Raw genomic sequence first — 72,089 nt, 5'->3', positions numbered from 1 at the left:
TGTCATTGGTTAGTCACTTGCTGTAAAACTGTACTGTAAAAGGAGTGTTAAAATATTCCAGCTGTGATTTTATTTGTTTTTCAGATGTGGTTGGTGAGACGGATGGAGTGAAGTCGGTGTCAGTGATTGAGGGAGATTCTGTCACTCTACAGTATGATGTTTCTGAAGTACAGAGAGATGATCTGATTGTGTGGAGGTTTGGAGATAAAGGCCTCCTCCTGGCTAAGATTGATGTGGAATCAAACAACATCTCATTAAATGATGCTGATGAGAGATTCAGAGACCGACTGAAGCTCAGTGAATCTAGATCCCTAACTATCAAGAACACCAGAACCACAGACTCTGGACTTTATGAAGTACAGATCAGAGGCAGCGAGAGCTCGCAGCGATTCCTTCTTTCTGTCAGTGGTGAGTCTTTATAAAGCAAACATTTCAAAGTATTGGCAGACTTTAGTAAGGTCAGCATTTGAATACTTGGACCGATTAGGAATACTTGGTGTTTGATTAACTTAATCAACTGTTATATGGTTACAGATACAAATAATTGACAGAACTGGGTGATATGATGATATGATGTTTTTCGAATGTAAATACCGTATTTTCCAGACTATAAGTCACACTTTTTTTCATAGTTTGGCTGGTCCTGCGACTTATAGCCAGGTGCGACTTATTTATCAAAATTAATTTGACATGAACCAAGAGAAATGAACTAACAGAAAACATTACCTTCTACAGCTGCAAGAGGGCGCTCTATGCTGCTCAGTGCTCCTGTAGTCTACACTAAGCAGCATATAGCGCCCTCTCGCGGCTGTAGACGGTAATGTTTTCTCTTGGTTCTTGGGTCTAAATGAATGCGACTGAGGCCGGTGACACACTGGATGCGTGGCGTCTCTGCTGCGTGCCAGAAGCGTGGTGGCTGCTTCGCGATTTCTGTGTCTTTACACACCACAAGCGTGCCTGCACGCGGCGCTGGTGCGCTGCTGCTGCTGTAGGTGACGTAGAGTGAGGCCGCCGAAAATCCAGGCTATTGTCTTCATGACAACAATATCAACTTTTTTTTTACACGCCTACTGATAGGACACCGTCAACAGTATTGACAGCAAAATAGAGTTTGTTTGACAGGTGCAATATTTGAAAATCTATAATAATATATTTTATTTTTTAAATTACATTTATATCTGAATTTATGCCAACCTATAGACTTTCAAATATCAAAATGTCATGAATTAATATGTATTTGTGTACAAAATTACATATAAACATATTTTCCTAGTATATTTTGCCTTGAAATGCTTCCAACACCCGCGTGTGTCGCGTGAAAAATAGGCCTCGGTTCTATTTCTAGCATGCACGCATTTTCCGCGCGGCTCGAGCTGCACCTGAGACGCGCGTCTCACGCAGGCAGTCTGCAAGCTCTAACCTGTTAACATGGGAGCCGAATTAAAAACAGACACGCCACACAGCTGAGACGCTTGCACCATGCATCCAGTGTGTCGCTGGCCTTATAGTCCAGTGCGACTTATATATGTTTCTTTCCTCGTCATGACGTATTTATGGACTGATGCGACTTATACTCAAGTGCGATTTATAGTCCGAAAAATACGGTAGTTTAAATCTTACAAAAGTTTTCAGTCGATTTCAGTGTTGTTATTGTTAAATAAGCCTCGAATGATTACAACTTTTTTTTTTTGTAGTTGAAATAAAGATGAAATAAAATAAATGATATACATTTAATGAAAAATAAATCAGTACAGTATTCACTCAGAAATTGCTAGTAAATTTTACAAGCACTTAAAAAAAATGGCAAATAGCAAAATTGAAGTAAAATTTGGAAAAACTTAAAATAAACAAACCTTTTTTTTTTTTACAGCTTTTACAACAGTGTAGCTGAAATAAATACATTAAGTTTATATTTAAGTCTTAAAATGACTTCGGAGGTTAAAATATTTAAAAGCTATATTACAAAAGCATAAAGCAAATTGACTAAAAACATAAACTGAAATGTAAATTTTAATTATAAAAATAAAATGTTTCACTGACCCCAGATGACCTAATTTGCCTATTTATTCATGATCTTTTCAGTGTTTTCATATAATCACAATCATTGTATGAAAATCAGAATAAGTAAGAGCTTTATTGCCAAGTATGTTCACCCACACAAATCTGTCTTTAGCTATTCCAGATTCAACTCAGTCTACAGGTTTTACAACAGGGATTGTTTTAGCTATTCTACTTGCGGCTGCAGTTGTAGCTGCTGTTGTGATTCACTATCGGCGCAAGATCTCTGATCTAGAAAAACAAATGGGTGAGTATTACAGCTGATACAGAAAGATGAACAATTAAACAAAGAGTGTATGACTTCTGCATACACATGGTTTCATGTGGCTCTAAACTTGGCTGTCATTTTTATTTTAATAAAAATTCCTGCACAATTTACACACAAATATTAGCTTTATTGAATGATCGATTAATTGTCGATAAGAGATATAATTAATTGGATGAACAGATCATTTGATTTTAAAAGCGACTTAAGACTGGTTTTGTGCTCTAGGTCACATATTTAATACACACGTTTAGGAACAACAGTTAAACAGAAATGCATCTTGTGTCACAAAGTAAAAATGATGTAAAATCTCTCTGCAAGTTTAGCTTGATTTCATGAACACATTTCACTGCAGAACCAATCGAAGTGTCAGATGGAGATTCTGTCACTCTGGAGACTAAAACTGTCCTAAATAAAGATGATAAGGTACAGTGGTATTATCACGATGAAAACGATCTTATTGCTGAAATCAGTCGAGGGACCAAAAGGACATTTGATGGTTTTGATGAAAGATTCAGAAGCAAACTGGTGCTGGATAAGACTGGAAATCTCACCATCAATAACACCATGACCATTCACTCTGGACTTTATATATTAAAAATAAGCAGCAAAGGCAAAATAATCAACAGGAGATTCATTGTTACTGTCAAAAGTAAGTAGATCTATGATACTGGACTGCATGATCAGATTAGATAATTTCAATTTAAGACAAAGTGAAATGAAATTGAATGACTTCAGATAAATAAGGTTATGTACTGTACTGTGTAGCAAATTATATTTTTGCATTCATTTGAAAGTGTCCTGTGACATCCAATGACATGATTTATATACATTTAAATATTGAATATAAATTCACACATATTCCACACATCACATTTCTTACAGCAGTAAACATTTTATACAGTTTTTAAACCAATATTAAGAGAAAGAGATTTTCTTTGACCATCAGTGAATACTCATCAGGATGAGATTGTCAAAGATAAGATTATCAAAACAAAATGAAGTAATCTACGAATATGCCAAACTGAGTTGGAAACTGAACTAATTAGTATTTTTCTCTCCCGTATTTCTGTTTCTGTGTGTTTTGACATTTAGTGAAGATAGTGTCAGTAAAGAAGGGAGGTTCTGTCTCTCTAAAGACTGGAACTAAAATACAGAAATCTGATGAGATACTGTGGACGTTTGGAGCTGAAAACTGTCTTGTTGTTAGAGATAATCCAGGAACGCCTATTGGTAAGAGATTCACAGGCAGACTGGAGCTGGACAAGAAGACTGGATCTCTGACCATCAGAAACATAGAAACCGCAGACTCTGGACATTTTAAACTACAGATCATCAACAGTGAAAAGACCACATTCAGGAGATTCAATGTGTCTGTCACTGGTGAGTAGAACAATATATATTTCAAAAGCTAAATATTTATTTACACGATACACTAAAATCTAAAATCTAAAGACTAAAATCTTCCCTTCTAAAAACATTCCCCTCCATCTACTTCATCCTCTCAAGCCAACACTAAAATGAAAAAGTCTCAATCATTTTTGTAAATAATAGACCCAAGATATTTTCTGGCGCTCACTGAAACTTGGTTTTTGTGTCTTTCTGGGATTTTCAGTATAATTAGGAGCTCTCATGTTCTTTGTGATTGTGTAGATTGATGTACGAGCAAAATTGTTTCTTTCTCTCTTTTCAGTTTCTGTGATTGTCTCTGTATTTTCTTTCAGAATCCATAGGAAAACAAGTAAATGAATCAGCAGCTGTAGAGATGCCACTGTTGTAACCATGAGGATGTGGATGGAGTGGATGGGTGATAAGTTCTGCCCACCAATATTAATTAATGTGACATCATCAGCATTTGCGCTCAATAACATTTTTCTGATTTTAGAAAAAGGAAAAATGAACCAGTGTGTTGTTGAGCCGTTAAACTTTTTTTAGGTGACAGGAAATGTGCACGAAACTCTTTCATAACCAACTAAACAACTGGATACACATCCCACTTAGTTTCTTCGATGGGACATAATGCAAACTATTTCAGCCAATCTCATGTTAATCTTGAGTACCTATATAGTATTGTAGCATCCTTTATATCACTTTCAAAGTCTTTATTTTTTATCAGATTAAAAAAAAAATGTGTGTCATGGGCAGAGCTAAAGAGTCACGAGCGCATTCATGTTTTTAAATACTCATATGCTGATTGCCACAGCTGATTGTCCTTGTACAGAACAACCTCCTGGACAGCAACCAATCTGGCTTCAAAAGTGGCCACTCAACTGAGACTGCCCTGCTCTCGGTTACTGAAGCGATAGCGACTAGCAAGAACAGCTTCAAAATCCTCAGTACTCATCTTACTGGACCTATCTGCTGCTTTTGACACCATTATTCACCAGATTCTCCCGTCCACCCTCAGAAAGATGGGAATCTCTGGAACTGCTCTCCTGTGGGTTAAGTCCTACCTCTCTGACAGATCCTTCAGTGTGTCTTGGAGGGGTAATGTTTCTAAGTCATAACAACTTGGTACTGGGGTTCCTCAAGGCTCAGTACTTGAACCACTTCTCTTCTCCACCTACATGACATCATTAGGATCTGTCATTCAGAAGCATGGCTTTTCTTATAACTGCTACGCTAATGACACCCAACTCTACTTCTCATTCCAACCAGATGACCCGACGGTAGCTGCTTGCATTTCAGCCTGTCTGAGTGACATCTCTAGCTAGAATGACCATCACCTGCAGCTTAACCTTACGAAGACAGAACTCCTGGTGATTCCAGCTAACCCATTGATTCATCACAACTTCTCTATACAGCTGGGTTCATCAACTGTTACTCCATCAAGAACAGCCAGAAACCTAGGAGTTGTGACGGATCATCAGTTAAGCTTCACAGACCACATTGCTACAACGACCCGGTCCTGCAGGTTTGCCTTATACAACATTAGGAAGATTAGACCCTTCCTGTCAGAGCAAGCCACCCAACTTCTTGTCCAAGCTCTTGTTCTCTCCAGGCTGGACTATTGTAATGCTCTCCTGGTGGGCCTTCCTGCATATACTGTCAATCCTCTGCAAATGATCCAGAATGCAGCAGCGAGGGTTGTCTTCAATGAGCCAAAAAAGGGTCACGTTACTCCTCTCCTCATCAGGTTACACTGGCTACCAGTAGCCGCTCGCATTAAATTCAAGGTACTGATGCTTGCCTACAAGACGACCACTGGCACGGCACCAACAATCCTTAATCTCACTGGTTAAATCTTATGTGCCCTCCAGAAGTTTGCGCTCTGCAAGTGAACGACTCCTTGTGGTGCCATCCCAAAGAAGATCAAAATCAATCTCACAGATCTTTTCCTGGACTGTGCCCAGCTGGTGGAATGACCTCCCAATCTCAATTCTCAGTCTTTACTCATTTTCCAGAAACATCTTAAGACTCATCTTTTTCGACAGCACTTAACCAGCTAATATTAAAACTTTTCCTTTTCTTGTCTTTTCATTTATTAAAAAAAAAAAAAAAAAAAAAAAACCTGGCTATGTTTTCTGTATTACACTAACTGAGACTTGTCATGGCACTTGTATACTGTTGTTGTTCTCTTGTTGACCTGACTGCTTCTATTGTTCTCATTTGTAAGTCGTTTTGGATAAAAGTGTCTGCTAAATGATTAAATGCAAATGTTAAATGTAATATCTAAAGAGATATTCTTTATCAAAGTTAAGACTGCTATGCCCCCCTAAAACATATTCATACACGGGTAAAACATGTTCAAACTCATCTCTACATCATGATGTGGAAATATTTGCATAATGCCGCCTAAATGTTCACACAAAGAAAGAAGGCGTGGTTTCTGTAACTGCAGTTAGTGTTGAAGCAGTCATGTCAGGGAGATGCTGTGTGTATCTAGACGAAAGCAAAAGCACGTTATTTGGCCTTCAGAAAGTAGATGCATTTAGCTACGACAATCTGGCACTTCTGAATCAGCTACTGTAAGTATGTTTTGTTATAAGTTGAATGTTCAAATATGGATGTTTTGCACATTGTGTGTGTGTGTGTGTGTGTGTGTGTGTGTGTGAGAGAGAGAGAGAGAGAGAGAGAGAGAGAGAGAGAGAGAGAGGGTCACACAGTGGAGTCAGCTGTCTTAACGGTCCGTGGCTTGTGTACTGCAAACACATATGAGCTTCATCACTGTGTCTGTCACAAGACTCTGTTCCTCTTTCGGCCTGAACTGATGGTAAAACTAAAGACTTTATAAATTGTCTTTACATTTATTTTGAAAGATGAAGTTTTTGATTATGGAAAGGGGTGTTACATGACTGATTGCGGTGTTCAGCCAATCACAACGCACTGGGTCAGTTGGCCAATCAGAGCAGACTGTGCTTGTGGGAAGGAGGTACTTTGTAGAAAACGACAAGTTTGAGAGAGGTGGGTGGGGCATAGAGGACCTACAATAATGGACAGCATTTGAAATATTCTGAATGAAAAATATTTTGAACATTACAGAATGTCAACATATTATATTACACCAAATACACAAAAAAAGCATCAGATGACCCTTTAAATGCTTAGTGAGGGGGCAAATAACACAACAGCCTTTATGGTTACAGAACCATAGATTAGAGAAAAAAACTAATTAACAAAAGAAAAAAAAAATACTTTTGTCAATTCTTAGATGCTAGTTTTATGATGCTTTGACATAACATGGCATGTGTAGAAATTTATGTCAGCCAAGATTTAAAAAGGATTTAAAAAGAGCTTTAAAAGTATTATGTATAAACTTACATTTGGTCACACCAGGGATACGCCATAATTTCAGAAGTGACAGAAATGTCAAATTCAATCATTTTTATGTAGGCCCATTTATGCATAATTATATCTATGTTTTTCTTGTTGTTGTTGCTATGAATCTCTTTGAATTTGCTGTAAGAAATCAAATACACTGCTGGACAATAATCAATTATTTGTAATCTATATATTTTTTTCTAATGGCAATTTTATGATTGTTTTATATACTACAATACTCAATACCACAATTATTAAAATTTTCTGCACCGAATTGTAAAACATATACTTTATACTTTCTGTCCTATAATAAATTATATGTCAATTAACACTGCATCATTCAGAAATGTTTTTTGTGTGTGTTATTGTTTTTAAAGCTACATCAGTTCATTTTGCTTTTCATTCAGCTTAGCTGCAGATATAGATGCCTTTCTCCACATTAGGCATTTCCTGATACACCTTATGTTCTATGAGCGCGAGATCACTTCTCTTTCAGTGCAATACACATTTATCTTTATCACATTTTCATAAAGTAAAAATGCTATAGTATGTAACTTTTCCTCTCCATCAGCAAATAACGATTCTGAAAGAAAACGCGCCTGATGTCTGTTTGCTAGCAATGAATGCTACCTTCATGCATCTGAATCTCAGATAAATCTCAAGCTCTTATTTCAGGGTTGTTGTTAATGCATGTGGTTATTTTAACAGTTTCCTTTCGTCTATTGTTTGTGAACAATGTGAACTGTTCTTTTTGCCTCAAAATGACTTGATCTAAATTCTAAAGACAAGGCCTCAAATATTTTCAGCAATCAAAACTTAGCTTAGAAACATAATGAACATAAAACATAATGAAACATAAAGTCTTCAGGTGTACTCTACCTTGATTCAGTGGATATATGGACATAATTTCGTACATATTTAGAAGTACTCTTAAATGCAGAGTAAAATAGGCATTTGTTATTGCATATAATCATTTAAATCTCATGCCAGATTATGATATAAACTCAAACACATCTTTGGCCACAATTTTGATTATTCCGTTACCAGAAAATGTTCTTTGCTATTAGCACGGATATAAGGCAATGTTAATTTACAGGTTATGACCATTTGATCCCGATAAAGCAGCCGCAGATGTGTAGAAACTGGGGCGGTACAGCTTTAACATGCTGTGCGCGCTCCCGCAGACCGCAATCATTTACAGCATGACACAGAAAATGCTGAAATCAAGTAAAACGGGGATGGGGGTGCATTTCAGACTTTTGTAATCGCTTTTGAGCATGCACTCGCTCTTTGCTTTCACTTTCGAAATTGCTCAAGAGGTTCAGAGGGGAGGGGAGGAGGACCACATGCGCCTGCCTCAGCAGCTCATAGACTTATATATTACATCTTCTGTAAAGATGTAAACAACCGAGACCACAGCAGGATTCACAATGACTCACAAACTTACCTGCAAATGTACACAACTGCTATTTGAACTGTGTAGCATTTTATGACATTATAAACATACACTAGAACAGATAAAACTAAAACAAGCTGCACGCTAATGTAAAACCCAATATTTATTTAAAAAAAAAAAAAATCCCCAAAAATGTACAGCAACTGATTCTGTGATATGCCTCGGTGGATGCTTTGCTTTACATGTGGACATATACGGAACTCTCCCTTCTGCCCAATTCATTCTGCTGGTCTGATTTAACATGAGTCTGATGGTAATGTTTCGTCTCTTCTGTCCTGATCAGTTCACTTCTTGTTGATCTGATGTCATAAACCAGCACAGCAACTGTCGCCACGCCCACCAAAGCAGAGAGAACCAATCGGATCGCAGCTTCAGTGAAACTACAACAGTGGATCTTGTCTGAAAAAAGAAAAACGCTGGATCAGGATTGTGCATTTAAGTGTCTTTTAAACAGTGGTGGACGAAGTACACAAATCAAGTACTTGAGTAAAAGTACAGATACATATAATAAAATATTACTCCAGTAAAAGTAAAAGTACTCCTTTTTCAATTTTACTCAAGTGAAAGTACAAAAGTACTAAATTTTTTATGTACTTAAGTAAAAAAAGTACTGAAAGATAGATGTTTGCAATTTTATATAGGCTAATTTAATTTTATATTAGCACATTTTTGTTAATTTTTTTTATAATTCTACTGCTCAAAATACCTGGGATTTTCCCCAAAATAACCACTATATGGAGTCAAGATATATTTTTGTTGTTGATATGGACTACACTGATGAGAGTAATGTTAACTGTGAAGCTTACACTGTGATGTACCTGAGAGAAAACAGAGATGACCATCTGATTTTCACCAGTAAGAACAAAGTATTTTAAAGTTTGTTGTTTTACAGAACATCACAGTTATATATGACATGAAAATAAGGCCTGAAGATTTTAAGGAAAATATAATTATATTTTCATAATGATTTTTTTCCTTCTCAAACCTTGTCTGGGGTGTAAAAACACCACTGGCCAAACGGGGTGCATCTCTTCCCCTCTTTGATAATTACTGTAGTTACCATGTTCTGAACATCACATCCTTTCATTTCTCCCCAAATGTAATCCATATATATATATATATATATATATATATATATATATATATATATATATATATATATATATATATATATATATATATAGGTGGTTGAATAAAAATATTTGGACATTATTTATAAAAATGACCTCAAGTTAGCACCAGCAAGCTTGTTAGCTAGACAGTATTTTCAGTACGGTTATGAATAACGTCCTTAATAACAATGGATGAAAAGTTTACGGCTCTACTGATGATTAAGTCTAGAGTGTGTCCACCTTTGTGTGTGGGTCCATGTACATACTGAATCGACAAGTAAAAAAAAGCCTCAAGTCCAAATATTAATTTATGAACAATTAACTGTTTGACAAACACTTCCTGCTTCGATGTCCTGATCTGAATTAAAAAAAATCTCAAACATGCTCCGATGTCCCGATCTGAATCAACCGAGTCGCGACCAGGCTCCGAAGTGGCGATCTGAATCTACCGAGTCGCGAACAGGCTCCGAAGTGCCGATCTGAATCAACCGAGTCGCGAACAGGCTCCGAAGTGGCGATCTGAATCTACTGAGTCGCGAACAGGCTCCGAAGTGCCGATCTGAATCAACCGAGTCGCGAACAGGCTCCGAAGTGGCGATCTGAATCAACCGAGTCGCGAACAGGCTCCGAAGTGCCGTTCTGAATCAACCGAGTCGCGAACAGGCTCCGAAGTGCCGATCTGAATCAACCGAGTCGCGAACAGGCTCCGAAGTGCCGATCTGAATCAACCGAGTCGCGAACAGGCTCCGAAGTGCCGATCTGAATCAACGGAGTCGCGAACAGGCTCCGAAGTGCCGATCTGAATCAACGGAGTCGCGAACAGGCTCCGAAGTGCCGTTCTGAATCAACCGAGTCGCGAACAGGCTCCGAAGTCCCGATCTGAATCAACCGAGTCGCGAACAGGCTGCGAAGTGCCGATCTGAATCAACCGAGTCGCGAACAGGCTCCGAAGTGCCGATCTGAATCAACCGAGTCGCGAACAGGCTCCGAAGTGCCGATCTGAAAACTTCGACCAAAGAATGTAAAAAAAAATAAAATAACTCAATTTCTCTAATAACTCTATACTCTAATAACTCTACAAATCTATGAAAGACTCAGATCACGTGTCTAAAAATAAATCGCTATAGTAAAAGAGAAATAATAAGAGGAGTGAAGTTTCCTACTGTTCTGCTGTTTGGTCCTCACGCGCGTCTGACGCTCTGCGGCGCGTCTCCGCCCCTCACACGCGCGTTTACAGCGCTAAATTAATCATCTTTGCCAATTATTATACATTTACTTCATTGTACTTCATTTATTATTGTTCATTGATCTGTTTGAAACAAAAAAAGGTTGTATTTCAGTAATAATTCTAAATTATCAAAATAAAATATATAAAATAATGGTTTCTATTTTAATACCCTTAAAAATATTATCTATTTCTGTGATGTGCAGCTGTATTTTCAGCATCATTCCTTCAGTCTTCAGTGTCACATGATCTTTAGAAATCATGAAAATATGATGATTTATTATTAGAACTATTAATAGTTGTGCAAGCAAATTTTATTTTGGAATCTGTGATCTGTGAAAGTGTTTTAAAGTTTATGGTTTTACAGAACATCACAGTTATATATGACATGATAATAAGGCCTGAAGTTAGGAAGAACATTTTAAGGAAAATATCATTATATTTTCATAATGATTTTTTCCTTCTCAAACCTTGTCTGTGGTGTAAAAACACCCCTGGCCAAACGGGGTGCATCTCTTCCCCTCTTTGATAATTACTGTAGTTACCATGTTCTGCACATCACATCCTTTCTTTTGTCCCTAGATGTAATCTATATACACATATATATATATAGGTGGTTGAATAAAAATATTTGGACATTATTTATAAAAATTACCTCAAGTTAGCACCAGCTTGTTAGCTAGACATTTAGCATCAGCTACAATATTTACTTATTTTCAGTACTGTTATGAATAAACATTCATGTCTGTCTAACGTTACTCGTCTAGTTAATCCAAACAATATACATATGTATAACGTTACTGTTAATACACAATATAAAAACAGATGTCATGGTAGCATTTTAATAAAACTGTTAATATTACGGTAGCGGGGAATTTGGACATGCATGAGTTATTTTATTTAATCTGTGTTAGTTTAAGGTTATTTTATTTTATTTTTTAACCTAAAACACAGAGACGATTGATGTCAGCATTTCAGTGGGCTTAAACAGATCACTCTTTACAGCGGATTTAGTTCCCAAACAACTGACAATTTTGACCTAAATATGATTTTCAGTTACAATAATTAATCCTAAATTTCGATATTAATAACTTACTTTTAGCAACATCAGACGCACGCGCGCTCACAAGATCTCCCGCTTCTTACTTCTGTAGACTCGCACTTAACGGTTCATTTGAATGAAGTGAGTGGTCGACTCCAGAACAGCTGCAATCGGATCATTCTAATTCGTAAACGAATCGTTTGGTGCGATTCGCGATCCGATTACAGTTTATTTTGAAAAGACTCAGTTAGTTCATGATGAATCAGACACCGCTTCTGCGTGTCGGAGCACATGATATATTATAGGGAGTAACGATATGTTTTATGAAATGTAGTGAAGTTAAAAGTACTATCTTCTGCTTTGGAATGTAGTGAAGTAAAAGTAAAAGTAACTCAAAATAAAACTACTTCAGTAAAGTACAGATACTTGAAAAATGTACAGTAACGAAGTAAAGCTACTCCGTTACTGTCCACCACTGCTTTTAAACAGACGTACAGGTGCCAGTTTGTGGGTTATTATTAGGAGTACAAGCATCTACTGGGAAGACAAGGTGTGCATATTTGATTGTCTGCATGCACACTTTCCTTGCTTAGTCAAATAACAACTACTATGGATGTAGAATATACAGCAATTCTAAACTGTTTTTTATTCACTCCTAAAAATGTGTGTGATTATGAGATTTATTGTCCATGATCATTGACTAACGTTTTTAAATCAGCACTGCCCCCCACCCCAACCTCCCCATGGCTCCCAGACACCAGATTCACTTCTGTATCAATCTGTTCTCTATTCCTGTAAACTCTAGGAAACAAATAAATAAAGCAAGCAAATGCGCCGCCAATAACCGTAAAGCATAAATCCCAACGAATGCATGAGCAGTTAAATGGTAAATGGACTGCATTTATATAGCGCATTAAACAGACCCCATGGCCATCCAAAGCGCTTTATAAATTGCCTCACATTCAACCATTCACTCACTCATTCATATATATATATATATATATATATACATCAAATGCAATGTAATTTCACTTTGGATAAAGCATCTGCCAAATACATAAATGCACGTTTTAATTGGTGTATACAGTCCCTTATAGGCCAATCCCTAGCGGAAATATGAATAATATGTACTGCACCAATGCAATAAATACGTGTTGGGTTTTGACTTCAACCAGGCCAATAAACTAACAGTGGATTACAGAGTGAAAAACTAAAATCACACTGATTTACTTTACTTAACACATCTGCTTTGTAAAGAAATGGGAATATCATCAGTCGTGTACCTGAACTCGGCTGATGGGGTCCAGTAGAGTTGTTATTCTCGGTTTGATTGACAGTTGATTTGTTCACCACAGAGCTGGATGTCACAGGATTGGAGCTTGATGAACTTTCTGATGATGTAGAACTTCGTGGAGTCTCTGGCAATGACAGATGATACTGTTACATTAGTCTCACCACACACACTTCTGATCTTTATTTACAAAAAAATATATTTTTCAATGCAATTAAAGCAGCCAATATCATAAAATGAGGATGTGAGGAATATTGAAAGTAATAGAACACATTTTACAGTGCCAAATACATCATTCAAATGAAGGTTAGTGTAAATTAAACCATAATGTTCTATTCACCATAGATTGTAAGATTAAAACTCATGTATATGGTTTCATCGCCGACAATTATGAGTTGATAAAGTCCAGAGTCTGTGGTTCTGGCGTTTGTGATGGTCAGAGATCCAATCTGATCCAGTTTGAGTCTGTCTCTGAATCTTCCATCGGCACTATCATAGATTGAGATGGTTTGTGTAAGTCTGTTCATTTCAGCTATTCTTGTGCTTCCAAACATCCACTGTATCAACAAATATTTCTGTGCTTCAGAAACATCATTGTGTAGGCGTGACAGAATCTCCCCCCATCACTGATATTCTCCTCACCGCATCGGTCACATCTAGAAAGAAAACAGAAACACATTTTGTCACAGACTGAAGGTCTGTTCACACCAAGAACGATAACTACGAAGATAACCATAACAATAACTATATAACATACAATGATACAATGAAGGCTGGTTAGTATAATTAAAACAGAACCTTTAATAATAATAATAATAATAATATATATATATATATATATATATATATATATATATATATATATATATATATATTGGAAAATACAGACAAATTGAGGCTCTGAGACAAACATAGCCCATTAAATCAATCCATGGACAACATCATATAGAACCACCAGAGATTTGGCCCCAATCTAGACTACATCCCTATGTACAATAAATGTCATTTATACAAGCTGTGTGCTGTTGGAGATTTACAAGATTGTAGTTTCAGTCACGTGATAGCACTCTGAGGATCTGCTGAATAAATCGTATTCAGCTGAATAAGTTAGTTTCGAAATAAATTGGCCTCAATATCACAATGTTTTCTGATGCATGTAACTAATTTAAGATGGTTTATTACTATTGTATATTTCTAGACGAATTCCTTCAGGAATAAATTACTCACCACACTCCAAAACTAATAAATAAAATTACCTTCCTTCTGTAAAGAAATGTCTGAGAAAATTCCCTTACGAAAATGAACCATGGATTTACTACCAATAATTATAATAATAAAATCATGTTTACTGTTGTAATGTTGTTATTTTGTCATTACATATAATCAATATGCAAAAAAAGGGGTTTATTATAATACAAACCTGGTTAATTTTTGTATACAGTAAATAACGAGCTTACAAAAAATAGAATAAGACATAAAAATTAATTCATAACTTACCAACCAGACGACAAAGGCACAAACAGAATAAAACAAAAGAGTTAAACATTATTCCCTGGCCGTTTGTCAAGCACTTACGCTGTAGATAACAGAAAATGACCCGAGTTTTGTCTCTTCATGACGTCATGCATGGGGGGTTGGGGGTTGGTCGCTAGTAGGCGTTCCCGCTGCAGGTTGCCTAGTAACGTTTATGAGTGACATAAGAGGATGTCATGTCAGGTTGTTGACACTTCTTATTTCTTTCTCTGTTTTATTTTTTTTTTATTTTTTTATTAATTGTCAGTTACCATGAGTCAAAATAGCAGAATAGATATCTGGAATTGGAAATTTTACTACTCAAATCTACGGGGCTGTTTACACAACACCATGTTCAACTAAAAAAAAATCACGTGTTTTGTCCTTTTCATTTACATGACAAAAACATTCTGGAGCGCTGAAAATGCAAACTTCTGAAAATGATACCAACCCCGGCCATGAACACTTGAAGAAATTATGATGTAATGAAGTTCTGCCTAAAATTAATTCATGTTAGTTGACTGTATATAAACTGTTATTTGTGAAATTAACATTATTGAACACATTCACTTCTGATAACAGAACACTCTTTTGCGATGTAGATACATACATTTTCTGAAAAGCTGCTTTGGAAACAATGTGCACTGTGAAAAGAGATATACAAATGAATTTGCATTTGATTTAATATGTATTGCATGTTCAGACTATCCACCTTATTCACACCATTATGCTTTGTGCGAATTAGATGTAAACAATCAGTGAAAGGCTTGCTCTATGAACTCAATAAATGTTTCTTTATTTATTTGTAACTGGGTACAATGCGATGAAATTATTCTACTCAATTTCATCCACTGAACACTGACATTTAATAGTGTAAGAACATAAACAAGGTACTTTCAACAGACCATGAATAACCCCATACACTGTAAAAACTAAAGGTGCTTCAGATATCTTTTTAAATACTCTATGAACTTAAAAAATTATTTTAAGTGCCTCGAAGCTCTTTTTCTCATAATGATGTGTAACTATTCGTGTTCTATTCAGAAGGGCTCATCCCTATGCCCTTGTGCATTATCTTTAGTGTGGTATGAGCACCATCCATATGTAGATGTAGATGTTTTTAGTAAAAAAAAAAATTTTTCTAAATTATTCCAGAGGTAACAGGGTAAATGAAATGGATCAGCTGCAGTGAAACCATTAAATGGGGATGTGAATGAAGTGAAAGAGCAGCAGGGGACAACTTCAGTTTGATAAGACACACCCACCAGTGTCAATCACTGTGACATCATCAACAGTTGAGCTCTACAGCATACAATGTATTTCTTACTTTTAAGAAACTGACCCATGTGCGGTTGAGCTTTTAAAATGGTTTTGGTTTTAGATCAACAATGTTTATGAAACTCTTTTATAATTCACTCTTTCCACAGCAGTTTTATTTAAGTTGCTATCCACACATATCATGACCCCCAAGAATATTTGAATATATCAAAAGAAAGAACAAAGAGACTGTTTTAAAACAATAACAACAAAACATTTATCCCCTTTTCTTTTTTAATCAACCCCTGAAATGTTGGCAAATTCCAAGCAAACAAAACAACTTTTCAAAGCCAAATGTGAGACATCAAAGTCTTCAAAAGGTTTTTTGAGTCAAAACATCAACACCTCCACAGCTTGCACAGTTATAGCCTACCTCCATGTTTTTTGTTCAGATTTAATTATATTATTATGGGTTTCAATTCACAATCTTCAACCTAATTTTCTCTTTTATAATTGTTGATCTATTTTGTGTTCGTTATCGTTTTCTATAGAAACAAAAAAATATTCTGTATTTCTATTTTTGCCTCATACCAATACAGTTGTCTTTGATCAATGTAAGCATCAGATGGCGCTAATTCACTATTTAGCGATCGTGTGTGTGTGTGTGTGTGTGTGTGTGTGTGCGCGCGCGTGTGTGTGGTTGCTGCCTGCCGCCATAGGAACTTCATACAGTCTTTCAGATGTTGGAAAAATAAACTTGGAGTTTCCCTTTTCGTTGGATTAATTAAGCATTAATAGCTTAAAACCCCTCTTTGCTGGTCTTTAGTGGGTAGCTATTGTCGCTGTCAGTCGGGTGGGTGTGGTTCAGTATTACAATTCATCGAAATCATATTTCTTCGGAATCTACAACAATATGACGAGCACTTTACACGTATTTCTGTTTTTATTTCTAATGTGCGGTAAGTGTGATTTATGTTTATTCTTTAACACTTTCGGTTTCACTCTGAGCACTTAATATTGATGTTCTCTTATTCCTTAAAATCCAGTTACAATTTCGCCTGTCCTTCTTCACTTTTGTAATAGCTCATTTTCTCCTTGTTTAAAAACTCTTGGGTGCTTAAATAAAACGTAAAGCGCTTTCCCAAGAGCTTGTTTAATTTAAACTAGCAGTTTAAAATCTGCATCCTGACGCAAACCAGTTAAAATAAATCTGCGACATCGGACTTCGATTGTTTGATAGGACTATAACAATGCCTTAACACTGAGTTTGGGTGGAAAGTTATTGACTGAAGACTTTTAAACACTTTAAGAATATTTATGCATTTGAACATTTCACGCATTTCCCGGGAATCGAACCCACGCCCTTGGCTTTGTTGGTGCCAGTTTTTTTTTCTAATTTATTGTATTTTTATGAATTAGTTCATAATAGTTCACAATTCTAATATGCATTTTTCTTAAAGACCAAAATTCTTAACATTTTAATGAATACAGTTTTGTCGGAAACTGTTCGAGTATGATAACTGGTTGGTAGGCCCTTGGTTGAAATCCAAAATCAGTGTTAAAATCAAGACAAAACAATCAATGCCAAAAAATCGTACATTTTCACATTTTAATATTTCCCTTTTTTGCATAAATGCGTCTGCTAAATAAACATAAAATGTAGATTGTCCTTAGATTCTAAATCAACTTCTTTTCTCATTATTTTGTCAATGCTGTTCTGAATAAGACCTTCCTTGTTACTATAGGTCTGTTTCTGTTTGTTCCTCAGGTGTGTATGTTGCTGATGAAGTAAAGTCAGTATTGGCGATGGAGGGAGATTCTGTCACTTTAAACCCTGATCTTAATCAAACACAGGGATTTACAATGATACAGTGGTGGTTTGGAGATATCAGCCCATTCATTGCTGAAATCTATGCAAATGCGACCTCATATCCCAACGATGAGATATTCAGAGACAGACTGCAGCTGAACCAGACTGGATCTCTTTTCATCAAGAACACCAGAACCACAGACTCGGGGCTTTATAAACTAGAGGTCCACTGCAACAGTGAAGCCTCATATATGACATTCAGTCTTACTGTCTATGGTGAGGACATTTATTATTTGAGTAATTTAGATATTTCAGGTTGTTGTTCTTAAACTGAGATTTAAAGTGCAACAAGCTAGTATTTTATGATGTTATGTGCAATGTATTTCCACAATCTCAAAGTCATGCTGTTGTTGGGAATGGGCCACAGGGATCACTATAATATAAATATCCAAGTAGATGCAATTGGCAACTTACTCCAGGGTGTAAATAATTATTAGTTGGCATATAGGCCTACAAGTGTGTTACCAGTTTATTCACTCGCAGTCACACTAATAACTGTCTTTCATTATATTCCAGCTGCGGGTCTGTCTCCAGGTGCTAAAGCAGGAATAGCAGTTGTTGTTCTGCTGGTGTTTGCAGCTGCAGCTATTGATATGATGTGCTATCGCTGCTTTTTCTCTGATGAAGAAGTGTAAGTAGCTGATACAGCAGGAGAACATTTTGTTTAAGTGTATAATGATGAAATACTGTGGGCTAAGTCACTTTACAGTATATATCGCCACTCTATCTGTGATTGTTGGCGTTTCTTACATGTTCATCTGCAAACTCATGTATGATACTTATTTCTCTGTTTCTATGTGCCGCTGTGACACATGAAGTAAGTACAGTTTCAGTTATGGAAGGAGAAACTGTCATGCTAAAGCCTGATATCAAAGTCAAGAGAGGTGATGAGATCCTGTGGAAGTTTGGACCTCAGAGGGTTTCTATCGCTGAAATCAGAGAAGGGGCCAGAGAGATATCTGAGTTTGCCGATGGGATGTTCAAAGACCGACTGACGCTGGATCAGACTGGATCTCTGACCATCACAAACACCAGAACCACAGACTCTGGATCTTATGAACTACAGATGAAATGTAGCGGCGGGGTTTCAGAAGAGATATTCGGTGTTAACGTCTGCGGTTATGGTCAGTTCTAGTCTTCATCCATAGTCTTTCTTCTACAGTTAACTCAGGTCAAACTTCTTAACTAGAGACTCTTTGTAATTGCAGTCTTTGGAAATGTAAGATTAAAGATTCAAAATCTCCCTTTGAAATACATTGTAACATAAATGTGTGTTAACATGAGTCAGGGCAAAGGAGAGACACTTGAAGCAGTGTAAAGAATCTTTCTGTCTATCTATGAAGCTTAAAGTTTAACACCTTTCTCGTTCTCTGTGCTACTGTCACAGTTGAAGAGGAGACTAGATTTGTGATGGAGGGAAGGTATACTTGTCACGGTTGGGTTAAGGGAAAAACACAAGGAAAGGGTAAGATCCAATAGCAGGTAAGGTTTATTGCACAAACAGGTTAAATACAAAATAAAACTGTCTTGAGAGACAAACCAAACAAAAAGGGAACCGGATGAAACAGGGAACTCGGAAGAACGAGAAGGTAGAGGAAGTCTGGGGGAACGAGAGCATGAGACACATAGGGTAAGGACTCCATAAAGACGACAGAGAAAGACAGCTCTATATAGGGAGACTAATGACTAAGGATAGTCAACACCTGTGCGATTTAATTGGAGTGCAATTACTGTGACGACATGACCAGACAAGCGGAATTAAAGTGCCTATGGTGAAGTGCCTAAGGAGAAGTGCGCTCACTAGGGGACACCCAGGAAACAGAGACTGATAGCGTGACATTACCCCCTCCCCTACGGAGCAGCTACCAGATGCTCCACCTGAAACCCCGGAAAACCCAACAGAAAAAGAGGTAGGAGGGAGGTGAAGCGGAGGCGGACTAGGGGGAGGGACGGAGGGTCAGAAAACAGAGACAAACAACCAGGTGGAATGGAGAGACAAAGACAGGACAACCAGGTAAAATGGAAGAAAAGAGACGGAACAACCAGACGTGATGGAAAGGCAGAGACAGGAAGGTGTAACACAAAACAAGGAGTCCAGGAGGGTGGTGGACCGGCGGAAGGAAAGAGGGGAGGGATGGAGGGCCAGGTCCAACGGAGGAAAATAGAAAAAACAAAAAACAAATGAAAACAAAAACATTGGTAAATGGAGGACATTAGGTGATGCCCACCCGGGCGGAACAGAGGGCCATCACCCCCATGTGGTCAAAGCAGAAGCCCCCCCAGGGCGGAGCGGAAGGCCACCACCTCCACGTGGTCGCGGCCGAAGTCCCCCAGGGCGGAGCGGATGACCACCACGTCCTCTTGGTCACCGCCGGAGTCCCCCAGGGCGGAGCGGATGACCACCACGTCCTCATGGTCACCGTCGGAGTCCCCCAGGGCGAAGTGGTCTCGGGCACTGCATCGGGAACGGCCTCCGGCACCGCATCGGGAAAGGTTTCGGGCCCCGCCTCGGTCTCCGGAACCGCAACGGACACCGCCTCGGCTTCGGGCCCCGCCTCGGCCTCCGGAAAAGCATCGGACACCGCCTCGGCCTTGGGCACCGCCTCGGCCTCCGGAACAGCATCGGGCACCGCCTCGGGCACCGCCTCGGCATCGGCCTCTGGAACGGCCTCGGGCACCGCCTCGGCCTCGGGAACAGCATCGGCCTCGGGAACAGCATCGGGCTCCGCCTCGGCATCGGGCACCGCATCGGCCTCTGGAACAGCATCGGGCACCGCGTCGGCCTCTGGAACGGCATCGGGCCCCGCCTCGGCATCGGGCCCCGCCTCGGCATCGGCCTCTGGAACAGCCTCGGGCACCGCCTCGGGAACAGCATCGGCCTCTGGAACAGCATCGGGCTCCGCCTCGGCATCGGGCACCGCATCGGCCTCTGGAACAGCATCGGGCACCGCCTCGGCATCGGGCACCGCATCGGCCTCTGGAACAGCATCGGGCACCGCCTCGGCCTCTGGAACAGCATCGGGCACCGCCTCGGCATCGGGCACCGCCTCGGGAACTGCATCGGCAACAGCCTCGGGCACCGCCTCGGGAACTGCATCGGGAACAGCATCGGCATCGGCCTCTGGAACAGCATCGGGCTCCGCCTCGGCATCGGGCACCGCATCAGCATCGGGCACCGCCTTGGCAACAGCATCGGCCTCGGGAACAGCATCGGGCTCCGCCTCGGCATCGGGCACCGCGTCGGCCTCTGGAACAGCATCGGGCACCGCCTCGGCATCGGGCACCGCCTCGGCATCGGGCACCGCCTCGGCATCGGCCTCGGGAACAGCCTCGGGCACCGCCTCGGGAACAGCCTCGGCCTCGGGAACAGCATCGGCCTCGGGAACAGCATCGGCCTCGACCTCTGGAACAGCATCGGGCTCCGCCTCGGCATCGGGCACCGCATCGGCCTCTGGAACAGCATCGGGCACCGCATCGGCCTCTGGAACAGCATCGGGCACCGCCTCGGCATCGGGCACCGCATCGGCCTCTGGAACAGCATCGGGCACCGCCTCGGCATCGGGCACCGCCTCGGGAACTGCATCGGCATCGGGAACAGCATCGGGCTCCGCCTCGGCATCGGGCACCGCCTCGGGAACTGCATCGGCATCGGGAACAGCCTCGGGAACAGCATCGGCCTCTGGAACAGCATCGGCCTCGGGAACAGCATCGGCCTCGGCATCGGGCACCGCCTCGGCATCGGGCACCGCCTCGGCATCGGGCACCGCCTCGGCATCGGGCACCGCCTCGGCATCGGGCACCGCATCAGCATCGGGCACCGCCTCGGCAACAGCATCGGCCTCGGGAACAGCATCGAGCTCCGCCTCGGCATCGGGCACCGCCTCGGCAACAGCATCGGCCTCGGGAACAGCATCGGGCTCCGCCTCGGCATCGGGCACCGCATCGGCATCGGGCACCGCATCAGCATCGGGCACCGCATCGGCATCGGGCACCGCCTCGGGAACTGCATCGGCATCGGGAACAGCATCGGGCTCCGCCTCGGCATCGGGCACCGCCTCGGCATCGGGCACCGCCTCGGCATCGGGAACAGCCTCGGGCTCCGCCTCGGGAACTGCATCAGGAACAGCATCGGCCTCGGGAACAGCATCGGGCTCCGCCTCGGCATCGGGCACCGCATCGGCATCGGGCACCGCCTCGGGAACTGCATCGGCATCGGGAACAGCATCGGGCTCCGCCTCGGCATCGGGCACCGCCTCGGCATCGGGCACCGCCTCGGGAACTGCATCGGCATCGGGAACAGCCTCGGGCACAGCATCGGCCTCGGGAACAGCATCGGGCTCCGCCTCGGCATCGGGCACCGCATCGGCCTCTGGAACAGCATCGGGCACCGCCTCGGCATCGGGCACCTCCTCGGGAACTGCATCGGGCACCGCCTCGGCATTGGGCACCACCTCGGGCACCGCCTCGGGAACAGCATCGGTATCGGCCTCTGGAACAGCATCGGGCACCGCCTCGGCATTGGGCACCGCCTCGGGCTCCGCCTCGGGAACTGCATCGGGCTCCGCCTCGGGAACTGCATCGGGCTCCGCCTCGGGAACTGCATCGGGCTCCGCCTCGGGAACTGCATCGGGCTCCGCCTCGGGAACAGCCTCGGCCTCTGGGACTTTCTCCAGGCCTTGAGGGACGGTCGACGCCTGTCTCCTCCTCCTCCGTCCTCCACGATGGCGAGTCGGCGGCACCTTGTCTGGAGACTCAGGCGTTGAGTCGTCCATCTTAAGCTGTGGCTCTGGGCTGGCGACAATCCTGTGCTGTGGTGCTAGGCTGGCGGCCATCTTGTGCTGTGGCGCTGGGCTGGCGGCCATCTTGTGCTGTGGCGCTGGGCTGGCGGCCATCTTGTGCTGTGGCGCTGGGCTGGCGGCCATCTTGTGCTGTGGCGCTGGGCTGGCGGCCATCTTGTGCTGTGGCGCTGGGCTGGCGGCCATCTTGTGCGGTGGCGCTGGGCAGGTGGCAGTCTTGTCTGGAACTTCTGGTGTGGTTGTTGCATCCCACTGAGCACGATGGTGCAGGTATTTGGTAAACCCCCAAAAGTCCAGGATCTCTAACCCCTTCATCTCCCATTGAGGTAAAGGATCATCCAGGCAATTATTAAACAAATCTTTAAGTGCTGCATCATTGTAACCTAACCCGACTGCCAAAGTCCAAAACAATTGCGCCAGGCCACCCACCTCGCTTCCCTTTTGATGAAGGGTGGTTAAGTTCCGGAATCTCCTCCTCCGTTCCTCCATGGTGGCTGGGGAACAGATTCGAAATCTCACACCGCTGGATCTAGGCATGATGGAGTCCTTCTGTCACGGTTGGGTTAAGGGAAAAACACAAGGAAAGGGTAAGATCCAATAGCAGGTAAGGTTTATTGCACAAACAGGTTAAATACAAAATAAAACTGTCTTGAGAGACAAACCAAACAAAAAGGGAACCGGATGAAACAGGGAACTCAGAAGAACGAGAAGGTAGAGGAAGTCTGGGGGAACGAGAGCATGAGACACATAGGGTAAGGACTCCATAAAGACGACAGAGAAAGACAGCTCTATATAGGGAGACTAATGACTAAGGATAGTCAACACCTGTGCGATTTAATTGGAGTGCAATTACTGTGACGACATGACCAGACAAGCGGAATTAAAGTGCCTATGGTGAAGTGCCTAAGGAGAAGTGCGCTCACTAGGGGACACCCAGGAAACAGAGACTGATAGCGTGACAATACTACTCTCAGCCGTTTTACTAAAGGAATACAGAAAAATGAGCTTATCGTGTGGCTGTTTGGAGATCAAGAGACTCTCATTGCTCAGATGACGGGAGGATCCAGAAAGACCTTTGATGGTCCTGATGGGAGATTCAGAGGCAGGCTGAAGCTGGACAGAAGCACTGGAGATCTGACATCATCAGACGCATGAAATATGAACATAGTGGACATTATGAACTACAGATCAGCTGCAGCAGCCAAGGAACCTATTACAAGACATTCAAAGTTGTTACAAATGGTGAGTAATTGTCTCTCAGTTTATCATTTGAAGGTCTTTGTGAAGAAGAGTGATCATGTGATGCTTTTAGAATCAGTTCGTATCTGTGAATTTAAAGAATGTTTATGCAATTAATTTTAATTAATCTTTTTAAAGGGACAGTTCACCTAAAAATGTATATCGTCATAATTTAATCACCCTCGTTTCAAAGCCAGCATTCCAAAAATGTGTTTTGTTTTCCAATACAAAAAACTCTAAATCAAGATGCGTTTCCTTGAGATAAAAAAATTACCATATAAGTGTGTCAAGTTTTATATCTGAGTAACTGAGTATTTTGTTCTCCAGGTATGTTTGGTCCCAAGACTGTGTCAGTGATGGAGGGTGAATATTTACGTCTTTACTCTGAAATTCTCATAGAAAGAGGTGAGCAGGTGCAGTGGAGCTGTGAAGGTAAACCTCTTGCAACTGGGATGAATGGAGACTTTAAAAAGACTTCATACGGTGATGATGAGAGATTCAGAGACCGACTGGAGCTGGTCCATCTAACAGGAGATCTCATCTTCAGAAACGTTAGAACTAGTGACACTGGAGTCTATCAACTACAGATCAGCAGCATCAAGAAAAGAAACATAAATAGGGAATACACTCAAGTATTTCAATATAATAATACGTACTTGACCTTTAGAAATCTTCTTTCTGTTTAATATGCCGTTGTCTGTGTTTCTGGCTGATTCCACAGGAAACAGAGTGAATGAATCAGAGACTGCAGAGATGCCTTTGCTGAGTAAAGAGGATGTGGATGGAGTGAATGAGCAGCTCATGATGAGTGCAGTTTGATGAGATAAGACACGCCCACCAGGGTGAATCACTCTGACATCATCAACATGTGAAGTCATCTCAGAACACAGTTCCGCTGTTCTGTCATCATTTATTCACAATCACGTCGCTCCAAACCTGCATGACTCTTTGTTCGTTGTATAACTTGTCTTCTTTTGAGTTATGTATGTTTGTAATATTGTGAGAGAACAGAACTTTTAATTATTCATTCTGTATAAAAGAGACAGGAATGAAAAAAGAATTTCAGAAACTTATTTGACCGTCAGTGCCAGATTTCAGTGTTACTCAACTTCAGTCTATGTGACTCTCATTGTAGTAATTAACCGTCTACTTTATATTCGTTCAGTATTTTGACTTTTCATTTCATTTAAATGGTAAACTTTCTTCTTTTTTTCTGCTATATTAAATAATTATACTTAAAAATAAGAAGTTTCCCGGTCACAGTCCCAGCTAGTGACAGGGCCTTTCTGTGTCCCCATTTTTCAAAACACTTATAAATCATACAGAATGAGTTTTTTTGAGAAAGTAAAAATGCACAAAGTTTCCTGTGAGGGTTAGGGTTAGGGGTAGGGCCATACATACATTTTGTACAGTGTAAAAAACATTACGACTATGGGATGAATCCACTTTTCACAAAACCAAAGTGTGTGCGTGTGTGTGTGTGTGAGTGTGTGTGTTAGCCATGTGATGTGCTGGCTATCCATCCAGGAAGTTTCTCTCACATGTGGACCGAGGCGCTGGGATTGAGGACAAGCCGTTTGGAAAATGAATGGATTGATGTTTTAAAGTGATTTTGTTTATATCCATACTGAAGTACTTGACTGATGAACATGCCTTATTGCACTTACACCAACATTTTTTTAGGACACTACATTTTGTTGAGCCACGGATTATTCATTTCTGTTTGCATTATTCTCATTTGTTAGTCATTTAAATAAATGTTCACATAAAGATAACTGATCTGTAAGTGTCTACATGATTTGTCTACGTATTAAATACTGTCTTCTAGGGGACAAACACTGATTCTTCTATTGACTGATGACATTGTAAAATATGTTGATGTTTTTCCATGTTCACTCACTAGTTGGCGCTCCAGCAGAGTCTTTGGGAGGGACAAGTTTAACAAAGATTCTGACACATAGATTGAAAGAGAACATGTAGATGGGTCACTGAAATGACAGACAGTATGGTGTATACAACTCAAGCCTCTTACAGCTCATTACAATTGTATTAAGGCTATGTAGGCTACAGTATGCTTCAGATAACTTTATCAAACAAGTGAAAACCATTAACATATATGTTTTAGAAGTACAGTTCTTTGAGAAATCTTTCTTTGGAAATTATTTTTGCTTGTAGCTTAAATAATAAACCCACTTTTCTTTACAAACCTCGGCTGTGTTCAAAATGGCCTAAATGTTTTCGGAGTGCACTACAAAGGGAGCACAGTTTTGATAATCACGCTATAATCATGCTCGTTAAAATTGAACTATTCAATTTTATTTCAAAAATAACTATGTAAATTACGTAAGAAGAACTTTAAGCTTTCCAAATCTGTCAAAGTGGATGGTGAAGTCTTCAAAAGGCATAGGGCATAACTCTGAATAAAACACAGCCCAGCGGTGACGAGCTCTGCTTCTAACCACAGGTGGAGATGCGCAGTTCAACCACACATGTTTGCAACGCAGCTTGCTAATGTTCGTTTGGATCTGTGGTTTCAGGAAACACAGACTATGAACTTGTGGACATATGCACCACAGAAGAGAAGAGAGAAAACAATGCACATTGTATTTTAAAAGCACATTGTTGTTGCGAGGAATCCATGAATGAGTCTCTGGAAACAAAGGATTTCAATCACCATCATGATAGACATTTAAAAGCATTTAATCAGAGTTCAGTGAGCTGCTAGTCTAGATATAGGTCTGTCAGTATTTCCTGATCAGATACACAGACTGCTGAATAATATACTGAGATTTTCACAGGAGCTTCTAGTGATGATGACCTCTGCAAATCTAAATTGAAATCAAAAGGCAGTGATCAGTGATCACATTAATCATAAAATAATGTAGGATTCCTTTATTTATATACAGATTATGGATATACTGAATAGTTAATATACACCTCCACAATTTGTTTGCACATATCAGGCCTTGTGACATTCAAGTTCACATAAACACAGCTGTTCGATAATTTATGTTATTAACGTAATGTTATTCTATAAAGCAGGTCTGAAAAACAAACTTTCCAAAGCGCTGGTCCGTTTCTGCTCTGGGTTTCACACTTCTTCTCTCTCTCATGTTCACATGCAAGCTTAGCCACCTGTGGCAGCTGAGAGCTTCAGTTTAGTCTGACAATGTTAACATGTTAACCAATGTTTGTTCTTGCAGAAGCACAGTAAACCACAGCGTGTTTAAGGCGAAGGTGTCTCAGTGCTTGGAGTTCTTCTCTCAGCTATACTATATTTGCACAAAAATGCATGTTTTGTTTTGCATATTTTGATTTTGTAATTCAGATCAGATTGGTGTATTAAACTCATCTGTTGTTGTTTCACAAGTCATTTAACTGATGTAGTACAGCTGAGTGTGGTTTGTGTGACCTGAATCAACAACACTCAATCTGATTTTAACAGCTGATACTTGATCAGGCCTAACATCTGTTAATGGGCTTCAACTGCAATGAATGCAACTATGGGTAAAAATAGTCATGATTAGGGATACAGACCAAATTAAGAGCAGAATGAAATGTAAACTGATGGGACTAAAGTTCACACATTTAGTTTAGTGATCATGTGGCTGTGATCAGTTATTTTTCTTCTCAGGTTTTCATTTCACACTCTACATTTCTTTTTCACTACAGTGGTCAACAGAAGCGTTGCTGACTAGAACCGTTTAACAGGGTGTTTTCAGCAGTAACACCTGCGGCCAAGATGAGGTTAATGTTTGTCATCTATTATGAATAAGTTATTTTGCACTACAATCATTATATCTGCTTGATTTGTTTGTCACTTGTTTGCATCTGTCCTGCTTTATTCATCTTTGTTTAGTTTATTTTTTCCCCTTTTTTTTCTGCATGCACCAAGGGTCTGAGAGTAACAGAATTTCAGTTCTCTGTATGTACTTTATATGTACTGTACATGTGTAAGAATTGACAATAAAGCAGACTTTTGACACATTTTAAGGCATTTTAAAGATATAAATATGATATGATATGATATGATAGTGTCTCTATAATATATTTTCTAGATTAAAATCTTTGATAATTGAAGACATCAAAGATAATACAAAATCCATGAGCAATTTTGATTTCTATTATGAATTTGTTTTGATTTGTTGTATTAGTCTTGTTTAATTGACATGTGACAAATAGTCTAAAATATTTTTTATTTAATTTAATTATTCACACAGTAAACTTGACGTGTGTCCAGTGCAAAACTAAACATGGATTCATTTGTTCCAAATGCTTTAGTATAATCTTTAAATTATTTGGCCACATGCTTGACCTTTGCATACATCACAATATATACAGCTCCACTACTGTCAGGATAGTACACTAGAGACATAGTGGGATTAGTACTCTGGGGAGATTGAGCGTTGTGGATTGGCTGGGACTGGATCTGCCCGGTCCCTGAAACTACCCCCCTTCCAGGGTCCGCGACAGCGGACCTTACTCCCTGGCGTCGTGGGGGTCTGCCTTGGGGTCATGCTGGGCGTGAAGCGTGAAACTCTGTGAACAGACTTGAGTCGAGAATATCTTGGCGAAGCACCCAACACCTCTCTTCTGGTCCATAATTCTCCTAGTCTACCAAGAACTCTAATCGCCCTCCACCACACTGGGATTCCAGGATCTCCTTCACTGTGTAGATGGGTTCAGCGTCGATGGGTCGTCGTCAGGGACCGGGTCTGCAGAGGGAACAGAAACAGGTAAGAGATGGGGTTTCAACAAGGAGACGTGAAAGGCAGGGTGTTTCAGGTACTGAGCAGGAAGTTGGAGTCGGTAGGTGACGGGGTTAATCTGTCGTTCTATCGGGAATGGTCCTATGAACTTCGGGCTTAACTTCCTACAAGGTTGTTGTAACCACATGTCCTGTGTGGATAGCCATACCAGTTGGCCAGACTGGTAGGTAGGGATTTGCTTACGGTGAGCATCCGCAAAGCATTTACAGCCTGTTGAAGGTGGTGGTGTGCCTGGTTCCAGACTCTCTCGTTGTTACAGAACCAGGTGTTCACTGCGAGAACATCAGACAGCTCTCCAGACCATGGAAAAAGGGGAGGTTGATAACCAAGAATACATTGGAACGAAGTTAAGTTGCTAGATGTTTGTTGGAGGGAATTTTGGGCATATTCGGTTAAGGTGGCAAAAGGTCCTGAGGAAGTGGCTGATGTCCTGGATCTTGCGTTCCATTTGCCCATTTGCCTGTGGGTGGTAGCCAGAAGTGAGACTAACTGTGACGTTGAGCAGAGCAAGGAAGAACTTCCAAACCCTCGAAATGAACTGAGGCCCCCTGTCTGAAACAATGTCTTCTGGAATGCCAAAATTACGAAATACATGATTAAACAGAAGTTCTGCTGTTTCAAAGGCTGTGGGTAGGGCTTTCAGGGGAATCAATCTACATGCCTTGGAGAATCTATCTATGGCCACAAGGATGCAAGTATTACCATCTGAAGCTGGGAGGTCACTGACGAAGTCACTTTGTGTGTGGTAATGGCACAAAGGGCACATCCTTGGATGAATTCCTTGATATCCTCCAGCATTCTCGCCCACCAGTACTTCTTTTGAAGAGTGGAAAGTGTCTTACTGATTCATGTATGACCGGTTCCCACAGAGGAGATGAGGAGCACACTGTGGTCTTCTGACATGTAGATCTTTCCCTGCCGGATGCATGGGTGGAATGGGTTGATTTCTGGATTTTTCATGGAGTAATTCATCTAGATCCCACTGAATCGGGTTGATAAATAATCTTGTGGGCAAGATGGTCTCTGACTCTTCTGGGGTTTCTTCTAGTCTGTGAAGGTGGGATAAGGTGTCGGCTCTCGTGTTCTTGGAACCACGGCGGTAGGATATTTGAAAGTGGAACCGTGTAAAGAATAGGGCCCACCTAGCCTGGCAAGGGTTGAATCTTTTCTCTTCTTTTAGGTACTGGAGTTTCTTGAGATCTGTGAGTACAAGAAAAGGCTGCCGAGCTCCCTCCAACCAGTGGCTCCATTCTTCGAGGGCAAGTTTCACCGCAAGTAGTTCTCAATTGCCAATGTCATAGTTTCTCTTGGCTGGTGATAGTTTCTTCAAGAAAAAGGCATGTTCTGAGTACTGGGATAAGATGGCTCCCACTCCTGTTGTAGAGGCGTCCACTTCCACAATAAATTTATTCTCAGGATCTGGGTGCTGTAGCAAAGAGGCCTTTGTGAAGGCGGTGTTCTGTGCCTGGAAGGCCTGTTCTGCTTCTGGAGTCCATGGGAGTGTCTTTGGTTTACCCTTGAGTAGAGATGTCAATGGGGTGGTAATCATACTGTACTGATCAATAAACCGACGATAAAAGTTTGTGAAGCCCAGGAACCTCTGGAGTTATTTTACTGACTTGGGAGAGGGCGTTTACTAGACCTTATGGCATTACCAGATATTTGTAGTGCCCAGCTGGGGTGATGAAAGCCGTTTTTCATTTGTCTCCCTCTTGAATTCTGATCAGGTTGTAAGCACTCCTGAGATCTAGCTTGGTAAAGATACGGGCATCACAGAGTTTTTCTAGGGAGGATGGAATCAAAGGAAGTGGGTAACTAAATTTCACAGTTATTTTGTTTAGGGCTCTGTAATCTATGCAAGGTCGTAACCCACCATCTTTTTTAGGGACAAAGAAGAAGCTGGTGGCAGCTGGTGAGTGCAATGTAACCTTGTTTTAAGGTCTCTTCGACATACTCAAGCATGGCTTCCTGTTCAGGGATGGACAAGGAGTAAATTCTGCCCCTAGGAATGGGCTCTCCAGGAATGAAGTCTATTGCGCAATCCCAAGGTTGTTGGCCGATCCGGAGTCAACAATGGCCGTGGCTGAAATGGCGAGATCTTGAAATCTCAGGGTCAAACATGTAATTAATGGAGTTGATACGGAGGGTTTCGGAAGAACTGAACTCACCATTACCCGCGGGGGATGAGAAGGACAGGTTCGTATGAAGTGGTTTTCATTTCCACAGTAAAGGCTTAATTTGAGTTCTCGTCGGCGGTTTCGTTCAGCAGGTGTCAGTCTCTTGGTTTCCACCTGCATCCGTTCTGGTTGTGACTCAGGAATTCTTTCGGGTATGTGCTGATGGTTAACAGGACCTGGGGGGCGTGTGACTGGGATCTCAGGTGTACTTGGTGGGCTTGCTGCATGAATTTTTCTTATCCCAGATTATCGTCATAGAAGGCAAGTTGTAATCGTAGTGCGGGATTTAACCCTTCCCAGTACACCATCAGCAAGGTTTTCTCATTTCATCCACTCACTGCGCCAGAGTTCAAAATTCTAGAGAATATTCAGACACTGATTTCTTCCCTTGACGTAGATGCAACAATTGCTCGCTGACCGAAGAATCACCCACCGGATAGCCAAACACTTCCTTGAAATGGCTGATGATTCTCTGAAACGATGAAGTGACTGCTGTCTCCTGGAACCACAGTGCTTCTGCCCATCTCAGCGCAGCCCCGGATAACTGCTGAATAATGAATGATATCTTTGATCTTTCAGTGGGGTACTGATGTGCGTGTCGCTCCAGTGCGAAAGAACATTGTAACAGAAATCCATTGCAGTCCTCTTCCCGGCCGGAGAATGGCGCGGGTCGAGAGATTGTGTTCGCGAGGTACACCAGTGTTGGAGCGATGTTTGCAGAAGTGCCATCCTCGGGTTGTGCTGAATTCATGTCTGTGTTGGTCAAGCCTTCTGTCACGATATTAAACTAGAGACAGAGGTGATAGAATTCAACACAAAGTCTTTATTGAAACAAGAGTTTGTGAGAGGTGATTTGTGGTTAATTTCAGGTGCTGGTTCTGTGGAGTTCACTTCAGTGAAATACAGGTGAGTTCATCAATTGTCGAGACGTCAAAGCCACACAGTTCCAGGATATTAATACTTGTCTCTTTTTCCTTGCAGAGGAAGGTCAATGCCCAGAGAGTCGCACGAGAACTCAGGAGATATCGGGGCTCGTAGGGAATTTCAGATCACAGATGTCACAGAATGTCAAAGAACTTCACATGAACATAATTTTATAAACATATTTTTTATAAATAAACAGTTTTTCACAATATCTGTGAAATACACGTGTGAAAACTGGCTGAGAATCATGTCTTTGTGGCAGTTTTTCTGGTGATATAGGGATAATACAAAACATATTCATTTTACAAATGGTTGCCAAAAGCAGAGATGCTACGAAATGCATCATGTTTTATGAGCGGTTTTGATGTACTAGAGTAAAACAGGCACTATTTTTGTATGATTTGTAAATTTGTATATTTGTACTTTTGTCTTTTTTGTCGCCCCAAATTAGTAAGAAACAAATAAAGGTCTTCATTCAGCATCTTTATCACACTGTAGCTGTTTTCCATCAGCTGCAGTGTGACAAAGTGTGAATGCAGTGCAAACTTTACAGAGGATGGGTCTTGTAATTGCTCCCGCATCACATTGTGTAAACTGCATTTATGGGAAAAAAAATATATCATAATTTATAGGTAAATGCACACACCTTGTTTTCTGCTTCTGACGCCTGTGCTGAAGCCCCCCTAAAAAAGACCTAGTGACACCCCTGCATTATATCCCTCAATGAAATCCTGAACTTGTTAGGAAATTATGAGAAATGCACCACTTTTATGGAATTGTTAATGTGCATACATTTATTTTGACATAAAATATCTTTCCCATATTTGGAGTGTAAAACTAATTTAGTAACCCAAACCAGAATCACAGTCTGATCGAGAGTTAGTCACCTTTTCGAGACTCTTGCATACACCACATCATCCTGCTCTTTATCCGTCTGAAAGAAAACCAAAATGCACATTCATCAGCGTATTTATCGTGATCATTATTTACACATCCGTCATCTTCCTCCTTCTGTCACTTAAAACATTAAATGAAATGTATGTCTATACATGTATCCCAATGCAATTTCTGAGGGGACTCCCCTAGGGCCCACTTGCTTGGGGCCACCAAAACTCTAGACTTAACCCTGCCTGTTCAATACACACAATTCAGTAATTTATAAGAGAGAAAAAAGCTTAACACTACTGAATTAACTCCCGAAAAATTCAAGTAGTGACAACCACATTTACAAAAATTCCTCACAATGTGTACAGATCCGAACTGAACAACTAGTTAATGACTTATTCATTGGTATTGCCAGATCTTGCCAGAAAAAATCCCATTATTAACTCCATAAACTAGGTTGTTTTATGAGCCGAGTGCAAAAAACAGCCCAAAGATGCTTGTTTAAATGTTGCTTATAATTCGTGGACATGGCAAAATTTCAAGAGCGTGCTTTGTGAAGTAGCCTTCAAAACATGAACAAAACCCGACGGCTGTGTTGATGGTGGTTTAGTTAAAATCACCGAACATAATGTGTCTCTGGGCTCTGTCATATTAGGCCTACTTTTAGTTAAATGCCAAAACATTTCATCGTAATATTGAGAGTGAGTTCTGTTCCTTTCATACACAAACATTTTAATGCAGTGTGTAAATGGCCTATATTTACTTGTCTGGCTATCCATGATGGTCTTCAGTGACCCTACATTATAAACCCATCAGAGCAGAAGACAAAGAGACACTGAAATACATCAAAATATCTGTTGTAGTGCAGCCCTGTGTGTAAATCATTAAACACACACCTAAACCTGACTCACTGCTGAATTAATACAGAGACACACCACAGAAATAACAGATCTTACCAAGTCTTGTGTGTCTTTTTTGCAGAATGTCGGATCCGTGAAAGCACGAGTCTCAACTGTTTTAACAACAAAAACAGAAAAAAAACCACTTACACATAATGTATATATTTTACAAATATATACGAGGTAGGTAATGCTTGCCTTTTTGGTCAGCTTTCCCGTGTTTCCTGCAAATGCAGAAGAAGACCACGACTGCAGATACGATCAACAGAGATCCAGCTGCAGAGATCAACACTATCAGAAACACAGTAACATCTGGAGGATGTGAAGGAGACAGTCATTAGTGTGAGTGAATGTGTACATTAGCACAAATTATTATCAAAGACATACCTGAGCATGTGTGACAGAGCTGAGTGATGTCCAGATGTTGAGTCTGGTTGCTGATGGGATTGTTGAGCACACAGCTGTAGCTGTTTTTATCCTGATATTCCACCTCCAGAGGTAGAGAGAGACTGATGCTGAGATCAGACACACTGATGCTGGACAATAAACTGTTTCCTTTGTACCAGGAGAGAGTCACATGACCCACATTCACCACTGAACACACCAATGAACAATTCTGCTCTGAGGATGAGGATGATGATGATGATGATGATGATGATGATGATGATGAAGAACAGTCTCTGATAATGTTAGGAACAGGAAGATGAGCTGCAAAATATTGCAAAATAAATTAAATATGAATTAAGAAACCTGTGATATTTGTCAGATCATTGGTATTTAAAACTGATGTAAAGTATGAAAAAAGCAATGGTGAAGGGTTCACTATAACACTACTTGAAATGCACAAATGAATTTTTACAATTACAGATTTTTCTATAATTTTTCAACAGGTTATAATTCTCCACTCATCATAGACAGTAAGATTGAATGTTTTGAGCGGCGTCTGTGTGCTGGTGCTGGTTACTTTATAAAGTCCAGAGTCTGTGTTTGTGATGTTAGTGATGGTCAGAGATCCAGTCTGATGATCCAGCTTCAGTCTGTCTCTGAATCTACCAGCAGGACCATCATTATAAAACTTGCTCTCGTTGTTCTTTCTGTTGATCTGAGCGATGAGAATGTCGTTTCCAAATCTCCAGAATATCTTATCATCTTTCTGTATATCAGTATCATCAGTGTTTAGAGTGACAGAATCTCCCTCCATCACCGACACTGACTTCACTTCTTCACCAAACACACCTGATGGACAAACATACATTTACTCAGATTTACTTGTTGTTAACCACTCTTTTAAGTTATGTGAAATGTTGCAATTAAATAACAGAATAATGTGCAGATGAACAAATGATAAATTAAGTCCTAAAAATACGTACCGGTCAGACTCCAGGAGCCCAAAAGGATGAAAATAAAAGCCTGAAACATTTTATCTTTCAGTTTTGCAACAGAACTGTTACAATGATCAGGTCCTGACACCTTTTCAAACGCTGAATGTGTTCCAGTCACAGTGGTTCAATGAGTGTGAATAGACCCCTCCACTAGCTCCTCCCACTCAGACAGTAATATAATATAATATAATATAATATAATATAATATAATATAATATAATATAATATAATATAATATAATATAATATGTTATTATAGAGGACCCACTGCATGGATGAGTTGGACCATTGGTTGAGCAAAGGCCTTCACATTTGGAGGTTTATATTTGTTTTACTAAAAGAAAGTTTATTTTTTTTATTTTTGTTTATAAAGAGTAAAGATTCTTTCTTCTCTGTGTAGGTCTAAAGTCATTCGAGGAACTCATGTAGAGTCTGTGAAGGAGGAGTTTATTCACTCTCTCTGCAGAGCTTCACTAAATCACTTCACCACTGACAGACAGCACTTCTGCTTCTTCTGCTTTGTTAGAAAACAGTCTGCATTTTTATCACAGCCCTGTCATGATGAAACGGTTTTGCAAACTCCTGAAGAAAATGATTCCTCTTGTCTGTTTGTGCTCATGGAGTCTGGCTGGTGAGGATTTTTATGGCTATTATTTCCATCACTTACTTTGTCAATATTTTTATATCAGAACTAAATATACTTACATTTTTTGTGTGCATGGTGCTAAAATGAGTAGTCATCTAATTTTCTTTTTTTTTTTTTTCTTTTTTTTTTTGCATTACAATGTATAACTGTCATGATCTCAGTGGGGGCTGAGGCCTTTTCTGTCCTGGAGCACATGATTTGGGTTTTGCTGGCTCTCCAGGTGTTTCACTTTTCTCGCTATGTTTTCTCCGCCCCTCTTGTTATCCCTGTTAACGTTTTCTCCCTCACCTGCACCCTGTATTACTCTGATTATCTTCCCTTTATCTTACCCTTGTGTTTGCTATCTTGTGTCAGTCCGTAAGCGTTGCTAGAGTAAGTTTCTAGTTGCTTGTCTTAGTTTGCCTGACTTCGGTTTTTGTATCTTTCTCTATCTAGTCGGCCTGCTTTTTTTGTTTTTTTTTCCCTGCTTGCCTTTCGTACTCAGTAGTCCTCATCAACCAGGCGGCTGTCTCGACTCACCTGTGCATCGCCTTCGGACGCTTCGGCTCGCCAGCGCTGATCTGCCACCTGTTCCTCCCTGCTGTGCGGCGGTCGCCGTAGGGATCTTCGAGCTGGCTGTACATGCAGAGCGCTGACTCTCTCATGCTCCAATGGATTAAGTCCTCTGAGTAACTCAATAAAACGCCTCATTCATTCTACCGCAGTTGGGTCCTGTTCCTTTCCCTGACAGTACGGACTGACCAGAAATGGACCCAGCGGGTGAAGAGTTCGTTCGATCGGCTATCGCTCATCAAGGCGCTCTCCTCGGCCACCAAGCCAGCCAGCTTTCGTCCACCGCTCAGGAGGTAGAGACACTCACTACCCAAATGGCCGAATTAAGTGATCGCTTCCGTGAACTACAAAGTGTTCTGTCATCCGCCGCCCCGATGGGTTCCCAGCCTCTCGCTCAGCTCGAGCCCGAGCCGCACGCTAATAATCCGCCCTTGTATGACGGAGATCCGAATTCATGTCGGGCTTTCTTGTCTCAATGCGCGTTGGTGTTCGCGCTGCAACCGCGCCGTTACGCTACAGAGCGTTTGAAGATCGCTTATGTCATCACACTGCTGACGGGAAAAGCTCGCGACTGGGGAACGGCTGTTTGGGACGCGAGGGCCCATTTTTGTTCAAACTTTGAAGATTTTCGCTGTGAAATGATGAAGCTGTTTGATCGCTCCGTGAAGGGGGATGAGGCTGCTTCCCGACTCGCACGGCTCCGTCAAGGTGGGCGTTCTGTTACGGAGTACGCCATCCAGTTTAAGACTCTAGCGGCCTCTTGTGGTTGGAATGAGGAGGCGCTGCGGGCTATGTTTCGGGAGGGCCTGAGCTTTGACATTCAGGACGAGATAGCTACACACGAGCTGCCCAAGACCCTGGAGGGTTTTATTGACTTGGCCATTCGAGTCGAGAGCCGTCTTCATCTACGTCAACGACGTTTGACTTCCCGTCCATCTTGGGGGCTAGAAGATACTCAGCCATTCAAGCCCCAACAACCGCCTCTATCACCCCAGATGGATTCTGAACCCATGCAGCTGGGGCGACTGCGTTTGTCGGCCCAGGAGAGACAACATCGGCTGGTGAAGGGCCTCTGCCTATATTGTGGAGGGTCAGGTCATTTTGTTCAGTCATGTCCATTAAAAGCCAGAGCCCACTAGTCAACCGGGGAGTCCTAGTGGGCGTTTCTCCCCTCATCTCCCCTCAGTCACGTACCCAACTGTCTGCCACCATCAAGTACCAGGGCTCAGATCACTCCTGCAAGGCTCTTATTGATTCTGGCGCTGAAGCCAGTTTCCTGGACTATTGCACTGCAAAGAATTGGGGCATTCCAGCCGTCTCTCTTCCTTCTCCTATCACAGTCTGGGGTCTTTCTGGTCAGCCGGTCGCCACCATCACTCACACCACTCCTCGTGTAAGTCTTGTTGTTTCGGGCAATCACCATGAGTCCGTTGTGCTGTACCTTCTGAAGTCCCCTCATGCCAGACTTGTTTTGGGACATCCTTGGTTGGCTCAGCACAGCCCTCATGTGGATTGGTCCCGCAGTCAAATTGTTTCATGGAGTCAGTCGTGTCATGCATGTTGCCTTGGTTCTGCCTCTCCTCCTGTGTCTGTGCCTCCTGTTTTTCAGGTGGAGCCTGCTGACCTCACTGGGGTACCGGCGGAGTACTTCGATCTGCGGCTGGTTTTCAGCAAGTCTCGAGCCACCTCGCTCCCTCCTCATCGACCGTTTGATTGTGCCATCGATCTCCTTCCAGGCACTTCTCCGCCCCGGGGGCGCCTTTTTTCCCTGTCAGGTCCTGAACGAGAGGCCATGGACTCATACATTCAGGAATCCTTAAGGGCCGGACTCATCCGCCACTCATCCTCCCCTGCTGGTGCTGGGTTCTTCTTCGTTAAGAAGAAGGATGGCTCTCTGCGTCCTTGCATTGATTATCGAGGGTTAAATGACATAACTATAAAGAACCGGTACCCCTTGCCGTTAATGTCATCTGCCTTTGAACTTTTGCAGGGAGCCAAGGTCTTCACTAAATTAGACCTCCGCAACGCCTATCACCTCATCCGTATTCGTGAGGGCGATGAGTGGAAGACAGCCTTCAATACCCCCACGGGACACTATGAATACCTGGTCCTTCCGTTTGGGCTTACTAATGCTCCGGCTGTCTTCCAGGGCATGGTCAATAACGTGTTGGGAGACATGATTAATAGGTTTGTCTTTGTGTACCTTGATGATATTCTCATCTTTTCTCCCTCCCCTCAGGTACACACTCAGCATGTGCGCCAGGTCCTCCAACGGCTTCTTGAGAACCAGCTATATGTCAAAGCGGAGAAGTGCGAGTTCCACGCCAAGTCCGTTTCGTTCCTGGGGTTTGTAGTCTCAGAAGGGGAGATCAAGCCTGATCAGGCCAAGGTCAAGGCTGTCGCCAAGTGGCCAGTCCCCAACTCCAGGAGGGCTCTGCAGCGGTTCTTGGGCTTTGCCAACTTTTATCGGCGATTCATCAGGAATTTTTGCCAGGTAGCTGCACCCCTAACGGCGCTCACCTCCATTAAGGTACCGTTTACCTGGAGTACTCAGGCTCAGGAGGCCTTTGATAATTTAAAGTCCCGGTTTATCTCTGCTCCTGTTCTCTCTGTTCCAGATCCTGAACGGCAATTCATTGTTGAGGTGGACGCGTCGGAGGTTGGGGTAGGCGCGGTCTTGTCCCAGCGCTCCAGTAAGGATGGGAAGATGCACCCCTGTGCATATTTTTCCCATCGCCTTAACCCGGCTGAACGAAACTACGACATAGGTAATCGTGAGCTGCTGGCGGTGAGGTTGGCCTTGGGTGAGTGGCGCCACTGGTTGGAGGGGTCGGCGCTGCCCTTCTTGGTCTGGACGGATCATAAGAACCTAGAATACATCCGTTCGGCCAAGAGGTTGAGTCCGCGCCAGGCTCGCTGGGCACTCTTCTTTGACCGTTTTAACTTCACCCTTTCGTACCGGCCTGGGGCTAAGAACGTCAAACCTGATACTCTATCCCGTCAGTTCGAGCGCCCAGGAGAGGAGGTGCCTACCGAGACCATACTCCCGGATGGAGTGGTGGTGGGGGTGCTCTCCTGGGACGTCGAGCGGCGGGTGGAGGAGGCCGGACGAGGGGTGGAAGTACCAGTTGAGTGTCCAGCGGGTCGGTTGTTCGTGCCGGCAGTGTTACGCCCCGAGGTCCTTCGGTGGGGGCATGAATCTAAGGTCACCTGCCATCCAGGAATCAGGAGGTCTCTGGCTGCCATCCGTCAGCGATTTTGGTGGCCCTCAATGGGCCAGGATGTCAGGCAGTTTGTATTGGCTTGTTCAGTTTGTGCCCAAAACAAGGTCTCTAACCGTCCCTACATTGGCCAACTTCAACCCTTGCCCATTCCTTCTCGCCCCTGGTCACACATTGCCTTAGATTTTGTCTCTGGCTTGCCTGTCTCAAATGGTAACACTGTTATTCTCACAGTGGTGGATCGCTTTTCTAAGGCGGTTCATTTTGTGCCCCTCCCCAAACTCCCCTCTGCCAAGGAGACCGCCCAACTGGTAATTGACCACGTCTTCCGTATCCATGGGCTTCCGGTGGACGTAGTCTCTGACAGGGGTCCCCAGTTTGTCTCCCGGTTTTGGCAAGAATTTTGTCGACAGATTGGGGCCTCTACAAGTCTGTCATCAGGATTTCACCCCCAGACCAACGGTCAGTGTGAACGAGCCAATCAGGATCTCGAGCGAGTTCTCCGCTGCCTGGCATTCCGTAACCCTGCCTCCTGGAGCCAACAGCTCACGTGGATTGAGTATTCCCATAATACTCTTCCAGTAGCATCCACAGGTATGTCACCCTTTGAATGTTCTGTTGGTTACTCCCCTCCCTTATTTCCCTCTCAGGAACCCGATGCTGCAGTTCCGTCTGCCCTAGCCTTTGTTCGAAGATGTCGCCGCATCTGGAGGAAGGCTAAGAAGGCCCTGGCCCAGGCCTCTAGGCGGACCAAGGCAGCGGCTGATCGCCACCGGACCCCAGCACCCCGTTATGTCTGTGGTCAGAAGGTATGGCTGTCTTCCAAGGACCTGCCTCTCAGGGCTGTCTCTCGCAAACTGGCACCCAGGTTCATTGGCCCATACCAGATCACCAAGGTCATTAATCCGGCTGCGATACGGCTCAAGTTGCCCTCCTCTCTTGGTCGGGTTCACCCTGTTTTCCATGTATCCAGGGTTAAACCAGTTTTAAGATCCCCTCTTAATACCAACAGTTTCTCCCCTGCCCCCCCTCCCCCTCGTCTAGTGGATGGTTCTCCTGTCTATGCTGTTAGGAGATTACTAGATGTTCGTCGTCGTGGCAGGGGCTTTCAATACCTGGTGGACTGGGAGGGTTACGGCCCGGAGGAGAGGAGTTGGGTCCCAGCTCGGGACATTCTGGATCGGTCGCTGATCGACGACTTCCGCCGCAAACATGGTAAGCCCCTTCCTTAGGTCGCCTGGTGGCGTTCCTGGGGGAGGGGGTACTGTCATGATCTCAGTGGGGGCTGAGGCCTTTTCTGTCCTGGAGCACATGATTTGGGTTTTGCTGGCTCTCCAGGTGTTTCACTTTTCTCGCTATGTTTTCTCCGCCCCTCTTGTTATCCCTGTTAACGTTTTCTCCCTCACCTGCACCCTGTATTACTCTGATTATCTTCCCTTTATCTTACCCTTGTGTTTGCTATCTTGTGTCAGTCCGTAAGCGTTGCTAGAGTAAGTTTCTAGTTGCTTGTCTTAGTTTGCCTGACTTCGGTTTTTGTATCTTTCTCTATCTAGTCGGCCTGCTTTTTTTGTTTTTTTTTCCCTGCTTGCCTTTCGTACTCAGTAGTCCTCATCAACCAGGCGGCTGTCTCGACTCACCTGTGCATCGCCTTCGGACGCTTCGGCTCGCCAGCGCTGATCTGCCACCTGTTCCTCCCTGCTGTGCGGCGGTCGCCGTAGGGATCTTCGAGCTGGCTGTACATGCAGAGCGCTGACTCTCTCATGCTCCAATGGATTAAGTCCTCTGAGTAACTCAATAAAACGCCTCATTCATTCTACCGCAGTTGGGTCCTGTTCCTTTCCCTGACAATAACTAGACATAAAATTCCTAAAACTGTCAGAAAGTCTGTTAATCGAGTAAATATGTATATTTGTCAGGTGTGTTTAGTGAAGAAGTGAAGTCAGTGTTGGTGATGGAGGGAGATTCTGTCACTCTAAACACTGATGATACCGATATACAGAAAGATGATAAGATATTCTGGAGATTTGGAAACGACATTCTCATCGCTCAGATCAACAGAAAGAACAATGAGAGGAAGTTTTATAATGATAATGCTGACGGTAGATTCAGAGACAGACTGAAGCTGGACAATCAGACTGAATCTCTGACCATCACAAACACCACAAACACAGACTCTGGACTTTATAAAGTAACCAGCACCAGCACACAGACGCCGCTCAAAACATTCAATCTTACTGTCTATGGTGAGTTAAAACACTTTTCACAGTCTCACTTATTTTCAATAAAAATGTAAAAAGTATTGCCTTCTCACAAATAGCTGCATTTTTTTTCAACATGTACAACTGTAATGTATTTCAGTCATTTTTCTTTCTTCTTTATTATTGTGTGATAATCCTGTGATGAAAATATTTTTCTAGCAATCAATTTGGCCTGATACTGAAAGTTTAATTTCATTTCAAAAAAATGTAAACACAAGCCTTTTATAACTGTTGAGGAAGTCAGAGACTGTCAGTGTCGGCAAGCACCTCTGTGTGATGGACCTTCACTCAAGATATCAAATAAAACACACACACAAACAAATAAAACGTCACTTACTATTACATTGATTCTCTTTTTTCCAGATCGTCTGTCTGTTCCTGTCATCAGCAGAGACTCTTCACAATGTTCTTCATCATCCTCATCCTCAGAGCAGAATTGCTCATTGGTGTGTTCAGTGGTGAATGTGGGTCATGTGACTCTCTCCTGGTACAAAGGAAACAGTTTATTGTCCAGCATCAGTGTGTCTGATCTCAGCATCAGTCTCTCTCTACCTCTGGAGGTGGAATATCAGGATAAAAACAGCTACAGCTGTGTGCTCAACAATCCCATCAGCAACCAGACTCAACATCTGGACATCACTCATCTCTGTCACACATGTGCAGGTACAGCAGTGTAAGGTCAACCCAATTGTCCCAATAAAGGTATCTAGTGATGGCTGAAGGTTTCCTGCCCGTTCGGGATCTTCACAGCACAAAGTCATTTAATTTCCTCTCAGGAATAATGCCTCTCATCAGTGTCTCACATCAGCCATTTAAGAGGACTTCACAGTCACAAACTTGCCAGTTTGATCATTATCCAGAGGTTATGACTAATGCTATTTAAAAGGGCGTCTTGTGGTTGCCATTATTTAAATATTGGTTCCAGTTAGCCTCCTACAGTCAGCTACATTAACAACTTACTGAGAGCTCAAACAATAATCAGAGGTTAAGGCTAGTAGGTACTATAAAGTATCAAAGTATCTCGCTAATACTTCAGTAGTATTTTGTCTAGCCCCCCCCCCCCCACACACACAGTTAATACAGCTATATAACAACTTAACTAAACTCATGCAGTTAGTAAGGAATCTAGAATCTCAGCTGATGTGTCCTACTGTATGCTCCATCTGACCTGAGATCCAGTACATACTTAGATTAATATCTGAATTCAGAAAGATAGTGTGGAGTATCTGGACACACGTACTCCACACTACGGGCTCATCTGACTACAGAAGCACACCTGATCAACCAAGTCATCACAACAAGTCAAAGCTCCTCCAAATGGAGACAGAACTAACATGTAGAATATACATTGATCATTATAGTTTATACTATACAGTGAGCAAACTATCTCTTAACTCTTAGAATCTGTATTACTTTTTAGTCTACTTCTTGTAAGATTGAGACAGTTGTACCAGTTGTACTGAGATGTTTCGAATGATACCAGACGTGACTGTGAATATCACTTGCATTCATGATCATTATGCTGTTGACCATTCTGAGTGAGCTGAGTGAAGGGAAGGATGGTAAACAGAAGGAAGTGGGTGAAAAATAAAAAAATGTGAGGTGTGAAAACGTAAATGCGCTGTGTTTGTATTGCCAGTATCTCAAAAGATCAGTGTCTGAGGTTCTTCCAGCCTTACAGCAGTTTTATTATGATTTTCCACAAAACTAAATTAATCATAATGATGTTTCAACATTGTTCATTTCTTTTCTCAGAAGTCTATATCTGCTGCTGTGGTTTTACTGAAGCTGCGATCCGATTGGCTCTCTCAGCTCTGGTGGGCGTGGCTACTGTTGCTGCGCTGGCTTATGAATTCAGATCCAGAAACCTTCAACAGAGGAGAAGAGAGAAGACAAGATCATCAAACTCTGATTAATTCGATGTTTAGGACAGTGGAGATGCTCTTAAACTGCTTTGAGTATATTTATCAATATATTTCTAAATAAATGCCACTTAAATTATTATAAATAAATTTTATCAAATGTAAATGCCCATTAAAAATATATTTTAGCTATTTTTTTCACTTATATTGTGTTTGTCTATAACTTTTTACAATACAAATCTTTCTGCTTTACAAATAATAGACCCTTTAAGACAGGGGTTCTTAACCTTTTTGATGTCGGGCCCAAATTTTACAGTACAAAGTGGCCCAGGGCCCAATCAAATGTTAGCACTGTATTGGTTTATTGATCTCAGCCTTGGTTTGATTTGTATTCAATAACTATATGGAATCCACATGCAGTTTAACAGTTTATTATTCATGTGTATATAAACCTGCACATGCACAAAACAAGATGCCAAACACACAACAATTCAAGGAACAAATCAATCTGCATCAAGAACAAAATTAAAAGGCTCAAGTCAGGCATATTAACACAAAAATTCTGTAAGATTTGACAGATTCTACTTACAAAAAAATTACATTTATATAAAATAAAAACAACAAAACATTTTGCTAAAATAAATTCAAAATAATATTTTTCATATTAAATAAGTTGTAAATGAAAATTGAAATAAAGTGCAAATGAAAAAATATAGGCTTAGTAAAAGACCGCTCCTGGAACGCACTGACGCTTGTTTGACAGACCTCAGCCGCATGCAGTGTGAACGCTGGAATCCATTAACATGGTTGCGTAAACAAAACATGCAACGCATACACACTTCAGACGGAGTATGTGTGTAATTCAGCGTGTGCAGCACAGCAAAAATAACTCGGTACAGGCGAATCAGAAGCAGAGCGGTAGGATTCGCGAGACCATGTTATTTGCCTGTCCGTCACTACAGCCTGTGGTCCAACATTGTTTTTCTTGATTTCTGTGTGCTCTAACATGGTTGGCTAAATGTTAATGCTTTGTCCGGTTTAATTATGTTTATTCCAGTGATGCAACTCCTGCAGTTAAACTCCACACCACTTCCTTTTTTTTTTAATTGTCCTTGTAAAAAGGATCTGTGGTGTCATATAATGTGAGGTTTTTCAACTTTAAGGATGAACCTCTTGTCATCTATTTCTGGCCGCATGAATATAGTAATGTGAAATACGATTGGGAGTCTGCACAGGGTGTTTATTTTGAAATTCACATTATTATTTTTTTTACCTCTATTTTGTATTTGCTGTGCGGTTTGTGCGCGGGGTGCTTCAGAAATAAACTAGGCACCTATCTTTAGCGAAGCGGCGTGGAGAGTTACTTCTGGGACGCTTTTGAAAAGTGCAGCAGAAAGTCTGGTGTAAACACAGGCATAGACTAGAGTAACCGCGATCAGCTCCGGTAACCGCGTCGGAGCCGTAACGCGCCGCAGACGTTTGCAGTGGAAATCAGGGGTGAAACCTATGGGTGAAGCAGGCGTAACTTTTGCTTCAGGCTACGGTTGACTGAGTGTCTTCTTCTGCTTATTAGCGTTAGTTAAACAACTGAGGCATTACTGCCACTGGTGGGATGGTGTATTGTAAGTGTCTCATGGATAACAGTGGTCATTCTGGTGTCTTCAATTGATAACTTGTTTGGTCCCGCGGCCTTCACAGGTGAAAAACGTAAAGTTTTTTGCGGCCCTCCAGGTGGCGCTCACAGCCCAAGCGTGGGCCGCGGCCATATGGTTAAGAATAGGCGCTTTAAGAGATAGCGCACCCAAAAACTGAAAATGTACTCCCCCCTTTAGGCCGTCCAAGATGTAGCAGTCTCTTGTTCCTCAGTAGAGCAGTAAAAAAAAATGTTGGAAGGTGAAACCACTGTCCTTTTATTTAAGAGCAAGAAAAGCATACACAGGAAAGACCAAATTAATAAGAGTTCTTGTGAAGTGAAACAATCAGCCTGTGCAAGAAATTAAATATTATTTACAACATTATTACCTTTAATCCACCACCTAGGCGAAGTGTTCTCAATGTGTTCACGACTGTCCTGAGTGCAAACGTCCTCTGTCTGACACTCACACGTAGCTGATGACGCTGTTTGTTTACAGCGGAGAGTGAGGACTCATGTGCAGACCTTCACCAGCAGTACCAGCGTCTAAAGCTCACAGGGCAAAAGTTACTACAGCGGCTGCTAAACTGGAGTCCTGCAAAAATCACAGATACAACCGCCTCTACACAAGCACTCTAAAATGTTCAAATATGAAGATACGTGCAGTGATTTAAATGCCCCCTTTTCAGTTTTAAAAACAAACTTTCTAATGCACTGCTAAGTTTCTGCTCTGATTATCTCTCACACACGTTCACATACGAACAAGCAGGACTAACTGGACTGTTTTTGGTCACTTGTGGCTCCTGAAAGCTTAAGTTTCTTGCAGAACTTCTTATCACCATTTATTTTAGCAGAAGTGCATTAAACTATATCATGTTAAAGTGTGTCTACAGTTACATTGTTCTTCATCATCTGCTCTCAAATGATCACTTGGTACTATGTTACCATGTTTTGAACTCATTTGTCTTGCTGAAAAGCTTTTCATGTGGTAAATGAATCGAAGGCAGCTGATGTTAGTGGTTTAGTTCAGTGGTTACCAACTACGTTTCTGGAGCCCCCAACAATGCATAATTTGCTCGTCTTTTTACGCAAGGTTGGGGGCTGGTTGGGAACCACTAATTTAATTCTGGAGTTTGATTATAAATACACTGACTAAACCAAACACTGATTTTTACAGCTGAACACAATGAAGATACTTGATCAGATCAAACATCTGTGGATCAATATATTTTAGGGGTTTAACATCCATTAAAGCAACAACGTGTTAAAATAGTCATGATGAGAGATAAAAGTGGAATTAAGAGCAGTGTAGAATATAGACCAAAGTTCACACATTTATTTGGTTGTTGTCAGCTCTTTTCACCATAGCTTCTGATTTCACACTAGGTGTTTTTTCCACTCGTGGTCAAAATCTTCCTAACTGTTTAACTGATTGTTTTCGATGGAAACACCCACAGCGATGATCAGATTAATGATTAAGACTTAATGAAGCCTTCACACTTCAGTGTTTTCCGTCTCATCTGTGGGCGTGTTTACACCAGGCCACTTCGTGTGTTTTTACTGACTGGATAGTTGTCTGATTTGTTAAAATTTCCATTTACACCATGTCATGAAACGTGATATGACACAAGACAGTAGAGCCCATTATAATCTGTGTTGCTGTCTACGCCAAATGCAGTGAGGTCTCCGATTCAGCGTCTTCTAAAGTCAGGTAAAGTTGTAAAGTTGCCTAATTTATGAATGAACCACTTGTTTTCAAATCTTCTCATTAGATTGACATTTGTTTTGACATCGGTTCCCCGCCTTCGAGAATTTCCTCCCTCCAAACAACCCATGATGACAGTCTTTCTTTTAAAAGGTCAAAATGAGGCAGGACATTTTAAGGAATGTATAAAGAGTCTTTATTTAATATTGTACAAAAGGAAATCTAAAGTTATAACAAATTAAATATCTTGCATATAACTTTTAAAGAATTGTATTTATGAAAATGTCATCGTAAGAAAGAGTTGTAAGTGAAATGACATGTTTATGCTCATAAACCTTTACTACAGCACTGACAAAACTATTGACTATCCACCTGATTTTAAAAGGACACTTGGTAAAAGTGCATGGGGCCAGGGACAGTGTGAATGGTGACTGTACCGTGTATAGTTAAACCACCCCTTCAGTAATGGTCTGTGATGGGAGGCTTTGGATTTGGATATAAAAATAAGCATCTTCCAGATCCACTGAAAAAAATAAATTAATTGAAAAAGAAAAGAAAATGGGCAAATATCCTTCTATATTCTACATACACATATCCTAAGAACGAATCTTGTGTGACTGATACGCTTCAAATCGGATGATTTTATGGAAAGGTTTTTTTCTGTCAGTCAAAGATGCATTCTGTCAGTGGGGAATGGCAATATTTCAGTTCATTTCCAGAAACTCACTGATCTTGAAAGATCTGTGTGTGATTCTTGTGACGTGTAAAATGAGCATACATTTATGTTCAAATAAACAAAGTTTCACACTAACACTATTTCACAGTATTTCACCTCCAGAATCATACTCTGATCAGCATCTCCCAGCGATTCCTGCATACACCACCTCAGTCTCCTCTTTATCTCTCTGTAACAAAACAGAAGCACAAGTTCACATCACTAATGCATTTATCATTTTATTTATTTATCATTACCTTCATCCAAATTCTGCCATGAAAATACACTAGAACAACTTTAATACTTTTTATTTCAGTAAATTACTTATTATAGTATCTCCACATTTTGGAGGGTAAAACCATTTTTATGTTATTGATATTATGATATAAAAGTATCATATACTGCATTATGGGATACATTTTCACTCCTTATTTTCAGTTGCACTTTTTGATGTTCAGATAAAGGCAAAATAAAGATGATGAATGGCAAAAGAGAAAAGTATAATGTACTGACCATACATTCAGCAAATAAATGTACATATCTACTCTTAATGTTGAAAAAAATATATAATTGATTATTATTACTATTATTGTGAAGAGTTTCAGGAAGATTTGTAAGCTATTAGTGATGCCTGCAGTGCTGAAGGCAGGTCTACAGTTAGTTCCCAGCATGCACCACGACAGTATTGGTGAAACTACTGTGAAACTAGCTTGTCAAGCAGCCAAGGTACTCTTTAATAAAACTGAACAGACGATTACTTAAACTAAATATTACCAAAATTGGAAGATTCCCTCATTTATACAGCATAGGACTCAAAGACATCAAAAGAGAGTTAGCAAGAGAGGAAAAAACTAAAGGAAATGATCTGAAATAAACAATGACTGCACAACAGGCGATATTCTGACACAGGATGCAATGAACCAAAAGCAGGCTCAGCGGGTGTGAAAAATAAAACGGCAATCTGTCGTTTGCACTAATAACTGACAAACATTGCTTGTTACTGACAAATCTTTAAATGTGGCTGAAGTACTGCTGCACTACTTATTTATGCGCAGTGTCACCATCATTTCTGTTTTTAATGACTTAATGAACGCCTTAACTTTATTGCACTCTGCATAAATACTTGTTACCACAGATCACAAGAAAAAGATTTGCACTGAAATAAATGCTCTTACCGATTTCTGTGCTTTTCTTTTCTTGAATGTTATTTCAGAGTAAGTGATTTCTTCTCCACATGTTGTATCTGTTGGAACGATAATGATAGACGTTAAAGACTATAATAATAATATTTATTTTACAGATTTAAAAGCTTTAGGTCATACTTGCCTTCTTGGTTGACTTTTTTATGTTTCCTGCAGATACAGAAGATCATGAGTGCAGCAACAATCAACAGAGACCCAGCTGCAGCAGCAGAGATCAGCACTATGTACAATTTGATTAGGTTGAGTTCTGTAACAGACAAAATGAGCAGTTGGTGTGAATTAATCTGTCAGTCTGATCTACAACAAACACTACCTGATATATAAGCACTAGGAGATCAGAACTGTCCTACCTGCACATGTGTGACAGAGCTGAGTGATGTCCAGATGTTGAGTCTGGTTGCTGATGGGATTGTTGAGCACACAGCTGTAGCTGTTTTTATCCTGATATTCCACCTCCAGAGGTAGAGAGAGACTGATGCTGAGATCAGACACACTGATGCTGGACAATAAACTGTTTCCTTTGTACCAGGAGAGAGTCACATGACCCACATTCACCACTGAACACACCAATGAACAATTCTGCTGCGAGGATGAGGATGAAGATGAACAGTCTCTGCTGATTATAGGAACAGGCAGATGAGCTGAGAAGAGATATTAGAGAATTCATCTATTTAAGAGTAAGAGTGCCATTTTATTTGTCAGCATTTGATGTGAGTTGAAGTTCATTGTGTCAGGCACAGATGTGTTCATTACACATATATCAGTGATGACCCTAACAACCCCCGTCTCGATATCTAAAATTAAATTAAAATATCAGTATCAATGTAACGATTTAGTTAATTAGTTGAAAAATCATATCATTTATGATAAACATCCCTCTAAAACTAAAACAAAGAAACATATATATGTGTTTATGTGCAACTTGCTGGAGTTAAATTTAGTTGTATGTACTGATTTTTAGTTTTACTCTTGTCCCAGACTGAGACTTTCAATCTTCAAATATGAAAAATATAAAAAATATAAGTCTTACACTAAATGATTTTAAATAATTTTCAAAAACTATTGTGTGAAAATTATTTCTGTACCATATAATTATATTTATTTCATTTAGATTTTAGAGATTATCTTAAAAATTTATACAAAATAATTTAAGCATTAATGTGGACGTTTAAATTGTGAATATAACACAAAGTTTTCATTAGGCTTTATTTTTAATTGAGCTGTAATTATCATGCAATTGTTGCACATAGTGAGAAAAATCAATTCAACTTTTTATGTATTATTTAGTCAGCTATATTATTTCAAGTTTAAAATGATTAAGATGATTTTTTTTTAATAAAGCCATATCGATCGATCACACATCTATAGGGTCTAAAGGGTCAGTAATTCTCTACTCACCATAGACAGTAAGATTGAATGTTTTGAGCGGCGTCTGTGTGCTGGTGGTGGTTACTTTATAAAGTCCAGAGTCTGTGTTTGTGATGTTAGCGATGGTCAGAGATCCAGTCTGATGATCCAGCTTCAGTCTGTCTCTGAATCTACCGTCAGCATTATCATTATAAAACTTGCTCTCATTGTTCTTTCTGTTGATCTGAGCGATGAGAATGTCGTTTCCAAATCTCCAGAATATCTGATCATCTTTCTGTATATCAGTATCATCAGTGTTTAGAGTGACAGAATCTCCCTCCATCACCGACACTGACTTCACTTCTTCACTAAACACACCTAAAAAACAAATATGTACACTTTGAACTCATCTAAAAATGTATACTTGCAAAACATTTACTGACTGTATAATTTTAATGAGTAATTCAATAATGTACAATAACAAACCCTTTGATGTGAGTGGAAGAGAAAAAAACGGTCAAAATGAACATCATGAATCAGAATGTTTTTTTTTTTTGGTATGGATAAATGATAATATACATAGAACTGAAAATGCTTACCAGGCAGACTCCATGAGCACAAACAGACGAAAATAAATGTCTCAAACATTTTCTTCAAACAACATCAGACCTGAATTCTGAAAAGGCGACATTTAAAACAAAACCCGACAGAAATTTTGTAACACGTTTTTGAGAGCTGTAGCCACAGACGAGCTGGAGAGCAGCGTGCTGTTGGTCTGTAGTGAAGTGGTTTTGTGAAGCTCTGCAGAAAGTGTGAATAAACTGCTCCAGTTACACCTCCCACACAGTCTGTATGTCTACTCACATGGTTTTCTTAGACAATAGACTCTAGAAATTCAGTTTAACAACAACTGCTACTGGCTCATGTTCCCATTTCTCCCAGTCCACTGTTTTAAGAGGTTGCTTGTAAAGGTTTCTGAACATCTCACGTTGAATCATTGACTTTACTGACATTGAGTTCAGAGCTGATGTAGCAGTGCTTGCTAACAGTAAGGCAAGGCAAGGCAAGTTTATTTATATAGCACATTTTGTACACAATGGTAATTCAAAGTGCTTTACATAAAAGAAAGTAAAATAATCATAAAGTAAAATAATAACAAAACTAAAGAACTTTTAAAATGATTAAAACATTTACTTAAAATAAATTTAAAAACAGTTAGAAAATTATTTTACATAAAAAACAAAAAACAAATAAAAAAACAGTGAAAGTATAGTGCAATCAGTTCAGACATTGCGCAGTGCTCATTCAATAAATGCACAACTAAACAGAGGTTTTGAGTCTAGATTTAAATGTGACTAGTGTTTTAGCACATCTGATCTCTTCTGGAAGCTGATTCCAACTGCGGGCAGCATAGTAACTAAAGGCGGACTCCCCTTGTTTTCTGTGAACCCTTGGTATTTCTATTTCTAACTGACTTGATCCTAATGATCTGAGTGCTCTGTTAGGTTTATATTCAGTGAACATATCTGCAATATATTTCATTCCTAGGTCATTTAGTGACTTATATACGAGTAAAAGTACTTTAAAATCAATCCTAAATGTAACTGGAAGCCAGTGTAAGGACCTGAGGACTGGTGTGATATGTTTAGATTTTCTGCTTTTAGTCAGAATCCTGGCAGCAGCGTTCTGAGTATGGGTCACCATACTTGGCTGAATGTCACTTCACTTTCTGGAAGAGCTGCAGCTGTCTAATGGTCTTTTTGGGAAGGCCGGTGAGGAGCCCATTACAATAGTCCACCCTGCTGGTGATAAAGGCATGAATAAGTTTCTCCAAGTCTTGACTGGAAACAAAACATCTAATTCTTGCAATGTTTTTTAAATGATAGTATGCTGATATAGTTACTGCTTTGACATGACTACTGAAACTAAGGTCTGTCTCCAGAATCACACCAAGATTCCTGACTTGATTTTTAGTTGTTTGACCCCTGGAGTAAAGGTATGCATTCACCTTGAACACTTCATCTTTGTTTCCAAATGCAATGACTTCAGTTTTTTCCTTATTTAACTGAAGAAGTTCTGGCACATCCAACTATTAATTTCATCAATGCATTGGTAGAGGGAGTCAATGGGGTTGTAGTCATTTGGAGATAAGGCTAGGTAAATCTGGGTATCATCAGCATAGCTGTGATAGGCAATTTGGTTCTTTCTCATTATTTGACTTAGTGGAAGCATATACAGGCTAAACAAGAGCGGTGAAAGAATTGAGCCTTGTGGGACTCCGCATGTCATGGACGTCCACTTAGACTTATGCTCTCCTAGACTCACATAATGTAACTCAGTAACACTGAGCTGCATTGTCACCTCACAACAAGAAGTAATGAAGATGCTGTTTTGGGTGTGTAGAGTTTGCATGTTCTCATAACCTACAGACAAAGGGGAAAAAAACAGTGTGTGTGTGTGTGACTGACAGACAGCCTCTGCAGTGCGCATGAGAGATCTCGCAGATTTCACAAACAAACGTCTTAATAATATTGCAAATTAGAAATGTTTGGTAAGATAAAATTTGCACGACAACATTATTAAGCAAATCTCTTCGCCAGTGGTGGACGAAGTACACAAATCAAGTACTTGAGTAAAAGTACAGATACGTATAATAAAATATTACTCCAGTAAAAGTAAAAGTACTCCTTTTTCAATTTTACTCAAGTGAAAGTACAAAAGTACTACATTTTTTATGTACTTAAGTAAAAAAAGTACTGAAAGGCTAATTTAATTTTATATTAGCACATTTTAAAAAAAAAATTTTATAATCCTACTGCTCAAAATACCTGGGATTTTCCCCAAAATAACCACTATATGGAGTCAAGATATATTTTTGTTGTTGATATGGACTACACTGATGAGAGTAATGTTAACTGTGAAGCTTACACTGTGATGTACCTGAGAGAAAACAGAGATGACCATCTGATTTTCACCAGTAAGAACAAAGTATTTTAAAGTTTGTTGTTTTACAGAACATCACAGTTATATATGACATGATAATAAGGCCTGAAGATTTTAAGGAAAATATAATTATATTTTCATAATGATTTTTTTCCTTCTCAAACCTTGTCTGGGGTGTAAAAACACCACTGGCCAAACGGGGTGCATCTCTTCCCCTCTTTGATCATTACTGTAGTTACCATGTTCTGAACATCACATCCTTTCTTTATAAAATATTTGGACATTATTTATAAAAATTCTTTCCTGCTTCGATGTCCAGATCTGAATTAAAAAAAATCTCAAACATGCTCCGATGTCCCGATCTGAATCAACCGAGTCGCGACCAGGCTCCGAAGTGGCGATCTGAATCTACCGAGTCGCGAACAGGCTCCGAAGTGGCGATCTGAATCAACCGAGTCGCGAACAGGCTCCGAAGTGCCGATCTGAATCAACCGAGTCGCGAACATGATCCGAAGTCCCGATCTGAATCAACCGAGTCGCGAACAGGCTCCGAAGTCCCGATCTGAATCAACCGAGTCGCGAACAGGCTCCGAAGTACCGATCTGAATCAACCGAGTCGCGAACAGGCTCCGAATTGCCGATCTGAAAACTTCGACCAAAGAATGTAAAAAAAAAAATTACTCAATTTCTCTAATAACTCTATACTCTAATAACTCTACAAATCTATGAAAGACTCAGATCACGTGTCTAAAAATAAATCGCTATAGTAAAAGAGAAATAATAAGAGGAGTGAAGTTTATACCGTTCTGTTTGGTCCTCACGCGCGTCTGACGCTCTGCGGCGCGTCTCCGCCCCTCACACGCGCGTTTACAGCGCTAAATTAATCATCTTTGCCAATTATTATACATTTACTTCATTGTCAGCTCCAGGTACTTCATTTATTATTGTTCATTGATCTGTTTGAAACAAAAAAAGGTTGTATTTCAGTAATAATTCTAAATTATCAAAATAAAATATATAAAATAATGGTTTCTATTTTAATATCCTTTAAAATATAATCTATTTCTGTGATGTGCAGCTGTATTTTCAGCATCATTCCTTCAGTCTTCAGTGTCACATGATCTTTAGAAATCATGAAAATATGATGATTTATTATTAGAACTATTAATAGTTGTGCTAGCAAATTTTATTTCGGAATCTGTGATCTGTGAAAGTGTTTTAAAGTTTGTGGTTTTACAGAACATCACAGTTATATATGACATGATAATAAGGCCTGAAGTTAGGAAGAACATTTTAAGGAAAATATAATTATATTTTCATAATGATTTTTTCCTTCTCAAACCTTTTCTGTGGTGTAAAAACACCCCTGGCCAAACGGGGTGCATCTCTTCCCCTCTTTGATAATTACTAGTTACCATGTTCTGAACATCACATCCTTTCTTTTGTCCCTAGATGTAATCTATATACATATATATAGGTGGTTGAATAAAAATATTTGGACATTATTTATAAAAAAAAAGTTAGCACCAGCTTGTTAGCTAGACATTTAGCATCAGCTACAATATTTACTTATTTTTCAGTACTGTTATGAATAAACATTCATGTCTGTCTAACGTTACTCGTCTAGTTAATCCAAACAATATACATATGTATAACGTTACTGTTAATACACAATATAAAAACAGATGTCATGGTAGCATTTTAATAAAACTGTTAATATTACGGTAGCGGGGAATTTGGACATGCATGAGTTATTTTATTTAATCTGTTTTAGTTTAAAGGTTATTTTATTTTATTTTTTAACCTAAAACACAGAGACGCTGATTGATGTGTCTGCATGTCAGCATTTCAGTGGGCTTAAACAGATCACTCTTTACAGCGGATTTAGTTCCCAAACAACTGACAATTTTGACCTAAATATGATTTTCAGTTACAATAATTAATCCTAAATTTCGACATTGATAACTTTTAGCAACATCAGACGCACGCGCGCTCACAAGATCTCCCGGTTCTTACTTCTGGTGACTCGCACTAAACGGTTCATTTGAATCAGTGAGTGGTCGACTCCAGAACAGCTGCAATCGGATCATTCTAATTCGTAAACGAATCGTTTGGTGTGATTTGCGATCCGATTAAAGTTTATTTTGAAAAGACTCAGTTTGTTCATGATGAATCAGACACCGCTTCTGCGTGTCGGAGCACGTGATATATTATAGGGAGTAACGATATGTTTTATGAAATGTAGTGAAGTTAAAAGTACGATCTTATGCTTTGGAATGTAGTGAAGTAAAAGTAAAAGTTACTCAAAATAAAACTACTCCAGTAAAGTACAGATACTTGAAAAATGTACTTAAGTACAGTAACGAAGTAAAGCTACTCCGTTACTGTCCACCACTGCTCTTCGCCATCGTCACTCTTTATTATCAAACGGGAGTTTTCTTACTGTTATGTCTGTGTGTGCGCCGCGCTCGTTGGTGTGTGTGTGTGTGTGTGTGTGACTGACAGTAAGAGCAGAAACCCAGCGAGCCCTTCGGACTATGGAGAACATCTGGTGGGTAAAAAAGGCGCACGAAATCCAAAACCTGGCAGACTGCAATAACACTCAAGGCTTTTACGATGCCATAAAAGCATTGTACGGCCCCAGGAAGCGGGTGATTGCTCCAGTCCGATCAGCTGAGGGGTCCACGCTCTTCAAGGACCGCCACGAGATTCTTGCCCGTTGGGTAAATCATTTTGAGAATCTCTTCAACCACACCAACCCTGTTGACCAACACATCCTGGATAATCTGCCAGACTTGCCACCAACCATGCACCTGGATACTCCACCACTTTTCTCAGAACTCCGGCAAGCTATTTCAGGTCTGAAAAACAACAAAAGCGCTGGACCCGATGGAATCCCTGCAGAGGTTTTCAAACATGGAGGATACACCCTCACGCGTCGCCTGCACCTCCTGATTCAAAACATCTGGGAACATGGGACCCTCCCACAGGACTGGAAGGATGCTAACATTGTTGTCATATACAAGCAGAAAGGAGACCGAGCAGTCTGTGGCAACAGCCGTGGGATATCTCTCCTCTCCATCGCAGGGAAAGTACTGGCCAAGATCATGCTCAGCAGACTGGTTGAGCACATCTCGGAAGCTGTGCTTCCGGAAACGCAGTGTGGCTTCCGGAAGACCAGATCCACAACAGACATGGTTTTTGTCTTGAGGCAGCTGCTGGAGAAGAGTCGAGAGCATCACAAAGACCTTTACGTAGCCTTCATCGATCTCAGCAAAGCCTTTGACACCATCAACCGTGAGTTGCTCTGGAAATACCTATCCAAAATTGGGGTACCACCCAAGTTTCTCAGCATCCTACAGCAGCTGCATGACGGGATGAAAGCCAGAGTCCTCATGGGAGAACTCCAATCAGAGTCTTTTGGGGTAAACGTTGGGGTGAAGCAAGGCTGTGTCCTGGCTCCGATGCTCTTTAACATCCTCCTCTCTGCCATCACCTGCCTTTTCCACCGTGTCCTGGGACATGAAGACGGTGTCCATGTGGAATACCGACTTGACGGAAGCCTCTTCAACATTCGTCGGCTTCAAGCTCACACAAAGACAAAGACCCGCCAGATCTGTGAGCTTCAGTATGCTGATGACTGTGCAGTCTTAGCCCACAGCCCAGACTCTATGCAGTACGCCCTTAACACCATATCCAGTCTGTACCAATCTTTCGGCCTGCAGGTTAACACTCAAAAAACCGAGGTCATGTTCCATCTCACCACCCCCGTTCCCACACCCCCCAGTTTTCACATAAATGGTGTTCCACTTAAATCAGTGGACCACTTCACCTACCTCGGCTCCACTCTGTCCTCAAGCAGCTCCCTTGACACAGAAATACACACTCGGATAAATAAAGCCTCATCATCTTTTGGACGCCTACGCAGCAGGGTTTTTGAAAATCGTAACCTGAAGGTCAGTACCAAGGTTGCTGTTTACAATGCGGTATGTCTCTCCACTCTTCTTTATGGGGCAGAGTCATGGACCTCATACCGCCAGCACATCATCCACCTAGAGGCCTTCCATATTCGCTGCTTACAAAAAATCCTCAGCTTGTCCTGGAAAGATCGAATCCCCCATACAGTCATCCTCAGCAACACCAACTCAATCTGTATGGAAGCTGCTGTGGCCAGAAAACATCTGCGTTGGATAGGGCACACCATACGCATGCCTGAACATCGCCTGCCCCGCCAAGTCCTTTACAGTCAACTAGTGGGTGCGAAACGTTCCGCTGGAGGGCAAAAGCGTCGTTTTAAGGACTATACCAGGGACCTCCTTAAGCGGGCAAACATCCCCCTCACGAAGCTAGAATCTCTGGCACTTGACCGATCAGCCTGGCAGGCCACCTGTGCTGCTGCGGTCTCTCAAATACACCAAACCAACCAAGACCAACGATCCATGAGGCGAATCAAGAGACACCAACGGGCGGCTGGTACCCCCCTGGTATCTGGTTTCCCCTGCTCCATCTGCGGTCGAGTGTGCGGATCAAGGATCGGACTTTACGCCCATGAGAAGTGGCACCAGCGGCAAGGTTGCTGAACCCCCACCCCCCATCCCTATCCCTGGAGCAAGCGTTATCATCGATCACGATGGACAGCTAAGAGACTGACAGACAGCCTCGGCGCGCATGAGAGATCTCGCAGATCTCACAGACAAACATCTTAATATGATCGCACAAATATGTAGTTATATAACGAAGGACATTAACAGAGGCTAGAGATGGGACACAATAAAGATGGAGTTAAAGAAGAGAGAACACGCTAGCTGAGAAAATAGTGTACAGACAGAGCAAGCTCACTGTTTCTGATGCTGGAAATATTAGAAGAAAATCCTAAATATTGAATTGGTGGTTAAGGTTTACATAATCGTATTACTGAAGTAACTTTCTGTCTTCAGAAAAGTTTCATTGGCATTTTCTTTCCATCTTACCTCTATAAATATCAAAGCATTCTTTATAAGCACAGCGCTGCTTTGTTTACAGCGACAACCAAGGAATTGCTGCTGTTCCATAAGCGCCACCTTCTGTCAGAAAGTGAATTACATTTTTAGTATAATTTACCAAAGCTGAAGCCAGACCACTTTGTTTGCTATAAACCTTGTAGTTGTACAATCTAATTAAAATAAAAAATAAGTAAAAAACTGTTCATGCTACATATATGTATCATCTTTATTAGGACTGTGATTAAAATGCAGTTTAATCACTCATTTCAGACGGCTACAGATTTTTTTAAGGCCAGTTCAGCCTGCAGCAAAGCAAATAAATATCTTTCTCATGTACTGTTTTATGCTTTCTTGTCTCTTGCTTAATTTTTTTAAAATAAAAATCAGCAGAAAAAAAACTGTATCAGAATTGGCATCAACTCACTTGCACCCCACCTTCATGTCAAGTTATTACTAAATTTAATTAGAGCACATGGCAACTCTCGTATCACTGTTGTCTACTTATGTGCTCAGAGTATTTTTTTTTCTTTCATAAGCGCTTGACTCAAAAAAGCAATAAGAACTCCACTAACCTATAACTAAATGATCTAACATATATTATCACACAAATCAATTGAAGTGACCTACATCTTTACCAAGGCTTACAACATATGTTTAATGAATAGTATCACATTATTCTGAGTGATAAAATGTGGAAAGCAATATCACTAGAACACAAAAAATAAACTAATAAAACATAAAATAGGTCAAAATAGCTTTTCTTATTTAAATTAACACTCAGTGGACATAATTAAGCTTTTATTCAGATGTAAAAATATATACAGGAGTAGACATACTTTTCTAATTGAGTGGGAGTCTTTGGTCTTGCAACTTATCTTATAAAAATACAACAGAATACAAAAAATACTATCATACAAATATAATTATTGACTGATTGATCAAAGTGTGTTTCTAAGGGACTACTTCTTGTAAAGCTGCGTTAGAAAGATTTGCATTTTGAAAAACACTACAATTACAATTGAAATGAAAAAAAAAAGAATCAATAATTATGTAAATTAGTTTTTAATATGTAATGTCCCCACTCAAAAACATCTCCACTTTCCTGAGTGTCTGAATTATCAGTGTGTAATGTTGACATTTGGTCTCTCTTCTTCTGATGAAGACTTCTGGATGTGATGTCATAAAACAGGGTTATATCATTTACCAGCACAGCAAAAGCAGCCACGCCCACTGGAATAGAAAGAGCCAATAGGATCACAGCTTCAGGAAAACCACAGCAGAGGATACAGACTTCTGAGAGAATAAAATTAATGAATAAATGAATCAAATGAAATTGATAAAATGTACACCAAAATAAATTTTAGAGTTAAATGCACTGGTTTGAGAGCAAACCACGATCTCCAGCTGGAATACCCATGAACTCCCAGTCTCCCACAGACTACATTTCCCATAATCCTTTGCTGGACTCATCACCACTTATTGCATACACTTGTGTCTTGTTACCTCCAGCAGACTCACCTTATTTATAGCCTGGTTATCCATTCACTCATGGTCCAGTATTGTTTAGCCTGTAATGTTTACTAGTTTCTGTGTTCCTGCCCATGTTTCCTTGTTTCCCCTTGCCTTTGTGTTGTTGTTTTTTTTTTGGATCTTTAACTATTTATCTGTTTTTTTACGATGGTTCTGCTGCTTGCCCTGACTAATGCCTGTTTGCGGATTACTCTTTGTCCTTGCCTGGGATCATGTTGTTTGCTGATACTGGACCCTGCCTGTCTGACCATGTTTAAGAGTAAAGCATTTGTATCCTCAACCTCCATTGTAACACCATCCTACATTACAAAACCATTTTCAGAGACTAAACTGAACACAGTAAATGCCTTTGCATTGACTTGTACCTGGACTTTAAATTGTAATTTAAATGTTGTTGTTATTATTATAATCCCTTACACATGCAGTATTACTTTAATACTACTATATATTAAATATAAATAAAAAAGTAATATTTCACAGTAAGTGTATTACAATACTTGCATTTTAATTACTTCACTTGCAAGAGTTTAAGCATCAATGTTTTATGTAATTATGAAAAGTAAAAAAAATATTTATCAGTTAATTATGGTCAGATTACGGCAGTCCGCCACAGTTTATAATTAAAGGGAAATATAGAGCCACACCTGCACATGTGTGACAGAGTTCAGTGCTGTTGAGGTGTTGAGTCAGGTTGCTAATGGGATTGTTCACCACACAGCTGTACAAATCATCAGATTCTGTCATGTACAGATCCATGACAGAATCTCCCTCCATCGCCGACACTGACTTCACTTCATCAGCACCAAACTCACCTGATGGACAAATACACTATCTAAAGAAAATTTACAGATTCACCAGATTTGGAGTTTAAGTCATTGTAAATAAATTAACATAATAAGTAAATTAATTAATTTATTAATTAATTATTCTTATGTGGACAAATTATAATATAGCCAACATATGAATTAAGCCATTAAAATTCTTACAAAAGATGAAAAGTAATTTAGGACAATAATAGGACAATGATTTCGTTACAATAGGACAGTTGATACCGGGGCTCTGATGATCCAACAACACCACGTGATTAATGACGTTTGATCTTGAACGCACGTAGTATCGGAAGGGACCGCTGGTTTGAAAAAAAATCTGGCGCTTCCTTTAATTGTATTTGACTTGGTGTGTGTGTGCAGAGCCGATCCTCCCATTACGCAGAGTATGGTCTCCGGAACACCAGGGGGCCACCTTGCTCTCAAAGATTGTTAAATTTTAGTTTCGTTTTTGAATTCGGCCAGTGGACATGAAAACCGCTTATGTCATTTATTTTAACGCAGTGTGCTGTCGCCCTCTCTATGTAAAAATCTGCCAAATCAAGTAACATGACTGTCATACAGACAGTGTCTCAGTTGAAAGCGTACCGAGCAACGGGAAAGAGTTTCTCACGAGCATTCCGTGCGCGAGATTCGAGACGGAGTGAACACGGACAAACTCGGGCACTGTGTGTGTTGTTTGCGATTCAGTATAATAGTTTTGAGTAAATTGTAATGTCAACGGCAGACAAACTGAATGCACGTCACACCTCTATTGCATTTAATAATTTTCTATGGTCTCAGAGACCTAGAACAGCTCAACCATAATATTTTTCAAACACGTGATTGCATACTTGTAGGATATTATTAATCAATAACCTATGTGACTGACACAAGTTATGGTCTCACTGGAACAAATTAGCCTAATTTATATTATATTGAATCGGATTAGACATTGATCTCAGACTGATTCCCCTTTTTTAATGTCTCGGAAGCTTTGTTTGGTCACGTGTTTGGTGGAGAAACAAGTCTGAACACTAGATGTCGTAATGCCCATAAATGAACCGTTTTTCGGAAAAGTTTCAGATAGCCTCGGGTTCCCATCACTAGTCATAATAAACGATGAACGTCTTGTAATCTCAACAAAAGAGCTGAAGATGAGAGTGCTGCTGGTCTGAAGTTTAAGACATGTTGGGAAATGACTCGCTGATGACACAGCTTAATGCTCATTGGTTTAAACGTGTGTTACTTTCATTTGTAAAACCTCTGCTATCTTATTTTATGTCTATAAAGTATGTGTGAATATTCCTAAATATCCTGCCAGTGGGATCATAGTTAAAAACATATAAAATCAAGTAAGATTGCAAAAGACCTCCTAGTGTCCCATTAAGAAAACTTTGGAAAGATAGAAAGCAACATTAATGCAAAGAAAGGTAAAAGAGAAGCTATGTGTATTATTGAAAAACGAGGTATGGTGGCCGAAACCAAAGAGGATTTATGAGAGGAAGTGATATGGATACAGTGTAAATGAAATAAGGAAACGCGAATAAATAAAGACAGTAGCCTCGTAACAATATATTTTAATGTGGAAAAAGAATACAATATATTAAGGAGAGGATAGTTAAGGATTAAGTTGTATAGTATAGGTATATGGATTTAAGAGGAAAAATAAATAAAGCTTTAATTGGAAGCAATGTACAGTCTCAGGACAGGTATGTCCAATAGCCGTCAGGACCTGTAAAATGCAGTATTGACAACATATGCAAAAGTAAAGGAAATGTAGTGAGATTCGACTGTTTTGGACTCCAGACTTTATATTGAGACGGTGGAAAATTTTACTAAACAAGTGATTACAAAAACAACACTGAAACTGAAAGTGAAAGTGAAAAAGTGAAAGTGAAAGTGAAAAAAGTCAATTAATATTGACTTCAAAGTTCAACTTACATTGAAGTCAATATTAAGATGTCAAAATCTGAATTGAAAATAAAGAAAGAAGACATTAGAGAATGGCAACATCAATGGGACCTTGAAACAAAAGGAAGACATTTGAATGCCATTCAAAATAAGGCAGTGCTGTGAGGAACTTAGGGACAAGGAAGGAAAAAATAACGATGACCAGAAAAAGGTTAAATTAATTGAAGAACTAAGAAAAGTTAGGCTGTCAGGGACAGGTAGTCTATAAAGATGTATTGTGAAGTGGTGTGAGTGGACAAGGCAGAATAAATATTTGTAATGTGTCAATTAGAATGGATGTAATGAGATGAGGAACATATGATGGAGAAAAATAAAGAATGCATTATTGCAATGCTTTTAAACTGCAAAGAAGAAGAACAGTAAAACCATTGTCAGTCTGCTGCTCTATATCAGGTCTATTTTTTTTTATCAGTATATACACATTCTTGTACATTAATCACTCTTGCCCTCTAGTGAGGTTTGATAACAATCGTCACTGTCACTCACGTGGATGTAGATCAGAAACAAATGAGCATTAAGGATAATAACACTATCCACCGAAATCAGATTTTTCTGGTGTGTGAGTTCATGTCAGGTTTTAGAAACCATAATGAGTTGCAATTAGAATGAAGAACAAATAGGTAAAATGATGAAAGAACTAGGAAAAGTTGAGCTGTCAGGGACAGGTAGCCTATAAAGATGTTTTGTGATGTGGTGTGAGTGGGGAAGGCAGAAGAAATATCTCTCGTTTGTTAATTAGAACAGATGTGATGTGATGAGGAACATATGGTGGAGGCAAATAAACGAGATAGGTATAAACGGAGGTCGGAGCCAGCTCCAAATGGGCGGGTCAGCTCCAAATGGGTGGGACTTCAGCTCCAAGTGGGCTGTACAAACCTCCAGAGCCTTTTGATTGGTTTATTTAATGTCATGGGGTTAATAATAAAAAAAAAAGACGGCGTCTACTTCCCAAGGCTTTTCAGCGTCAAGAAAGAGGAGTTTGAAGGGGTAAGTCTAGACTTGTACAACGTATTACAAGTTGCGAAAAAGTGCAGTATCTTGGCGGTTGATGTTTTAGTCTTGACGTAGTTAAATCATGATTACAAGCTCATTGCATTCAAGTTTGAAAATGGGAGGACATTCATGTGCAATTTTTTTTTACCTTCAAAACTCATATTTACCATTATTCCGAAAGGACGTTAAGACAGCATTAGCAGCACAGATAAATTACATCTTTATTGTGTCTGTTACCCTTTTGTGCTAAATATTTCTGCAATACATATAGGATTTACGCTGCAGATTACGGACACTGAAGACTAAGCAGGAATTGTTACTAACGTTACGTAAAATATGTAGGCCTATGTATTATAACTGCACTGATATTTAAGCGATCAATAACTATTAATAGATTTAGTACAGTGTTCCATAAGAATGAGTCTTAGTTAAAACTCCTAACTGATAATGCTTGACTTTAACAAAGCTGGTCATTGTTTCAAAACAATTTTTAAATGTTATCTATTTTTACGTGTAACGTTAATCCAAACAATGTAATGCAACTGAAATGCAACTTTAATTACCAAATTCATTTTTCAATATAATAATCATAACAGAGTGGATATATGAGGATAACTGCAGTGTCCACTACCATGCATTACATATCAACAGGTGTAGAATTAATTTTGTCATTGTAGGAAACACAAACAAACAAAAACATTATGTGTAAACTTTGTGTTACAGAAAGCTCAAGTCTTGGTGGCCAAAAGTTACATTTCAGTGATCTGGTTACCGCCTCTCTCTGCAAACCCAAAGGATCACTTTCCTGTAAACTTTTTTTTGTTCTTTCTATGCATCAAGATGTGTAATTTATTTTTTCTGAAGATTTTTGACTAATGTGTGTGTGTATGTGGGTCTTTGTGTGGATAAATTATGTTCATACTTTAAAGGTGGACATTTGCAACAGCGCTTGTCCCTAAAATTGCTCCAGGGGTATGTTTAGACACTGTCCTAAATGACAAATGTTGGAATGTAAATGACATTACATTCTGTGGACGTCTCACATGAATGTGCATTAATGTTAACTTGTCAACAGTGAATTATTTTAGGATGTCATTGGACTGAATGTTTAGTGACTAATGACACTTCATTCCAGTAAAAATATAATCCATAGCATTGGAGTGAAAGCAGCAGCAAAGTGTTCCAGTGCTGATGAAAATCAAGCAGGTTAAAACCTCAGATTCCTTAAATATCTGTTCTAGAGGACTGTTTGGGGCTGGACAGATTTTGTTAGGGTTTTGAAGTCTGATGCTCACCAGCCCTACATTTATTTGTTCAGAAATGCAGTAGAAACATTCATATTGTAAATTGTAATAATATTTTACAATAACTCTTTTCTATTTGAGGCAGCAGCGGATCTACCCCAATCATCATTAACGGGACCACAGTGGAGAGAGTGAGCATCTTCAAATACCTTCAAATGCCCTGCGAAGAGTAGCTGAGCACATGTCCAGAACATCTCTCCCCTCTCTGCAAGACATCCAAACCAGGAGATGTAAATCTAGGGCTGTTAAGATCCTTAAAGACCCCACCAACCCATCTGCTACAGTCAGGCAGACCCTTCTGCAGTCTGATGGCAAAGACGGAGAGGCTCAGGAGGAGTTTCTTCCCTCATGTTATCAGACTACTAAACATGGACATTAAACACACTGCACTTTATAGACTGGTTGTTTAGGGCTACCCAATAACTCTCTGCACACTGCACTTTTTTGACAACCTAACTAGGCATTTCATCCTCACTGCACATTGTTTACATCTCTGCACATCATCTGTGTAGCAGTTTCTGTGTAGCATCTCTACAAATCATCTGTGTAGAAGTTTAATACAGTATATTGTGTATATTTCATTATTTGTATTTAATTATCTCCAAAAAAAAAAACTTTATTTTTTTCCTGTTGTTTCATTATTTGTATTTAATTTTCTCTTATTTTTTATTTTTTTGCACAGTCTAAAAAAAGTATGCCAGACCTACATTTCACTGCTTTTTGCATGTCATATAACAAATAAAACTTGAATTTTTAATGGTTTGGAGCGTTACCTGTGATTGAGTTGGTGATAAAAAGGAGATGGGGAAATGAGTGTCTTAAACTGGACTTTGGTACCAATATTATTTTCCTCTTAAGTCTTGGAATGTTTTATTATTATTATTATTAACTCTTTTATTACTATTTAGATTTTTTTTCTTTTTTTTAAATTAAATGTTTATTTGTAAAATGTAGCCTACTTCCACGTGTGGCCTTTTGTAATGTTGTTTCACCTAGAGCCAAGGGGGTTGTAACAATCTAAACAATATAATTCTCCCTCAGATTTCAAACTTGCAATAAAGAAAAACATTCACGTACAGTAAACATTTTATTGCTCTAAATTACTCATTCATTTTCTTGATACTGATATAATTATAAAATTAATATAATTTAATATACTTGAATGTTTGCAGTTGTCACAAAATTATATAACCTCTTGTTAATTAAATTTAAACTAAAATGAAAAACAATAAATCTGTTTTTCATTAGTATCGCTACTTTATGCCATCCTCATTCGCGCGCACCCCGACAATGACGCAATGTGAAATTTCCGTTTAAATCCCGCCCATTTGTAAAAGTCCCGCCCACTAGCGGCAAAAGTTCCTCCCACTTGGAGCTCTCCGTGAAGTCCAGCCCACTTGCGGCAAAAGCTCCTCCCACTTGGAGGTCTCCGGGCTGCAGCGATACCTACTTGAAATAAACTGGAGTAACACTGCAGGAAAAAAAACGGGAGATGGCGGTAATGAACGCCTTAAACCGCAAAGAAGAAGAAGAAGAAAACTATTTCATTTTCTCTTTTTTGAATCGTGTGCTCAGTCTGCTGCTCTATAGGAATAACTTCATGCTTCTTTTTTTAACAGTTTATAAACATATTTATTTGTACATTAGTCACTCTGTTGCTCTCTAGTGAGGTTTGAAAACAATTGTCGCTGTCACTCGAGTGGATGTAGATCAGAAACAAATGAGCATTAATGATAATAACACTATCCATCAAAAGTCCATTCTAAATTATGAAGAGCACTATTAAAACCGTCCTGTGTTTGCTAATGATGTGTGGTAAGTGCGCAATTCTCTTTTTTTCTTTAAAGTTTCGGTTTCGGTTTCCGCATTTTACGATGGGGCAACGAACCCTCAAGAAAAAAAAAAAAAAAAAAACGTTTTTACTACAGATAAAACAAAAAACAAAACCTTGGTTATAGATAATGCGTGGTGACCACAAATTAACAATGGTTTTTGATGGGCCAATACTAACCTTAGTGGCATCGTAGTAAAACTGTGGTTATGGTAAACAATACGGCCAAAAAGGGGAACAAGCAGGCTGTGAAACACCAGGCCCGAAGATGTGTATGAAGGACTGCACGATTAATCGCATGCGATTGTCATGTGTGTCTTGTCAGTTAAGCCAGGGGCGTAGCCATCTTTTCAGAAGTGAGGGGGACAGAAATCACACACACACACACACACACACACATAGATAACATTACATATAACATTTCTGTAATCTATATAACCTACTAGTCTATACAGTTTTTGAACAGTAAGATGTTTAATGTTTTGAAAGAAGTCTCTAATGCTCACGAAGCCTACCTTTATTTCATCCAAAGTACAGCATAAGCAGTAATATTGTGAAATATTTGTACTTTTTAAAATAACTGTTTTCTGTTTGAATATATTTTAAATGTAATGTATTCCTGTGATCTTTGATGAATAGAAGGATTCACAGATCAGCATTTGTGTGAAATAAAAAGCTTTTGCAACATTATAAACTATATCATGCAAAAGCTTAGTCAGTGTATATATATATATATATATATATATATATATAGTTAAATAAATGATAGAAATTAATACTTGTATTTAGCAAGGATTCTTTAAATTGATCAAAAGTGATGATAAAGACATCATTTTACAATTTCAGCTAAATGCTGCTCTTTTGAACTCTCTATTCATCAAAGAAACCTGAAAAAATTATACTCAGCTGTTTTCAACATTATCATACAATAACAAGCTAAGCAATATCGCGTTCATAATTGCAGATGAGCTGCATTCAGTTATGAACGCGATATTGTGTAGCTTGTCAGCGAACCACGGCTCTGTATGTTAAGTGCCGCTCCATTTGAAAGCAGGTGATGGACATGTACTGCTAATCACAGAACCAGCTTTACTGACAATCGCATGCGATTAATCGTGCAGCCCTAGACTGGGCTCGTTTGCTGCTGTCCGAGCCCGAGCGCAATTGTTCCCGGTGACGCCCAAAGCATTGGTCTGCTTTCACACTCAATAGTTGTATCAAAACCCAGGTGCGTTTGCAGGCACCTTACATCATTGCAAGCGCACACGGAAAATGCATGGAGAACACAACACGACTGAGCATAGTTGTAATTTTTTTGTTATTTAGGTGCTATTATGCACTTCATGGTGAATGACAATTGCGTTTATGTTCATTGCATGGTGTAATTCAGCACATATCAACGTTCCCCTGACACTCATGGTTCTCGTGTGTTGAGGAAACAATGATATCAACAGTGTTACGAAAGCGCGGGATATTTTACTTCCTGAACAAGTGCGCACACGAGTCTGTGTTGCTTGCACATTCACATGAACCGTGCCACAGTTCGGGATTTTTCATGAAAACTGTGCCCCGTTCCGCACTAAACTGCCAGTGTGAAAGCCCCCTCAATTACCTCAAAACATATCAGCATAAGTGGCCCAGGTTGCTAATTGGTGTCGGCAGAATGGGAGATGAACTGACAAAGACCACAGTGTTAATGAGATGAGACTAAATGATCATGAATAATTCTTCAGCATCATTACCAGTTGTGTTATGATTTTAATATCCTCTGTTTGTTCTGCAGGAGTGTTTTGTGCTGAAACAGATGAAGTGAAGTCAGTGTCAGTGATGGAGGGAGATTCTGTGACTCTAAACCCTGATCTCACTCAAATAAGGGAATCGTCCTGCTATTGTGGAGGTTTGGTGATAAAGGTTCCACCATTGCTCAAATTGACGAAGATGAAATCTTATATAACAATAATGAGATTTTCAAAGACAGATTGCAGCTGGATCAGTCGGGGTCTCTCACCATCAATAACACTAGAAACCAAACACACTGGACTCTATGAAGCAGAAATCAGCCACAACACTGGAACCTTATATATTAAGTTCCGTCTTACTGTCTATGGTGAGAATACATATTTTTGAATAATTAGATGTTTTCAAATTCCTTTTATATATAGATACACCTGTATATACAGCTGGATCTCAATGAATTAGAATGTTGTGGAAAAGTTCATTTATTTGAGTAATTCAGCTCTAATTGTGAAAGTCGTGTATTCAGTAAAATTTAGTGCACACATTGAAGAAGTTTAATTCTTTGGTTCTTTTAATTGTGATGATTTTGGCTCACATTTAACAAAAACCCACCAATTCACTATCTCAACAAATTAGAAAATGGTGACATGCCAATCAGCTAATCAACTCAAAACACCTGGCAAAGGTTTCCTGAGTCTTCAAAATGGTCTCTCAGTTTGGTTCACTAGGCTACACAATCATGAGGAAGACTGCTGATCTGACAGTTGTCCAGAAGACAATCATTGACACCCTTCACAAGGAGGGTAAGCCACAAACATTCATTGCTAAAGAAGCTGGCTGTTCACAGAGTGCTGTATCCAAGCATGTTAACATAGAGTTGAGTGGAACGAAAAAGTGAGGAAGAAAAAGATGCACAACCAACCGAGAGAAACCGCAGCCTTATGAGGATTGTCAAGCAAAGTCAATTCAAGAATTTAAGTGAACTTCACAAGGAATGGACTGAGGCTGTGGTCAAGGCTTCAAGAGCCGCCACACACAGACGTGTCGAGGAATTTGCTGAATCACAGACAACGTCAGAGGTGTCTTACCTGGGACTAAGGAGAAGAATTGGATTGTTGCCCATTGGTCAAATTCTGGAGCACTTCATGCTTCCTTCTGCTGAGCAGCTTTTTGAAGATGCTGATTTCATTTTCCAGCAGGATTTGGCACTTGCCCACACTGCCAAAAGCACCAAAAGTTTGGTTAAATGACCATGGTGTTGGTGTGCTTGACTGGCCAGCAAAGTCACCTCCATGCCACGCCGAATTGAGGCAGTAATTAAAGAAAAGGAGCCTTTACCCCTACAGTACATGAACACTTTCCAGAAGGCCAACAATTCATAAAAAATGTTTTTATTTTATTGGTCTTGAGAAGTATTCTAATTTGTTTAGATTGTGAATTGGTGGGTTTTTGTTAAATGTGAACCAATGTCATCAAAATTAAAAGAACCAAACACTTAAACTTACTTCAGTGTGTGCATTGAATTTATTAAATAACATGAGTTTCACAATTTGAGTTGATTACTGAAATAAATGAACTTTTTCCACAATATTCTTATTTATTGAGATGCATCTGTGTGGTGTGTGTGTGTGTATTCAAATGAACAAAACGGATTCAAAGTACAACCTAGAAATATTACTCATAATGTGTTAAACAATCTGACAGAGATTTAGTTTCGCAGTATCACAGTCATGCTGTTGTTCTGAATATCACAGCTGTGAATGAGTCTGACTGATATCCAGAACCGCAGCTTGATGCAGAGTGCGAGTGTATTTTTAGTCTGCGGTTTTAGAAAGAAGTTCATCCTGAGTGACTTACATTTGAAACAGAACACAGATATGTATTGCCTGTTGTATAGAAAAATTAATTGTTAATTGAACACAGACAGGTGCAGTTCTACAAACAATGAAATGTTGCTGTGTTGTGATATGAAATAATAAGATGCCTCACGACCAGCCAAATCAGTCAACCAGCTGTAACTGTCAATCTGACATAATTGTAATAATCTGTACATGCTTTTATGTGGTTACCATAAGATGAAATAATCAATATTCTAGTGCCAGTGTTCAGTATGTTTATCATCTATCTGTGAATCTGTTTCTTGTAGAGTCTCTATCTGTTATTGATGCTGGTGAGGCTAATATGAAGCTCATGTCAGTGACGGAGGGAGATCCGTGGATCTTCAGGTTCCTCCACTTTACGGAGATGAACTGATAGTGTGGAGGTTTGGAGATAAAGGAAAACTCATAGCTAAAACATGATATGGAGGCCAAGAGCTCACAATTATATGATGAAACTGACGAGAGATTCAGAGGACAGACTGAAGCTAGACAATCAGACTGGATCTCTTAGCATCACAAACACCAGAACCACAAACGCTGGACTCTATAATGCGAAAATCAGCAGCAACAAACAGACCTTATACCAGAAATACTTTGTTACTGTCAGTGGTGAGTAACTCAGTCTTTTAAAGAAGTTGTGATGGTTTATCAGCTGTCGGTGAATTCCAACTTCCTTTAAAATAGAAAAGCTTCAGTTGTACAAATAACTTTCAGAACTCTAAACTTAAAATAGTGTTTGTTATCAATCAGACACAACATTCACACAAATGACTGTTTCTCGTTGTATCATTTCAGTTCCAGGTCTGTCTCCGGCTGCTGTAGTATGGATTGTTGTTGTTGTTGTTCTGGCTGGTAATAGTTGCAGCTGCTGGTGTTTTATTTTTTTGGAGCAGGACCTCTGAACTAAAAAATTCAAAAGTGTAAGTATTACAGATGATACAGCAAGAAAGAGATTTTTGTTGCAAGGCAGTAGATGCAAATGTTAAAACCACTCAAAATGCAACATAAAGCTTTCAAACCATAAGATTAAGGTTCACAAGTCATATAGAGATTTGCATGTCATGTTCATCTGTTCATTCACTTCTAATCTCATAATTTCTCTTTCTGTGTGCTGCTGTGACATGAAGCCAACATCTCTGAATGCCAAAATGAAACATGTAAGTATTACAGCTGACACAGCCAGAGAAAAACTAACTGTATTGTGCTACAGTAGTTGAAATATATAAGATAAGTTTTCATCATCAAGTGATTCTACTTCTAATCTCCTTGTTTTTCTGTTTCTATGGTGCTGCTGTGACATGAAGTGGAGATCTCTGACAAACTAAAGCGAATGTGTAAGTATTAAAGCTGAAACATCAGGAGACATGGGTTACGGATGTAATGTTTTTGAATAACATTATATTTTGTAGACATTCTGAGCATTACAATTCACAAACCAGAAGCAGCAATATCCACTGAATGGAGAAGGTTTGGCTCCGCAGAGAACAATTAATATATATTTTATTTCAGCTTTCATTTTTGCATTTCAGTCACATTTTTCCAAGCAAGCCTTTTACAATTTAAAGAATAAATCACTCCACTTCATTCTTTTTCTGCTTATTATTATTATTGTTTTTTTTTTTATACTGTACATTTGTGGTCTGCTCTCCTGATTTAAAGGGGTCACATTTTTCCTTTCTCTTTGGAGTGTTACAAGCTCTTGGTGCATAAAGAAGATCTGTGAAGGAGCAAAACTAAAGTCTCAAATTATTATTTATACAAGTTAAAAGTCAATCACGCCCTCCTTAAATGGAAATCCATGTTTGTTTTGTGTTATAACTAGTAATAAAGAAAGAGATGATATATTCTTAGGTTGACATGAACCTCTCACTGCAGCTTGAACTGAGGAGATCTCTCATGCTACATTAAAGAGCATCAGAATGACATCCATAGTTAGAATTTTGTGATAAAATTGACAAAATTTTAAAAAGGATTGGACAGGAGGCTTGCTGTAGTCTAGTTTATTCATGCAAAATACTGTTCTTGTGATTTGATAATTGGTAATTTTAT

At 40.3% G+C, this 72,089-nt stretch overlaps 2 protein-coding genes and 2 long non-coding RNA genes across 6 annotated transcripts in view; 3 read left to right on the top strand and 1 right to left on the bottom strand.

Annotated features, from left to right (window-relative positions):
- Positions 1–4,242, top strand: part of LOC113077376 (uncharacterized) — an 8,080-nt gene extending 3,838 nt beyond the window's left edge. For all 3 annotated transcript variants that reach the window (XM_026249784.1, XM_026249783.1, XM_026249782.1), the window contains 6 exons: positions 1–8; positions 85–408; positions 2,174–2,305; positions 2,679–2,975; positions 3,419–3,706; positions 4,048–4,242. The exon at positions 1–8 is cut by the window's left edge and continues 322 nt beyond it. In XM_026249784.1, coding sequence (XP_026105569.1) covers positions 1–8; positions 85–408; positions 2,174–2,305; positions 2,679–2,975; positions 3,419–3,706; positions 4,048–4,103 — 1,105 coding nt within the window. In that variant the 3' untranslated portion in view covers positions 4,104–4,242. The remainder of the gene's footprint in view (positions 9–84; positions 409–2,173; positions 2,306–2,678; positions 2,976–3,418; positions 3,707–4,047) is intronic.
- Positions 4,243–35,369: 31,127 nt separating this feature from the next.
- Positions 35,370–42,338, top strand: LOC113077377 (SLAM family member 9-like). The gene is made up of 3 exons (XM_026249786.1): positions 35,370–35,550; positions 41,255–41,581; positions 41,960–42,338. The coding sequence occupies exons 1-3, from the start codon at positions 35,478–35,480 to the stop codon at positions 42,271–42,273; spliced, it is 714 nt and encodes a 237-aa protein (XP_026105571.1). The 5' UTR covers positions 35,370–35,477; the 3' UTR covers positions 42,274–42,338.
- A 4,637-nt stretch (positions 42,339–46,975) lies between these two features.
- On the bottom strand, positions 46,976–48,756 carry LOC113077378 (uncharacterized). The gene is made up of 2 exons (XR_003281318.1): positions 48,687–48,756; positions 46,976–47,701 (listed from the first exon to the last, which is right to left on the bottom strand). It is a non-coding gene; the product is annotated as an uncharacterized LOC113077378 (long non-coding RNA).
- Positions 48,757–70,466: 21,710 nt separating this feature from the next.
- Positions 70,467–71,402, top strand: LOC113077379 (uncharacterized). Its single transcript, XR_003281319.1, has 4 exons — positions 70,467–70,649; positions 70,836–70,960; positions 71,168–71,197; positions 71,345–71,402. It is a non-coding gene; the product is annotated as an uncharacterized LOC113077379 (long non-coding RNA).
- Positions 71,403–72,089: the final 687 nt, after the last annotated feature.

The sequence above is a fragment of the Carassius auratus genome, unplaced genomic scaffold, assembly GCF_003368295.1.
Source record: "Carassius auratus strain Wakin unplaced genomic scaffold, ASM336829v1 scaf_tig00022461, whole genome shotgun sequence".
In the NCBI taxonomy this organism is placed as follows: Eukaryota; Metazoa; Chordata; class Actinopteri; order Cypriniformes; family Cyprinidae; genus Carassius; species Carassius auratus.
Note: the sequence above shows the minus strand (reverse complement) of the source record. Positions and strands in the feature narration are given on the sequence as shown.

Coding starts and splice junctions, on each gene's coding strand:
- LOC113077377 (XM_026249786.1), top strand. CDS start 35,478: ATGATGAAACGGTTTTGCAAACTCCTGAAGAAAATGATTCCTCTTGTC. Junction 35,551..41,254: donor GTGCTCATGGAGTCTGGCTG/GTGAGGATTTTT, acceptor TATATTTGTCAG/GTGTGTTTAGTGAAGAAGTG. Junction 41,582..41,959: donor ATTCAATCTTACTGTCTATG/GTGAGTTAAAAC, acceptor TCTTTTTTCCAG/ATCGTCTGTCTGTTCCTGTC.